This window comes from Microtus pennsylvanicus, chromosome 3 (assembly GCF_037038515.1).
Source record: "Microtus pennsylvanicus isolate mMicPen1 chromosome 3, mMicPen1.hap1, whole genome shotgun sequence".
NCBI classification, from domain to species: Eukaryota; Metazoa; Chordata; class Mammalia; order Rodentia; family Cricetidae; genus Microtus; species Microtus pennsylvanicus.
Genome location: NC_134581.1, coordinates 114659394 through 114731482, shown reverse-complemented (window position 1 = coordinate 114731482; position 72089 = coordinate 114659394). Strand labels below are relative to the sequence as shown.

At 39.3% G+C, this 72089-nt stretch overlaps 2 protein-coding genes across 2 annotated transcripts in view; one reads left to right on the top strand and one right to left on the bottom strand.

Annotated features, from left to right (window-relative positions):
• Slc7a13 (solute carrier family 7 member 13) overlaps window positions 1-2006 on the top strand; it is a 9993-nt gene extending 7987 nt beyond the window's left edge. The window contains exon 4 of the mRNA XM_075968027.1: window positions 1663-2006. Coding sequence (XP_075824142.1) covers window positions 1663-1917 — 255 coding nt within the window. The 3' untranslated portion in view covers window positions 1918-2006. The remainder of the gene's footprint in view (window positions 1-1662) is intronic.
• Window positions 2007-30148: 28142 nt separating this feature from the next.
• Window positions 30149-71679, bottom strand: Atp6v0d2 (ATPase H+ transporting V0 subunit d2). The gene is made up of 8 exons (XM_075968026.1): window positions 71550-71679; window positions 57807-57978; window positions 40142-40320; window positions 37223-37302; window positions 35930-36007; window positions 31947-32123; window positions 30582-30656; window positions 30149-30479 (listed from the first exon to the last, which is right to left on the bottom strand). Exons 1-8 carry the CDS (start codon window positions 71677-71679, stop codon window positions 30318-30320), a joined length of 1053 nt encoding a protein of 350 aa, XP_075824141.1. The 3' UTR covers window positions 30149-30317.
• Between the last annotated feature and the right edge of the window lie 410 nt (window positions 71680-72089).

Sequence of the window (72089 nt, the reverse complement as noted above, 5' to 3'; positions counted from 1 at the left end):
TCTTCTCTAAATACAAAAAGAAATGAGACTTTTCCCCAATTTTAGGCAAGGTTATCATCTATTTGGACATCCAGTGAATGCTAATTGATGCACTGACAGTAACATCCAGAGGAAGACTAGAGAAGCCCCAGGGTTGTCTAGTGTACGGTTGGTGCCCATGAGCTCCTTGGAAGCCCTTCCGTGGGATGTCCTCGCTTCCTAATTTACACCTCTATCTTTAAAAATTGTTTGATTCTTTCCTGTTTTCTGACTCATGCATATATCACTGATTAGGTAAATTGAAAGGAAGTTATGTATTGTTGGTACACTGAGAAACATAAGGTAAACATTATAGTTTGGCCTCAAGTATACTTCCCTACTGTCTTTTCTAAGCTTGTTATTTCACCGCTGACCCTCAGATCTTTCATATCTACAATGGACACAGTCAATACTCGCCCCCTAAAAATCTTAGGTGTATTATATAAACAAATGCATGCAAAAATACAGGATATGATATGAAAAGCTATCATTATATATTATTATACTATTATTTGACCTATATTTGCTCAAAAAGGAAGGTCAGGGCAATCTTAAGCACAAATGGTTAAATATTTTTTGTCTTCCTTCAGAAGTGTTCACATACTTCATTCAGTTATTTGGTAAAAATTCTGAGTTGTGTGATAGTGATTTATCTTTCTTAAGGGCCTCTAAACAATTAAGAAGAGACCATTATTTAAGACTCAAATAAATGAACCTTTCATTAAAAACTTTTTATAATTTATAATCAGCTTTAGTGTACAATTAGGGTATAGATTTATGTCTTTTATAGACATTTAAAAATTGATTGTCTAGAATCAGGTTGTATATGCCTATAATTCAAGTTAATTTAGAGGCTTTTGGGAGGTTGAGGCAGGAAAACAATGAGTTCAAGACCAACCTGCTTAGTGGAACCCTCAAAAAAAAAACCCAACAAAATAACTAACAAAGAAACAGAAACTAAGGGTAATATAGCAATGTTAAGTGTGGGATGTTTGTATTTCTTACACAATCCAGGTACCAAGGGTGAATCCTTCATATTTTGTCAAAAAAAAAGCATTGTTTCAGAAAAAAGATTTTTTATCTTAGGTGTATTATATAAACAAATGCATGCAAAAATACAGGGTATGATATGAAAAGCTATCATTATATATTATTATACTATTATTTGACTTATATTTGCTCAAAAAGGAAGGTCAGGGCAATCTTAAGCACAAATGGTTAAATATTTTTTAATCTGTGAGACCTACACAATTCCAATATTTAACTGTTGATACTAACAGATTAACAGAGGGTAAAAAGAGTTTTTCTCTTGGTTTGCCTACTGATTTGAAATATTTTCTGTGAGAGATTGCCAGGACCCCCAGCAGGCTCAGCAATTCCTTCTGAATAAGTTCATGACACCTATGACTACAGGTGGTCATAACAATCAGCAATCAGCATGTGCTTATGGCCATCTCCACTCATGAAGAGTCTCCAGAACTTCCTTTTATTGTAGTATTGAGTCCTGAGCACATTGATCTGACTCAGAAGCTTGCTTAGCCTATTTTTGATCATCAGTGTCATGTTATTTTTACTTACATGAATATTCAGCTAACACACACGATTTTTCAGATCTAATTGCTTTCTTTAATTTTATCTTTTCAGGTTTTTTTACCTTTCGTATTCATAGGAATCACAATCAGCCTGTGCTTGGTCTTTATTCCTCTTGTCAAGTCTCCAAAGATGCATTATATCTACGTGGTCCTCTTCCTTCTCAGTGGATGGCTGTTTTATGTGCCATTGATACACTTTAAAGTGAAGTTGGTTTGGTTTGAGAAGTTGACTTGCTATCTTCAATTACTTTTTAATATTTGCATTCCTGATGTATCTGATGAGCAAGTGTCAGAAGTAGAAAATTGAAAAATAATAGCTTTTAATTACTACACCATGTTCCAGATAAAGGTTGAGTGTAGGCTAGAATAGTAATGATGGCAAATCTTGAAACTGAAATGGTGTATAGAAAAGTATCCGGGAAGTTCCTAGTTTTAAAATGGCAAAGGAAGGGTTGGGAAGAAGGTTCTGCTGTTAAGGGCACCAGTTGATCTTCCAGAGGAGTGGACTTCAATTCCCAGCTCCCACATGGATGTTCACAACTATCTTTAACTGTCACAGGGGATCCAATGCCTTTTTCTGGATTTTGCAGGCACTATATCTACATGGTGTGCAGAGATACATGTAGGTAAAACACCAATACACATTTAAAAAATGAAAGAGAGAAAGAAAAAAAGAAGGAAAAAGGAAAGTGAAGCAAAGAAGTTGTTACACATAGCAAAACCTCTGTTTTAACAAAAAGCAATATTCCTAGTTTGTGTAGCTTCATACATTAGTGACGTGTTTTTCATTTTTCTGTTTGTTTATCTCACCCATTTTGTACTGAATGTGTTCTTATAGTAAAAATTAATGGTTGAAAATAAAGAAAAATTCTGTCAATAGCTTTTTGTGTGACTGTTCTCACTCTGTAGCCCATGCTGGTTTTAACTCCTCCCAGCACTCCTATCATCTCAGCCTCCCTATACTGAACTGACACGTAGCATGAGTAATCAAAACCCAGAGACAGATATTGGGGTTCACCCTGAAAGTCAGAAAAGCAAAACAGCCAGCCACTGATTCTTAACTCTACCTCAGTCTAAAATGGTAATCCTGCCTCCAGGAATCTGTGACTGAGTGCAATGATCTGTTCTGTCCCTTTAAGAGACAAGCCACACCTACTCCCTCTTCCACCTGTCTAGGCAAGCTGATCTTCAGCTTCCAACCTGAGTCTTTTCCTTTTTCTGTCTCCTTCTCCCCTCTTCTCCCCTTTCCCTCCTCTGTCTCTCTCTCCCCTCTTTCTCTCCCTCCTTCCCTCTCTGCTCTTCTCCCTTCTCCCTTTCCCCTCCATAACCCACTAGATAAATGTTCAGCCTCACTCTGCAAGGCGTGCCTATCCATGTCTCTGTCTCTTGCCCGCCATGTGGTTCTCTGCCTGAGACCAGCCACCTTCGGAGACCTGCAGTGTGGTCTGTTGGGACTGGCTGCTCTCAGGACCTGTGACCCACTGCTGCCTCATGACCTGCAGTGTTTCTGCTACTGCAGCCACTTGGGGATCTGCAGCCATTTTTACTAATCCCTTACACTGAGAGCTGTCTCTTCCTGTCTTATAATCCTCTCTAGGGATGGAATTAAAGGCCTGCACCACTACTACCTGGTTTCTATGACAAACTAGTATGACTCCTGGGATTAAAGGTGTGTGTCACCACTGCTTGGTCTGTAAGGCTGACCAGTAGGGATATTTTATTCTCTGATTTTCAGGCAAACTTTATTTATTATAATACAAATGAAATATCACTACACTGACAGCCAGAACCTCTGCCTCTGTTCTTGCCTTTCCTTCTCAATGATGGGCTATGATCTGTAAGTTAAGATAAACCCCTTTCTTCTCCAGGCTAGTTTTGATCAGTACTTTATCATAGCAACAGAAAAACAAGCTAGTACAGACACATTTACCAAGCTTCTCACCTTCAAACCGAAAGTGCTTTAACTAGTCAAAGTGGTCAAATGAAGTGTTCACAGGGACTGTGCTAGTTACCTTTCCTGGTATTGTGATAAAATACCTTGACACATGTAGTTGAAGGGAAAAAGGGTCTATTTTCACTACAGTAAAAGAAGGGCATGGCTTACTTGGTCAGGAAGATATGGTGGTAGGCAGGGAAGTCTGATGGCAGAAGCAGAATGTGAACAGAAGCCAGGCTGTAATCGAAGGTTGAGTTTTTCTTTTGTCCCAACCACTTGGTCCCAAATAAACACACAAAAGCTGATATTAATTACAAATGCTGGCTGATTGCTCAGGCTTATTACTTACTAGCTCTTACATTTTAATTAGCCAGTTTTTATTAATCTATATATTACCACATGGTCCCTGGATTTACCTCTAGCATCTGGCAGCTACCTGCTTCATACCTCTGCTTCCCTGACAGCTGGCTCATGTCTATTTTGACTCCACCCTTCTTCTTCCCCTCCTTAGTTTGGTTTTTCTGCCTAACCTTATCCTGCCTAGCCATTTGTCAGTCAGCTTCTTTGTTAAACCAATCAGAACATAATTTACACATAATTTAGTACAGGACTATTCCATAGCCCCAGGTCATCTCACAAAGCCTCAAAGTTGGTCCCTAGTAACTCACTTCATCCAGTAAGACTCTGCCTTTTGAAGGTTCCACAAGAATCCCAAACAGCACTACTGGCTGTGAACCAAGTTTTCAAACATTTGAGCCTGTAAGGGCCATTACACTTCAAACCAAAACAATGGTAAAAAATAGTAACCATTTAGAAATCTGTTAGTTATCCGTACATTGGACTTTACACCCTGAGTTGTATTTATTTGCTTCTTTCCTGTTTGACTTCACTGTGGTCCCTAGGCTATCCTCATACTTAGAGTACTTCTGTATCAGCATCCCAAGATTTCAGAGGACAGTCCTAAACCTAGCTATAAGTAGGCTTTCTTAAAATTAGAATTAAATGAAATAATAGACTAAAAATAAAAAATTTTAGTTTTAGTTTTTAAATATTTTTATTTTTAGTCTATTATTTAGTCAGTGATTCATACATTGTAAATGTCAAATATTATATTAAAATAAGTATTTTGTTTATTTTATTATTTTATTTATTTTTAATTTTTAGCTAATTATATTTTATAATTAATTATATTTTAAATAACTATAATTTTAATTAATTATATTTATTTTTAATAATCATATTAGTAACACCCAGAATTCAGGTGTGCAAAATAGAGACATACAGAAATTATAAAAAAGTATTCTACAAAATCGACAAAACAAATTAACAGAAAATATAAAACAACTTTTTACTAAATGAATAGGTAAAGTGGACAGATGAGTGAAGTCACAAGTGTCAAGAGTATAGTAACCACTTGTTAATTCTAAATTGCTGGAAGAAACAGGCATAGAATTCAAATGGATGCTGTGGAAAATTCAACAATTTAAGATAGCATGGTAAAATGCTAGAACATAAACTTTCCACAGAACACTGTGCTGTGTCCCTGCTGATAGAGAAGTCTGTTGCATGATGGGAAGTTCCTGGAGCCCCTTGTAAGAAGCTCTTTGAATTGGATTAAGGTTTGAGTCTGTCTCACCTTGTCTGGAATTTTATCTAATAATATTGCATACTTATCTAGCCTCAAATTTCAATTTATGTAATAGACATTCAGTATCTTGCCATAAACAGAACTCATTAAAACAAACAAAATGTACCAGGACAAAGTGTTCCTCATAAAAGCAATGGCTTCTGTAATTCTCTTTCTTTTCTGAGTCTCAAGGCTCTTACTGAGCACAAGCAGAATTCCATCCAGAATTTCATTGACTGCTGATTCCAATCTTATCACAACAGTTCTGTATTTTTAAAGGGAAAAGGTATCGTTGAAAGATATTTTATTTTGCTCACAGGAAATATGCACAATATTTTTCACTGAAAAATCCTGGCTTACACACTTTCTGACTTCACACCTACCCTCAAAGCCCATTTTCCTTTTGGAGTTTTTAAAGAGCTGGATAGCAAGTTCTGTAGATGTTGTAGGTTACAAAGTAGAGTCCAACTGCTATGAGAATGTGTCTCCTGGAAATGGCAGGGAGGCTTCACCCATGATAGCTCAGCAACATGGCTGCCTAAATAGGACCTGAACAAGTATAACACCAATAGTCAAGTTAATTAGAAGAGAAAAATTTAATGGGCTCCAATCTCTAGATGAACTATAGAAGATAAAAAGATGCTGAGAACCAGAGAAATAATCTTCTCTAGGATGACCACAATTGATTATCTAATACCAAGTAGTCAGTTCTTGTAGCTTAACTCCTGCACTATGGGATGGTTCACAAGTGGCGCAAGGGGCTGGAGATTGAAACACACACACACACACACACACAGAGAGAGAGAGAGAGAGAGAGAGAGAGAGAGAGAGAGAGAGAGAGAGAGAGAGAGAGAGAGAGAGAGAGGTCATCCTTGAAATAAGAATGTTCCCTTTATTATTAATAAGAAAGTTCCAGGGCAGCTTATATAGTGCTCTCCTTGACTAAATGGCCACGCCCTAACTCTAGGGATTTTTTTAGCTGCAAGCCCACCAGAAACTACTCCCCTGCCCTCAGGAACTCATGAGGGTCTTGTGCTCAGAGCAGCTGCAAGCATAGGAAAACAAGTTGTTTACTCCGGCAGGCAAGGGGTCATAGAAAATTCAGGGTCTGAGGGTCTGCAGTCGCCAACAAGTTCTGAGATCATACATGTGCTAGTAACACTAAAGAGACAGAGTATGTCGTATTTATATATTCAGGTTCGTTCTTTCTTTCTTTCTCTCTTCCTTCCTTCCTTCCTTCCTTCCTTCCTCCCTCCCTCCCTCCCTTACTTCCTCCCTCCCTCCCTCTCTCCTATTCCTTCCTCCCTCTCTCCCTCTCTCCCTCTCTCCCTCCCTCCCGCCCTCCCTCTCTCTCTCCCTCCCATTCCTCCCTCCCTCCCATTCTCCTTCCCCCCATCATTCCTTCATTTTTTCCTATCTGTAAAGAAAGAGGGGCCATGATTTTGAAGGGGAGCAGTGGGGCCACATTGAAGGTGTTAGAAGGAGGAAAGGTAAAAGGGAAAATCATGCAATGATATTTTATTAAAAACAATCAGCTGGAAACTTTGTGATATTTTTGGTGCTTAGTCAGCAGAAAATTACTTCAGGTCAGTATAAGGGAAATGACATAAAGCAATTACTAATTTGTGAGAAAGAAAGAAATAAGTTATGTTTAAATATTTTGAGCTGGAGGCTGAATCTTAGAGATATGGCTTCAAAGGAATTAGTACTGTAGCTCCTTTCATTGCTCTTCAGAAAAACCATTGAAAGATTGCGGGTATATTTCTCTCATTGAGGGGGACAGCTGTTCATGGAACAGTGTTACTGAAGAGGCACAGTCACTGAGTCTCAAGGGCCTTGGACATTCATCTGCACTGTAGCATGTACCAGGAATTCCTCCATTTTCTCCCTTCCCCACACCCATCTATCTCCCTTGCTCTTTCCCTTTGAGACAAGGCTTTTCTATATTGCCCAGGATCATATGACATAAGGCAAGGGTGCCCACTCTCCCGACTCTTATTCAATGTGCTGTTGATTTTTAATAAGTTTTTAAAATATTCATGAGATGGATAAATTATTCATAGGGGTAAAATGCCCCATCTTACCCCCCAAATCACAATGGTCCAAATCTCACTTTTCAAGGAGTTTCTTCCCACAATGTTCTTGAAAAGCCCACAAGGTGGAATGAAAACCACAAGACACATGATGTCATTTGAGGACAGGTCTTCTGAGGCAGAAGGCCCATCTGCATGTGTGGCAGTGGGCAAGAATGTATCTGCAACTTCAAGGATGTTTAACCACAAAGGTGCATTCTGCCCAGAGACACAGCTTCCAAGATAAAGCTGCAATTTTCCTTAGTACCTTGTAGCTACTGCATTGTCTACACAGTCTCACTCTCTGCATCAAAAATAGACAAACAGCAAAATTATAAAATAATAAATATGAAATAAAAGAAACTGTCCAAGAAAACAATTACTCATTCATCCTATTCTGATAAACAACAGTGTCTTCTTCCCTGGTCTGAAATTTGACAATTTGTATATATGTATTTATGAATGTGTATATGCATGCATGTATGTATTAAACTAGGTTGTAATTCACATGTATTTATGAATGTGTGTATACATTTATGTGTGTATTAAACTAGGTTTCAATTCATGGCTCCATCTGATGTATTTGTTTGTAACATCACCACCTGGAATTCTCTGTCTGTGTTAAAGGTCACGGTTGGAGTCCTTCCTCGAAATCTGTTTTCTAAGAAATAATAATCCTGTCTAATAAACTCTCAGTCCAGTTGAGACCTGACTCAGTCCCAGCATGTAAAATTTATATGGTACATGTGTCTATTTCTTATTTATGATTATAAGCTTCCAAAATGAAGCGATGCATTTTGCTACTAAGGCATAACTTTCTGTGACTCTTACCCAAATGTAAAATGAACATGTATTAAAAAGTGTACTTGTATCATAGCTAACTAGAAAATTAATAAGATGTTAAAGCTCATTTGAGATTGTGTGTGTTTTCCTGAAACAGGGTCTTAATTTTTAGTCTAGGCTACCTTCAAACTCACCATCCTTCTGACTATGCATGCCAAGTTCTGGAATTTGAAATGTGTACATATTACTGTGAACACCTTCTTGAACTTTAACCACAAAGTAGAATAAAATAAACTTGTATTGACATTGTGTTATTCCACTTTTTATTGCTATAATAAAATACCTGAAGCAAGCTCTCTATTAAAAAGAGTTTATTTATTATAGCTTGCAATTCTGAAAATTCAAAGGGGCCCACATCTGGTGATGGTATTTTTACTGGCAGGCGCTCCAGGTGGCACAGAACATTATGCATTCAGGTATGTCCCCCCCCCCCCTCCTTCCCCTCTCTTCCTCTAAAGCTACCAGGATTGAACCATGGGTTTTACAATCCAATGAACTATCTAATTCTAATCACCATTCATATGTTCCCATCCCTAAGCACCATGGCCAATCAAGTGTCTATCCTTTTAATATTTAACAATAGAAACATACTCAAACTATGTCCAGAATACAGCAACTACGAACAAAGGAACTTTAAGCATAAATTCTTTTCCACAACTACCCACACAGAGTTATAAAAAGCCTGGACATCAAATAACTAAAATTTTCAAAAGAAAAATCTCCTAATACTTCTGGATAGGGTTTCCAAATTGTGTGTGTGTGTGTGTGTGTGTGTGTGTGTGTGTGTGTGTGTTTTCTGAAGGGATTACTATGAGGTCAAATTCTTTTAGAAGGTTTTGAATAAGATAAAATTAGACCCCCCACCCTTGTAATGAATCATTTGGAAATAGTTTGTTAAGGTTAATGTGGGTGCTACCAAATGTTCCTCAAATTTGACTTTTTCCAACATTCATAGCTAAGGAGAGAGAGAGAGAGAGAGAAAGAGAGAGAGAGAGAGAGAGAGAGAGAGAGAGAGAGAGAGAGAGAGAGAGAGAGAAAGAGAGAGAGAGAAAGAGAGAGAGAGAGAGAGAGAGAGAGGAGAGAGAGAGAGAGAGAGAGAGAGAGAGACTGCTGAATCATATTGTAAAGCTCTTGGAAAATGTGATCCTTAGTGAGAAAGCATAAAGCATACTTCAAAAGACACAAGATTTGTGTTTGATCTTGGAGTTCCTAGCCACAGAATTGCAAGAATCATATTTTCATTGTTAGTAAGTCACGTGAATTCATGACATTTGATGCAATGGTCCCAGACAGACTAAGACAAAAGTCTAAGACATACTGTTTAACCAGAACATCAGTTCTTTCCACATTTCATTCTTCTCCCATGGCAATACTTTTTCCAACTGTGCCATTTATTTTGAAGGGACATTCTTAAGAAGGGTGGGTAAGACTCAACAAGGTGAAAAGTGATCTGTGCAGACACTCCCTATCTAGCTTGGCCAAGTTAAGGTCTGAACATGAGTTTTTCTAGATGGAAAAGACTGAATAGGTATTTTCTTTGCCTTTCCAATGAGGATCCTACAACACACACACACACACACACACACACACACACACACACATGCTCACTATACAAAACTATACATTAATTTTGACAGATAGTGAATTCATGCTATCAAATAAACACAGGGATGTTTTCATTTCTATAAATGAATTCCAAAGATTTTTTTTGTTGCTGCCGTCCTTCTTCTTCTTCTTCTTCTTCTTCTTCTTCTTCTTCTTCTTCTTCTTCTTCTTCTTCTTCTTCTTCTTCCTCCTCCTCCTCCTCCTCCTCCTCCTCCTCCTCCTCCTCCTCCTCCTCCTCTTCTTCTTCTTCTTCTTCTTCTTCTTCTTCTTCTTCTTCTTCTTCTGATAAGCAAGAACATTGTCTTTTCTCTTTTCCTTTTTTTTCCAAATGTTACCTTTAAATGGTAAGCTTCTGTACTCTATAAAATCCATGCTGTGGGCTCTAGGATGACTCTAATTTGTATAGGGGTGGAAGGAAGAGGAGAAGTATTAGTCTATGCCTTATTTAGGGTTTCTGTTGCTCTGAAGAGACACCATAACTACAACAAGTCTTATAAAGGAAAACATTTAATAGGGGTTGGGTTATGGTTTCAGAGGTTTAGTCCAGTATGATCATGATGGGAAGCATGGCACAAAACATGGCAGCACATAGGCAGGCATGGTGCTTTAGAGGTAGGTGAGAGTTCTACATCCCTATCAGCAGACAGCAGAAAGAGAGAGAGACTCTGGGTCTGGCATGGGCCCTTGAAATCTTATTTTCTACCTCCCAGTGACATACTTACTTCCTCTAACAAGGTCACACATACTCCAACAAGGCCACACCTCCTAATTAAGTATCTCCACTGTAAAGTATCTCCACTCCCTAATGACCAAACATTCAAATATATAAGCCTGTGAAAGCTGTTCCTGTTCAAATCACCACAATCTAGTTAGTTACCTTTTGTTCCCCAGATGCACTTTTTTTTTTGGTTTTTTGAGACAGGGTTTCTCTGTGGCAGATGCACCTTTTTAAATTGATTTTATTGAGGTCTACATTTTTCTCTGCTTGCCTCCCTGCCTCCCTCCTCCCCTCCAACCCTCTCCTAAGGTCCCCATGCTCCAAATTTACTCAGGAGATCTTGTCTTTTTCTACTACCCATGTAGATTAAATCCATGTATGTCTCTCTTAGAGTTCCCATTGTTGTCTAGGTTCTCTGGGATTGTGATTTGTGGGCTGGTTTTCTTTGCTTTATGTTTAAAAATCACTTACAAGTGAGTACATGTGATAACTGTCTTTCTAGGTCTGGGTTACCTTACTCAAAATGATGTTTTCTAGCTCTATCCATTTTCCTTCAAAATTCAAGTTGTCATTATTTTTTTTCTGCTGTGTAGTACTGCATTGTGTAAATGTACCACATTTTCCTTATCCATTCTTCAGTCGAAGGGAATTTGGGTTGTTTCCAGGTTATGGCTATGACAAACAATGCTGCTATGAACATAGTTGAGCACATGTCATTATGGCACAGTTGAGCATCCTTTGTATATATACCCAAAAGTGGTATTACCGGGTCTTGAGAAAGGTTGTTTCTTTTTTTTTAAATTTATTTATTTATTAAAGATTTCTGTCTCTTCCCCGCCACCGCCTCCCAATTCCCTCCCCCTACCCCAATCAAGTCCCCCTCCCTCGTCAGCCCAAAGAGCAATCAGGGTTCCCTGCCCTGTGGGAAGTCCAAGGAACCCCCACCTCCATCCAGGTCTAGTAAGGTGAGCATCCAAACTGCCTAGGCTCCCACAAAGCCAGTACATGCAGTAGGATCAGAAACCCATTGCCATTGTTCTTGAGTTCTCAGTAGTCCTCATTGTCCACTATGTTCAGAGAGTCCGGTTTTATCCCAGGCTTTTTCAGACCCAGGCCAGCTGGCCTTGGTGAGTTCCCAATAGAACATCCCTATTGTCTCAGTGTGTGGGTGCGCCCCTCGCGGTCCTGAGTTCCTTGCTCGTGCTCCGTCTCCTTCTGCTCCTGATTTGGACCTTGAGATTTCTGTCCTGTGCTCCAATGTGGGTCTCTGTCTCTGTCTCCTTTCATCGCCTGATGAAGGTTAATATTCAGGAGGATGCCTATATGTTTTTCTTTGGGTTCTCCTTATTTAGCTTCTCTAGGATCACTAATTATAGGCTCAATGTCCTTTGTTTATGGCTAGAAACCAAATATGAGTGAGTACATCCCATGCTCCTCTTTTTGGGTCTGGCTTACCTCACTCAGGATAGTGTTTTCTATTTCCATCCATTTGCATGCAAAATTCAAGAAGTCCTTGTTTTTTACTGCTGAGTAGTACTCTAATATGTATATATTTCATACTTTCTTCATCCATTCTTCCATTGAAGGGCATCTAGGTTGTTTCCAGGTTCTGGCTATTACAAACAATGCTGCTATGAACATCGTAGAGCATATACTTTTGTTGTATGATAAGGCCTCTCTTGGGTATATTCCCAAGAGTGGTATTGCTGGGTCCAATGATAGCCTTTGCTGGAGAGGTTGTGGAAAAAAGGGTACACTCATCCATTGCTGGTGGGAATGCAAACTTGTGCAACCACTTTGGAAAGCAGTGTAGCGTTTTCTCAGGAAATTCGGGATCAACTTACCCCTGGACCCAGAAAGGTTGTTTTTTAATTTTCTGAGAAATCGCCACACTGACATCCAAAGGGGCTGCACCAGCTTTTGCTTGCATTCCCACCAGCAATGCAGAAGTGTTCCCTTTATCTCACAACCATCATAAGTTGTCATCAGTGTTTTTGATCTTGGCCATTTTTACAGGTGTAAGATGGAATCTCAGAGTTCTTTTGATTTGCATTTCTCTGATGACTAAAGATGTTGAACATTTTCTTAAGTGTCTTTCAGCCATATCTATCACCATGCACAAAACTCAAGTCCAAATGAATCAACAACCTCAACATAAAGCCAGCCACACTGAACCTCATAGAAGAGAAAGTGGGAAGTACACCCAGATGCACTTTTTAAACAATTATTCTGGAGAATGTCTCAGTCACTTATCACTTTCTCATCCAGTTATTTACATATCCAGTAGCACCTATAGAATACTACTATGTGCTACTTGGTGCTTCAAGGAAATAAATAGTCATGACATATTTCAGTCTGCAAATACCTTACAAAATAACTAGCTTTAATAGTTTGTGGAAAATATCAATGAGCCAGACTGAGATGAAGACTAGCATACAGGATTGTTAACTTCTGATGGGCTCAGGATTCTTCCTCTTCCCCCAAACAGGTTTGCTAGCTCCTCCTATTGGTTCTATTTCTTCACCTTTGCACACCTGCATTAAGCCAATTATGTTCCAACTAACACCTGTGTAAAATTGGACGTTCTAAGCAAGTAAACCCAGAACTGCAAGAGGCAATGAAGGAAGCCTAGAAGGGACAACTTCAGAGCTTGGCTCCCAAATCCTGCTATCACAGGAGCACACACAGAGAGAAGTGATGTGGGATTCTCCTCTGTATGCTGTGATTACCTTTAATGAATAAAGAAACTGCTTTGGACCTATAGCAGGGCAGAACTTAGCTAGGCAGGGAAAAATTAAACAGAATGCTGGGAGGAAAAAGGCGGAGTCAGAAAGAAGCTGTAGAGTTGCTGCTGGGGACAGACGTGCTGAAACTTTGCTGGTAGGTCATGACCTCATGGTGATGCACAGATGTGGTTTAAATTAATATGTAAGAGTTAGTCAATAAGAAGCCAAGGCTAGTGGGTTTAAATAATATAGTTTCTATGTGATTATTTGGGGGCTAAACAGCCAGGAACCAACAAGGGGTCCTCTTACAACAGAGAAGCCTGAAGACTTTAGAGCCTGGCTCTTTAGGTGACTCACTCATTGGAGAGGAAAGACTTATGGGGACAGACTCTCCAGAGGCCCCCCTGTACCACCACTCCACTAGTGGCTGCAGAAGAGGGATTCTTCCCTGCCTCGGCCTCTAAGAGTCTGTACTTAGCTGCAAAAGGGAATTCATTCCTACAGCTGCTCCCAGCTTTCAAGACCTGCTGCTCCTGAGATCTTTAACTTCCCTGTTAGTATCACACCTGCTGCTCTGAAAGCTTCCATCCAGCCTGAAGGCTACAAGGCACAGCTCTCAGCACCTCAAAACTCCTGAGAGCTCTCGAGTTGAAACCCTTTCTCAGAAAGCATCTCACTGCTGTTTCTTTTAAATCTTGTGTGGCAGTTTGTTTTCTGTTATTTTGTCACTTTAAAGCCCATCAATCCTGAACTGACAAATAAAATAGCTCTTGTTTGTGTCTTTGCTGTCTGTGCACACCACTCTTGAAGGAGCTGGGATAAGGAGAGGTAGGAGGCAGAAGACAGTCTCCACTGACTGCATCTGAGAAACCTTGATGATAAATTCCTTAAGGGTCTGATAGAGCTTGAATCTATTTGAGTCTGGGTCTGGACTTTTTAGATAGGAATTTTTATTTATTATTGCTTTAATTTTGTTACTTTTATAGATCTATTTAAATTATTTATTTCAAATCAATATAAATTTGGTAGATCATAACCATCTAGAAATTATCTATCTCTTTTAGGTTTTCCAAACTAGTCAAAATAAAATATGTTCTAGACTTTTCTAAATTTCTTTGATGTCTGTTATAATGTTAACCTTTTCATATCTAATTTTATTAGTTTAAGTTTTAGTTAATTTTATTAATCTTGTTTATCTTCTAAAAGACTCAACTCTATTTCATTAATTCTTTTTAGTTTTTTTTTCTGATTTCATTGACTTATGCCATGATCTTAATTATTTCTTTTTGTTTACTGATTTTGGATTTGGTTTGCTCATGTGTTTTCAAGGCTCTACTATGCAGTATTATTTATTGGAAACATCCCTGTGTCTTAAATATAGGAGCTTGCACCATGTCTTCCTTAAAGTGCTTTCATTGTATTATGCAGGGTTCTCTGGCAGGAAGAGTCGGGGCAGAGCTGGACCTGCCAGACTCTCCCTGGGGCTGAGTGTGTAGGACAAACCCAGTCGAGAAACACACCCACTGAGTTGGGAGTCTGTCAAAGCAGAATCTTGTTTAGTTGCATCTTGCAGAAACTTCTATAGGCTGAGAGAGGGGGTGGAAAGCCTGGGATGGGCCAAGACAGAGCAAGGACCAAGGGCCAATGATATTCTATCACATTAGTTGTTCTTTCATCTATTGTGTGAGTAGGGCATACTGATCTATAAGGAAGAATTCACATTCTATGTAGAAGCATGTAGTCAAGAAAGTAACGAGGTAATTATTTACCTTTTGATTAGAGAGACTAGAGAGATACTTAGTGGCCAAAGCCTTTACTGATCTTCAGAAGACATAGATTTGGTTCTCAGCACCCATGTCAGGCAGCTCACAACTGCCTGCCACCCCAGTTCCCAGGGTCCCCCCCCCCGCCCGGTCTCTAACCTCTGTGGGCACTCACATGCATGTGCATACACACAGATAAATTAAAAAAAAACAAAACTCTTAAATTTCTGTGAGAATACACTACATTTATTTAAAATTCTATCAGATTTATTTGAGGCCTAGAAGGAAAGAGTGAAAGAAAAAGAGCCTTGAGTCCCAGGAAATAAGACAGGTAGATGTAACTAAGGGCTTAGTTGTCATGGTAGCGCATAGTGTCACAAAGGACTTGGGAGTGCAAAGAGGAAAGAGAATTGGGAGATAAATAACTGGAATTGCGGGAGGAGCTCAGAAACAGTCCCTGGGTGTTTGGGAAGGGAGGCCTATACTGGTGACAGGAAAGATCATTATGCAAAGGGAACAGGGCAATGTGACCCAAGTGAACAAGGAAGATAGAGTTCTCACTGTTTAGAAGTAATCTGCAATACCTGTAAGTTTGGGATAAACTGAAAAAATTCCAGTCATAAATCAACCAATCAGTCATACACATCAATTATCTGTGTCTATTTGCAATATCAATATTAAGCTTACCATTTTTCTTAACAAGTAGGTATAATCCTTTAAGCAATGACATGCTACAAACTAATGGAGTTACAAACCAGAAAAGAGGTAATGTTCCCTTTCTTGGTGTGTTCAGCTGAATAAGTGGACTTGTCACATATAAAAGTCATTGTAATGCAAGTTTATCCAGGTGGGTACAAATGGGTCTTTTATTGGGCACCCACTTTATGACAGGCAGTGTTCTAACCTTTAAATACATTATTTAATTCAGATCTGCTAGAAATTTAAAATGCTATACAAACTTAGGTCACTTTCACAGATGGAGAAACTAAATCCAAAAAAAAATTCAGGAACTGTACTTAGCACTCATGGCTAGAGAAATCAGAAATGGAAAACCCAACTTCTTCTGATTCATGGACTCACTTTCCTTTCTGCGCTAATCAGTTACTTTATTAGAGTTTTATTGTATTTATTTGCTTCATAGCCAAATAGACTTTAAATATTTATATAAGGACTATATCCACTAGGCCCTGCCTAGCAGAACGAGGACACTTCATTTTGAAAGGTAGATCAGTAAGAGACTGAGAAGAGAGAGGCTGCTTTGAGATTGGGCATTTTCCAGTTACCTGAAGGAAGACTGTGAAGAAAGGTTCTGATCTCTGAAGTAATCAGTACTTTGCTCTTTCAAACCTCTGTTCTTCTATATAATGAAGAAAACAAGTTTTTGAGGTATTCCCCTATTAGGATATTTCGCCATGGCGATCAAGTAGATTCCAGCAAGAGCTAGAATAGATATGATTGAAAAGCAGCAATAGATGGAAAAACTGAGTCTCTAATATAGGCACATATCCAAAATACCTTCATCTTTTATGACTCAGGCTCTATTCTGCAGGTCTTTCTGTTTATGTATATACTACAGAATTGGAGTCACTCAACTGATTCATTATGGAATGGTCTACTTGAAACTCTTGATTTGCAATGAGGCATATGGGACTGGTTTATTATTAAAGTGCTTGTACCAAGAGGATGCTATTGAGAAAGCAGTTCAAACATTCGTTATCCTGAAAGAAAATAACAGTTACAGAGTTCACAGGACTGCATCCATGTGACTTTCAGCTCATATTGGAACATTGTTTCTTAATCTTAACCTATTCCTAATTATCTGGCTATTACACCCACTCCACCCTCCTCACTCAGCAAATACTGTGCTTGAGGCAGACCCTGAGTCCCACTTTTGCCTCCTTAGGGCAGTGGTCAGTTGTGTTGCTGGTGAAGCTATTGCCCTAAATAGGAATTTGTTTACTCAACAAGCAAATAAAAAAGATTAAATGCTACCTAATAATCAAAAGAGATTAAACAGTACATAGTAAACATGAGACTCCAAGAACACTTATTTATGGAAATCTTGATACATATTCCTCTAGCTTAAGAGGATCTTGTCTGTACATCTGTTCTTGATGGGAGGAAAGGTTTGTGGCATTGAGCTGGTGCACAAACATTGAGCTAAGTAATGCCAAGGGCTTTGGAATTAACCTTGAATGCCATTTGCAAATGTTTGGAATAATTCCTATCCTTCTCTTTTTTCTACATCTTCTGCCTCTTGCTCCTTAATATATTCATTAATTGTTAATACTGAGAGCTTCTACTCCAATCTGCTTGCCTGGAACACTTTGAAAGAGAGACAATAGGATTCACTAAATAAAGAGACAGTGCAGGCAATGTAAATCTTTCTTGATAATTCATTCTTCCCCTCCCCCATTTTAAATGAACTTAAGAGTTAACCACTTATTTACATATTTTAGAGTCCTATGAAGCTTTTCCTTTTCCTTGCCTTACATTTTTTCTCTTATACATTGTATCTGACCACTGCTTTCCCTTCCTCATCTCCTCCTAGTCCCTTCCCCCACTTCCTCTCTTCCCCACATCAGTTTCTCTTCTGTTTCCCTAGAGGGTTCATAATTGCTGCTTCAATCACTGTGAGCCCCTATGAGCTCTGCTTAGTTGATTCTGTGGGCCCGTGTTTTCCTGGTATCCTAGACCCCTCTGGCTCCCATAATCCTTCATCCCCAACTTCCGGGCTCTGCCTACTGTTTGGCTTTGGATCTCTGCATCTCTTCCCATCAGCTGCTGAATGAGTTCTGTGAATTTTGTGGTGATGTTGAGTGTTTGAACAGGCAAGCAACTGGATTCAGTGTCCCTGTCCCTTTTGGATTGGCATTTGCAGGAGGGGTGAGGTGTCATGAAGCAATCTCAAAGAATTTACATTCTGTTCTTTCAAATGTCTTCTGCAGATGCTTGTGTTTGTAGATCATGGGAATAAGGCTTTACTTAGTTGAACACTTATTTCTATTAAATCCCAACTGGTAGGGTATTGTCAAATGTCACTGCAGATGCACAGTACCTGGCTATCCCCTCAACCCCCTTGCTCAGGGAATACCATGCTTAAGGGAGACACTTAATGCAGCGGTCAGTTGTGGTGCTGATGGAAATTTGTTCTCTCAACAAACACATGGTAGATGCTTACTTTGTGGTGAGTAATTACCAATTATTAATCAGTAAAGTAAACAACAGGGTCCTGTGGCAAACCACCCTGGGGTCCTGAGGATATATTTCTGTGGGGGCACTGAGTAGGGAATTGGAAATCTCTGGGGTTTAGTTCCTTTGCCTTCCCTAAATGTGGGCAGCAAAATGTTTGTCAACAGTAATGTATAGGTTCATTGTCTAGCTATGTTTTTTTTCTTTCTTCTATGATTTAAATTAAACTTTATTGTGGGAATAATCTGCGTATTGTTCATATATATATATTATATATATATATATAATATATATATATATATATATATATATATATATATATATATATATATATATATATATATATATATATATACCAGATGCCAGGTTCTGGGCCAAATACTGAGCACGCAGTAGTAATCTAGAAAATAAATTCTCTTCTCTTAAAGAACATAGTTAGATAAGCAACACCAACATCATAAAACAAAAAATTATTTTTATACACTGTGGTTGAAATTATTACTCATAGACAGTTTTCCAAGAAAGGTGAATACAACGTGCTTACTTAAGACTGGAGGATTATTTGAGTGGGTGTTATGCAATGTTGTTATGTAATTGAGTCTTGCACAATTCCAAAGATATGAATGGTATCCTCTAGAGCTGGGCAGCATAGTAATGCTATGGCACTAAAACCTAAGGGGAGGACTGGGGAGGCAGTTCAGCAGATAAAGGTGCTTGCTATACAAACTTGGTGATGGGTTTGATCGCTGGCATCTGTGTAAAGCTTGAACGAGAGAAACAATTCCATAAAGATCTTTTCTGACCTTCACACACTTCCCATGGCAGGTATAGCCATGTACCCGTGCACATGCATTTGCACACATCACACACACACACACACACACACACAAACAATCAAACAAACAACACACACAAACAAAAACAAAAACCTCTTAAAAGTAGGGAGAATCCAGGGTTAGAAATTTTTACAGAAGAATAATAATTAGAAAACATGTATGATGGTCACAAAATGAGCTCAGAGGTTTGGCTGGCAATAACAGAAAAAAAACAGTAAGAGTGGAGGTATGGATATGGAAAGCCAAGTGGAGAAAAAAATAACAAGTCAGGCAAACACTTAACTATTCTTAATGGTGGACTGTTATCTGGAAGTTGAGATAAATCCTTTCCTCTCAAAATTGCTTTGGTCATAGTGTTTATCCCGAGAGCTAGGATGTAGCCATTAGTCAAGCCCTGGAACGCAATAAAATGGGCATTCTTATTTCAAAAGTGACCTGTGTCTCTGTGTGTTTTTCAATCTCCAGTCCCTTGCCCAACTCGAGAACCATCCAGTAGTGCAGGCGCTACACAGGTACAGCTGTGACACAAGAAAATAATTTCCTCTTTTACTTTAGGTTCATCTAATAGGATGTCTTATTTTCTTTGAATCAATGATCTTTAGAGCCTATGACTTACAGATGAATTCAATAAGAAGACCATATTAGTATTTATGTATGGAAGAGTCAAAAACACTTGACATCTAATTTCATGTTAATTAAAAATCTGTTTATTTTTGTCTAACCTTTGTCTGAAAGTTATCTAAAGATTAAAATGAACATTGACTACTTGTGCTGTCTGGTGAGACTGTCCCTCTGGGCGTTCAAGGGCCATATCCTGGAGACCAAACAGGGTAAAGGGACTGAAAGGACTGTACTTGGACTCTTTCCTTGCAAAAATAGAGGGGACCCAGGAGATGCCAGGACTCCTTTAAAAAGGCCCTAAAATTCTGATTTCACAAGAGGCAGCAGAGACTCTGGAAGCTGAACTTAGCAGTACACTTCCTGAGAAACCCCTGCAGGGAGAAATGTTGTCTCCCCTCTAAGGTGAGCCACACAGTGAGCAAAATACTGGCCCATTCCAGTAAATGGCATGACTAGTAGAGGAAAAATTTAAAGGAGCCAATATAGGTTCCTAATAGGTTCCTAACCCTCTTGGAGACTTGACTCACATAATACAAAAAAAAAAGGAACATTGGTTTGGGCCCTATCTTACTTTTGTCTATAAAAAAGAAAACTTTCTATTGAGTTTTTGGGAATTTCACATAAAGGATTTGGATCCCACTCTCTGTCGCCTTGCTTCTACCCTTTGCTCTTGCAACACCCCCCCCCTGAATAAAACACCCTCAAAGCCCCAAAATTTAAAATTAAAACAAAAAAAACTAAAACCAAAATAAAATAAACAAATAAAAAATCTCAGCATGGAAGCAGTAGTGTGGCCTAGTTAGTGATGTGGGAGTGTCATATATCAATCTGTTGATTTCATTGGTTAAGCAATAAAGAAACTGCTTGGCCTCATAGGTTAAAACATAGGTGGGAGGAGTAAACAGAACAGAATGCTGGGAGGAAGAGGAAGTGAGCTCAGACTTGACAGCTCTGCTCTCTGGAGAGAGACGCCATGCTTCCCTCTCCTGGGCAGATGCATAGCTCTGCTCTCTGAGACACACGTGATGAAGCTCCAACCCAGGATGGACATAGGCTAGAATCTCCCTGGTAAGCCACCTCATGGGCTACAGCAGATTATTAGAAATGGGCTAGTCCAGGTGCGAGAGTTAGCCTAGAAGAGGCTAGATAGAAATGGGCCAAGCAGTGTTTAAAAGAATACAGTTTGTGTGTTGTTATTTCGGGGCATAAGCTAGCCAGGCGGCTGGGGTGCTGGGGATGCAGCCCTGCTGCTCCTATTACTACAAGTTAGTCACACAACCTTTAGTCCATACATCTTTGGTTGTAAGTGTTCATTGCAATGAGCCATTAGTCTGGTTCAAGGCCTCTGGCTTCTGTTAACACCCTCAATACTGGGCTCCTTTTGGATATCCTATTGTTGCCTTATGTCATGAAGATCCTGTAGTTTTGTATATGCAGGCCCAGGCCCTTCGCATGCTCCAACAGTTCATGGATGAGGTGGATGCTGGGGTCTGCTATCTCATAGTCCTGCTTCTGGGCCTGGGTGGTAGCTGGGTTGGTCAGTCTGCCAGGTTTTTCCTCATTGCCATCACCTAGGTGAGATCTGCATTGCTCTGTCTATCTCACCCAGTATAGCAGATAACAAGGAGCAGAGCCAGTTCTCCTGATCTCACACCCTAGGGTCCAGCTTCTCACACTTGCACCACGAGGGCCAACTTTACTGTTTTTTCCAGGTGAGGTGCAGGGTCCCCTTTCTGGATTGCTAAGGTTGTTTAGGGGCAGGGCTAACTCTTCTGTTCTCATGCCCCTGAGATCGAAGGGGGAGCATATGTCCCTTACTCTTGCTATCCCAGGACACGTGAGGGAGGGGGCAGGGGCAGCTCTCTTGCTCTCACTCTCCCAGGCCTGGCTCACCTGTGCTCCTGCTAACAGGGTCAGCTATATTGTGCTGCCCAGGCGAGATGTAGGGCCTGTCCTCCTTAGTGCTTCTGCTGGTGTGGTGACAATTCTTCTACTCTTATGACCTCAGGGCCAGCTCTCACACCTGCCTTGGTGATGAGGGATGAGGGAGGGAGGAGGAGGGGCAGGGCCTCCCTAGTGCTGCAGACAGGTAGAGGCAGGGCCAGCTCTGCAGCCCTATTCTCCCTGTTTTCAGTAGTAACAGGAGCCATGGACATCGACACAAACCCTGACTGCGGTAAAGTCCTGGACCAAGAAATGGCCTATGGCCACAGTTTGGGAATGCACAACATCATGGTGGCAGCACAGGCCACCCAGGTCTGTATGACCCCAGTGGGTTTTACCATTGAGACATAGCTCAGCCCCCAATTCTGATATCTCCTGAATGCATATCACTCATAAAGATGGAAAATGACTCCTTCCTTGATACTGTATCTAACTCTCCACTGCTGTGGGCCATTCAGACACAGAAGTTCTAACTGTAGCTGTAATCAGTAAGCCACGGAACTTCATGTGTGAATGCTCCTGCTAGTGATCTCCGGAATGCCTTATTGGTGGAGGTTTGAGTAATGAAATGAAAAGCCATAGCAGAGTTTTCCACGTTACTTCCTCTTCTCTCCCAGAATACTCTTATTGCAGTGGTAACTGGTCATTTTGCCAAGGAATGTAATCCTCTGGAAGATTCCTGCTCTAAATGTGGTAGAGATAGTCATATTACCAAGGACTGCGAAGAGCTCAAGAGAGAGAAAATATTGCCACAATGGTAGCAAGTTCAGCCCTCTGGTTCATCGCTCTGACCACATGGAAGAGAAGCGTTATTCTCATGTAGAATTTATACACACTCACAAAGTCTGCACCAAAATGAAGTGCTATGGATCTGGGGTAATGGATCAAGGAGCCATCAAGGACTCCATGCTATCAATGTCGTGAGTTAGGGCACCTTGAACTAGAGTGAGCAATTGAGACTATAGCCTAATTTGACTGGTGATTGCATTTGACTATTTTCACTTCTCCTCACTGGTTGAAATTCAGTAGAGAAAGACTCTATTCAAGTCTGTGAACTTTACTTGCAATGTAAAGGAAGGGAAAGGAAGGGGAGCCTGCCTTTCCTCATTCTGCTCTCTTTTCCACTGTGAAGACAGGTTTTGAAAGGGGAGAGTTAAGTCAGACCAGTAGATAGTTCTGTTTCTTGACTGTGTTCCCATGCAGTCAGTAAAAACAACTGTGAAAATGTCTATGGGCTTTTATACATAACCTAAGTTTAACATAATGATGGTCTAGGGTTGTCTGACTTGAGTAGCTATTCAATAACAACAAGTAACATATGTCCCTGGTCTTTATAGAAAATGCAGCCGAGTGACAGTAAATAAATAGGGAAAGCAAACGTGCAAGGAAAATGCCACATGAGAGGGGCAATCATTGCAGCCTTGATGTGGGACACACAAATGATGGCAAAGGTTTAGAACAAACTGTTTTCAGAGACTACATCTAATCTCCCGAGTAAACACTGATGTTTAGAGTAGCATAATTTGGCGCTACTCAGGAACTGCATAGAAGTGCATTTTCTCAGAAATCAAGATGTTATTTTTGTTTACTATATTACTTAGACAACTGTATTTCATTTTCTGTAATCAATTTTTCAAAGTCAGGTGGAATAAGCAACTGAAGTTTTAGGAAAAAAGGAAAATGTATTCTTTAAAGTATTCCAATAATACTTAAGTAGGGCAAAAGGTGAAAACTCTAACTTGAACATTGCTAAGTGAGGCATTCTCTACATTTCTAAACATCCATTTGTGCCTAATTTTCAGCATCCTAATTCAATTGCACAACTTATTTATTGATTTTGTTAGGAAAGATGTTAGCAATGAGAAAATAAAGGTATTTTTCCCCAACAAGATGTATTAAATAAAGAAAAAAAAAGGATATTTGAAGTAGTATACTAAAGTTGTTAGTTCAAGATATGACCATGGAAGTAGACTGGTGGATAATAGAAACATTAAGATATTATACTTACTGGGCATGAGGAGATGGTTCAGTGGTTAATAGCACTTCTTTTTCTTGCCAAGGATCTGGTTCTGTGAGGTCCTCTTTTTCACTGGGCCCACATGGCAGCTAACAACTATGTGTAACTCCAGCTCAGGAGGATCAAATGCTCTCTGGCTTACAGAGGCACTGCATATGTATGGTGCAAAAGCATATATGTCGGTAAAAACACCCATACACATGAAGTAAAAATAAATAAATGTTGTTGTTGTTGTTTTGTCGTTTTGAGACAAGATTTCTCTATGTAGTCCTGGCTGTCAGGGAACTCACTCTGTAGACCAGATCAGCCTTAAACTCAGAGATCTGCCTGCTTCTGCCTCCCAAATACTGGAAGGAAAGGTATATGCCACCACTGTCCAACTAATAGATAATTTTTAAGATGAAATTATGTATGTTGATTTACTCATGAAAATATTTTAGCTTGGATTTTTAGTATGGATTTTGCTATAAGACATAGTGCCTCATCTTGACACAGATAATGTAATAAATACTAATTTCTCATGTGTGAACACTCTTCAATTTGTGAACACAAATCAAATTGTGAAGGACAGGTAATTTGAAGTCCACAAAGGATACCATAAAATCATAAAAATAGCTCCTGTTGGTCCTGAAAGCAATTTCTTTGGGGAAAGCATTCTTCTTAATTTCTTATCTTTTTTGGCTGAAACTGCTCAAGTGTTTTTCACATCACTGCATATGAATAAAACGATACATTGGTACAGCACTCTGGGATAGACAGAAAAATAATAAAGGTTAGAGGATACTAGAGGTTGTGGCACCCTGAGGGCTGGGAGATGAACATCCCTCTCTACCCTGCAATCCACAGGAGGAACAATTGTGTGCTCTGACACACTAGCTGAGGTGCTCTGGGTTTAAAAATAAATGTGCCATATATTTTTCCATTAGTTTTTTTTAAAAAAAATTAATATTTAAAATGTCCTTTTCTTAAATTCTGGCTCTGGGCTGACACTTGACAGTATTACTTGATTCCTAAAAGTTAATGGGGCTGTTTTCACTTTATTTTTGTCTAAAAAGAAAACCTAGCAATTTATGTCAGCTTCTGCAATAAAGTAGACACTTTCTATTTAAAAGAAGTGCTATTCTGTTGTGTCTAGAACTATATCCTCAGAAATGGGAACCGTTTTCTGCTCACCCTTTGGGTCTGAGGTAAGTCTCTGAAGCCTAGTAGAGTGCTCAAGTCCTTGCTTCTGGGATCCTAGGATGCCAAGACACAGCCTTGGGGGCGGGGGGGGGGGGGGGCTGGCTTCCTCTGCTCCTCAGCGGCCCAACCTTGTTGCTTTCACAGTGCCTGTGAGTTACAGTTAAAGGAGGTTTTATTTTCTTGTTCCGAGTCTATTCTTCCCTAATTACATTAAGTGCTTATGTGGTAGTAATTATATCCTAGTAGATAAATATGTAGGAAAAGCCCAAAAGTGTAAGAAAAAGGAAAAGGGAAAGGAAGGAAAAATTGTTAAAATATTGTTTACTCAAAAGTGATTGATACTTTTCTTTTTTTTTTTAAAATATTTATTTATTTATTATGTATACAATATTCTGTCTGTGTGTACATCTGCAGGCCAGAAGAGGGCACCAGATCTCATTACAGATGGCCGTGAGCCACCATGTGGTTGCTGGGAATTGAACTCAGGACCTTTGGAAGAGCAGGCAATGCTCTTAACCACTGAGCCATCTCTCCAGCCCCCTGATTGATACTTTTCATTTGACATCCATAAGATAGATTTTTGCTCATTTTTCCTAAACGTCTCTTCAGTTGGCAATTCTCATGGCTCTAACCTGGAGTTCTTTTTTCTTAAGTCCTGCCCTCCTGAGTTTTCTTCTGAACGCAGTTCTGCTTTCTGTTTTGTTTTGTCCAGAGGCTTTCCTTTTCCTGTGTTGTGTTTCCAACCACTCTGGACTTTGGTGCCCCTCTCTGTGGGACTCTGGCAGGGGCAGCCTAGTCCAGCTGCTACCGATTTGAACCAATTACTCTCTCCCCACTCCTTCCTGAAAGTGGCCTCAGCCAGAACAGCAGTGGCCACTTCCTCAACACCAAAGCCGAGAATTAACGCTGCCTCTGGAAACAGATAGATTGAAGTTCCTGTTTTTCTAGATCTCTAGTGTTTACTGAGGAGATCCCATGTCAGTCCTGACTGTGTCCTACTCTCCCGCTTGGCTCATTTTACTCAGTTTTAAGCAAGCAGATGACTGCAAGATAGAACTGCTTCTCTAGGTTAAAACGAGGGAGTAGGGGAAAGCTACTTTCGTTCTCTACCGATGATAAAGCCTCAAAAATAATTTTCCCGAATCGATTGTTCAGTTCTAGAGATGGGCTTCAGGAAATACCTCTTATCAGTACTTATCTTAACCAATTCACAAAAATTTCATTTATTATTCTTGCAAAAACTAGGACTGGTGTCTACATCAATTTTAAGAAGCAGTTTATAGGTACTTTGAATTATAATTTCAATTTAGTTGGAGCTCAAAGTAGTCATGCCCTCAGCCCCTCCACCCGCCTCAGGACTGACATGCTTCACTTTGCTGGCCAGGGGTGGAGTACTTTTCCACCTACACAGGGGTCTCCTCCTTGCTGCCTGCTTGTTCTGCTCAGTAGATAAGAGCATCTCACCCTTGGTTAAGAAAAGTACACAGAGTACTTGCATTTTGTTTACTTGTGGGTGGGTGGCTGGGTGGGGTACAAATGCCACAGAGCATAATTTATGAGATACTAGCCTTATATCAGCAATGAACATTTTAACATCAGTCCTTAGAATAAATTTAATAATTTGGATTCACATGTAGTTTAGAAATCTGATGGCCACTAAGACATAGTCTCTTAGAATAATGAATATCTTCACAGCCACATAGTTTTGCATAAAATCTTTGACTGTAGGACAGAAAACTCAATTGCAGAGGCTGAGAAAGGAAGTACTGATAAGAGGTGTAATTTATGAGAAATTTCACTTTAGGCATAAATGGAAAGGATTTTAATTTTTAAAATAATTGACCTGTGAGATAGCTCAGCAGGTGAAGGGTTGAGTACAATCCCCAGGTCCCACATGGTGGCAGGGAGAGAATGGATACCACAAGTTGTCCTACAGTCAAAGATTTTATGTAGAACTATGCTGATATAAGGCTAGTATCTCATAAATTACACCCAGCACAGGGCATAAATTGTGATATTGATTGTGTAAAGCACACACTTTACATTACTGTACAATTTTGTCTGTTCCCCGCCTCCCCCTTCTTCTCCTCCTAACATTAAACAATGGTGTTTGTTTTTAGATGTTCAGTAAATGTCTTAACTGTGCAACTACTAAATCTCACTCCAGTCCTAACAGGTTCCTGACCACAGATAGTTGGAAAGAGGTCTTGTAAGATCATGATGACAATGCTAAAAGGAGTGAGGAGGGACAAGGTATGAGAAATATGCAGAAGGAATGAATCCATAAGTAAGACTGGCTGCTGATTGGAAGGCATCTGGGGAGTGGAATTCACTAGACTATACTATTCCAAGATGTGGTACAACAGATGACAGAGATGGAAACTAAGAGGTTAATGAAGTATTGGAAACAGAAGAGGGAAAAGAATGGTGAAGGTGACAGCTTCAAAAACAGAATAAATCAGGTGTAGTAGCATCTTTTTGTAATCTGAATACATGGATCTAAAGGCACAAAGACCAAGGGTATGGCTCCATATCAAGACTGTCTCCAAACAAACACAAAGATAGAAGTAAATAAATTCTTGTCTCCTTGTTTGCTATGGTTCAGTTTCTTTTTAAGATTCAAGACAATCTACTAACTATAAGCCCCTATAAAATGAAATAAAACAATAGGTTACATATGTCCAATATCTAATGGCATAGAATAAGTGTTTCCATTTCAAAAATGAAGAACAGGAGGATATAAAAGAAATACTGAAACCCAAAAGGGAACATGTCAACCACTGTTTCCCCATATGCAGCATCTGGAGCTCATGATAGAATAATGTGGGTTCCAGTGGCCTTTGGCATTCTTGCTTCTCCCATTCTGCTGACTTCAGCTCTCTCTCTCTCTCTCTCTCTCTCTCTCTCTCTCTCTCTCTCTCTCTCTCTCTCTCTCTCTGACTGGTTCCACTCTGTGTCTATAACTTACTTCAGTAGATATCCCATAACATCCCTGGCATCTACAACATCCTAGAACCCCCATCACAGCTTGGCCTTTATCTTCCTTCCACACAGTTGTCTCGCAGGACCTTCTTGTGGAGAATATAATTCTGTCAAGTATTGCTTGGCCTTAGAAAGTTTCTAGATCCTTGGTGCAAGACTCTCTGACTCCATCACTCTTACATATTTCATGCATGCAAACTGATTTCTCCTAGCTTAAGAAGTATCATGCCTCCCAATCTCTGTCCCTTGGTTGCAGTAGTCTCTCTGTACCTTTGAGACTGAACATGAAAAAAAGCAAAAATAACAAAAAGAAAATTCAAACAGTTCCCCAGGGAATTGATTTTGAGTATAGAGTCCCTTGAGTTCTTCTGGCATTCCCAACTTAAACATTATTCTTTCAAATTAATTTTCACAAATGAGATCCTTTGACCAGTTGGGTCATGCCCTCAGGGCACCTTTTCCATTGTCTCAGGGCAAAGCAAGAGGACTCTCTTTAATGGTGCTAATCTTTTTAGCAAATATACACCTACCTTGTCTGTTATTTCAAATTGTTCATACTACTTTTTGCCCTGAGTCCGTGTTTTCATGTCTTTCTGTTCTTGTTGCTTTCTTTCATTGTAGACTTTGATAAAAGCAATGAGTAGTAACCATAACAAGGTATTCATGTTATACCTAAAATTTCTTCTTCCAAATAAACAGTCACTTTCCTTTGAATTCAGCTTCTGTCAAGTTTTCATGACACAGGCAGAATACAGCCAGATTCTTTAACAGAATATCACACGAATTTCTTCTAGCTGAGTACTCACTAGAGTGCTTCAGAAATCTCATGAGATGTGACTCTACAGTTTGGATTTCTCTTAGCATTCTGCTTTTTCAAACTCATATCAGAATGGTCTATTAAGCACTGCTTAAAACATTCCAGGGCTATTCTAGTCCATAACTTCCCAAATCTATTTCTCACAAAACCAACTTTAAAGGCCTATGAAACACATAAAAGTTTATCTCAGCAACTTTAGTATCAGTTTTCTGTACTAGTTACTTTGCTGTGTTGCTGTCACAAAAATACTCAATGAAAGGACTTAGAGAGGAGGGAAGGGTTTATTTTGGCTTACGGTTTGAGGGAACAGTGCACCGTTGTTGATAAGGTGTGGTGGCATGAGCGTGAAGCACCTGGGCACGTTGCGTCTGCAGTCAGGAAGTAGGCACTTGACTTTCTTCTCAGTCCAACAAATCATTATTTTTCCTTATACTTACAAATGATTTTTCTGCAGAAAAATGTTGCGCTCCTTTTTAAATGCATTTCATTCTAGATAGTGTATTTATATACTTTGTTAGGTATGCTTATACAAAGAATGTTCAAATTATCTCTGTAAGTTTCTTTAAATTTTATTAAAAAAATTTTTTGTGTATGTGTGTATTGCATATGTAAGGGTTAAAGGTAATCTTGCAGTACTAAGTTCCTTCTACTATGTGAACTCCTAGGGATTGAGCTCAGGTAGTTAGGACTGACAGCAAGCTCCCTTACCTGCTGAGTCATCTTGTTAACTGCACATGTTTAATTCTTTTTTTATATATTTATTTATTTATTGTGCATACAATATTCTGTCTGTGTGTATGTCTGCAGGCCAGAAGAGGGCACCAGACCTCATTACAGATGGTTGTGAGCCACCATGTGGTTGCTGGGAATTGAACTCAGGACCTTTGAAAGAGCAGGCAATGCTTTTAACCACTGAGCCATCTCTCCAGCCCCCACATGTTTAATTCTTGAAGCACAGTAAATACAGACTATATCTAAGAACACTTTTTCTATTTAAAGCAAGATTAGGGACATACTTTGATATTTTCTTTTCTTTTCTTTTCTTTCTTTTTTTTTTTTTTTTTAGCAGTTCTCTCCACTGGTCCCAGGCTTTATGAGGCAATCATACTAAATCTGTGACTTTTTTCTTCTGAAGGAACAAAATATAATTAGTGGAATTTTCTTCTTAAATAAAGTGTGACAGAACCTCAGGCATAGGTATGTATATATTTTGTTTATCAATCTGTCTCTATCTCTCTTCTGCATATTTGTATATAATGTGTGTGTGAGAGGGGGGAGACGGGAGAGGGAGAGAGAGAATCTAATTTATTAACATATTTAGCCACACTAACATCTTGGAAATCTGTCTTTCCCAGGCTTATCAATCCTAGTGCCTTCACCAAACGTAGTGTATGATGGCTACACACAGCCTTGCATTTTTGTGAATTGATGGAAAAAGTGAACAGCTAACCAGTAGATCAGACACTCAGTGTTTGAACTTGGAGAGAAGAATAGAAAAGGAAGAGTGAAATACTTGTTTAGGTATGATTCTAACATAACTAAATGAGAGTATGAAAAATGCTATCAAGTCAATTAAAATGAATGTGTAGGACCAGTGAGCAATGAGATATAAACATGAAAAAATGATTAATATTTGCTGAAAATAAGAAGGTACTACTTGGTTTCATGTTCAGTTTATTGGGCTCTCAGGGAACATACAATTCATGGAAAGGAGATATGACTTACTTTTGTATGATCTCGGTAATGTAAGACACAATCACTTTTCCTTCCTCAATAGCTTCTTTTCAACATGTATAATTTTCTGCATTCGAGGTCTTGTTACTGGTTTATAAAATTGGAATGTAACTATTGATTTTAGTTCGATGTCTCTGTGAGATGCATTCTGCTATCCACACGATATTTCTCATCTCTTGCTCCTTCAACTTTACATATGCATAGAACACACCATAGTGGAATTGCCTGTTGAATGCCAGAACATTCATTTCCACCTAAGGAATGAAAAGGTGACATGGACCATCAGCAAAAGAACATTTAAAACCCATGATAACAACAAAAGCATATAAACCATAATATTTCCACTTCTGCCGTACCTCTCGCTCATAGAAAACATCTTCCAATGTCTTTCCCCCAGGGCCACCTACAGCCTCAAACAAAGGCTTGTAAACCTTAAAAACAAAGACAAGAATTTAAATGTAAAGGATATTACATCTCTCATAAATTCATATAAATGCATTTCCTTAGAAATATAGATATTGGAGTGTGTGTGTCCTTTAAAGAAAATTTGTACAGAAGGCCTGAATGCTCTTTCACTTCCTGACACCCCCATTCTCCAAACAAATCCCAACAAACAAAGAGGTGAACAAATTTTTTACTTTCTCACTTGAAATCTGAATGGGCTACAAGTACAAGGGAAACACCATATTTTTCCTAATGTACATTGTCATTCTCATACATAAAAACACTAGGCTTAGTGAACCCTTGCAGTTTGACTAGTATAGGTTTGTGAGTCCTTGAGATGACACCCAATATATCTCATGGAATTTCAAGTGCAGAAAGAGTAAAAACTGGGGAGAAGCTCAAATTTTAACATTATACTAAAGTGTTGCCCACAATCATAGATGAAAGACTAAGAAGGTTTATAGATACTGTTTGCTGGCTGTTTTACTGGAAGGATTTAGAAATCTACAAGGAAACACCAGGGTCACTCTTAAACTGAGGAAGTGAACTGCGGGATATACATGTGATTACCCACAAAATTGAGGAAGTGAATCTGGGGAAGATGTATGAGGAACTCTAGCCTGTCTTAGAGTGCTGAGGGCAGAAGGAGGGAAAGCCAGTGAGCAGTTCCCTTCCTCTCCCAGTTTCTTCCTGTCAGCAAAGGGGTTGGGGAAACCCATACATATCCCATGTTCTCCTGTAGTCCCTATAGATGTTCTGTACTGACTCTGCTTTCTCAGTGAATATATTTTTAAAAATTTTTATTGAACTATTTTTCTCCACTCCCCTTCTTTTCTCCCCACTCCCCTTCTACCCTCTTCCATGATCCCCATGCTCCCAGTTGACTCAGGAGTTCTTATATTTTTCTTCCAGTGGGTATTTCAAAGAATGATTGAGGTCAGGCTGTTTGATGTAACTTTGACATGAACTCTCACTTCCAGGAACTTGTCCCAGCCTCTTGGGGAAGTTGCTTTATAAGGTATTTCAAGACGTACTCAGTAGATAACCACTCCTGGGAGATTTAAACAAGGGCTTTCTTGGCAGGATCTTAAAAGATGCCAGCCGGCTTGGCCTAGAAACTTGAAGTGTTTCTCTGGGAGGCATAATTACAGAAAGAGGCACTGCTTGCTGCAATCTGGATATCAGTTTGGATGAGGTGTTTAAATGGATGTGTGAGCTTCCAAAGGGCCCATGCTGAAGTAATGCAAGGCACTCAGAGTGCTGGGGAAATCACTTACTCCATAATTATCTGCTACTCTCTTCATCTGCTCAAAGTCTTCAGCTTGAGCTAACAAGTGCAGTCCCTCAGGATAGAGCTTGCCACAGGTGGGGAAGAGGGTCTCCCTGTCTTCTTTGCTCAATTCAGTGCCAAATGAGTTCAGAGTAATGATTAAAGCACGTCTGTCGGCCTCAAACTGAAAGTGAAAGGCATGAGAACAGCAAATCCAATAATCTTTTACACCACATGCTACATAAAGAATTGCATCTCTGAAGTGATCTGCTTTCCATGTTTACTTACAATGTAGGCATGTCTCACTTATGTCCCTTTAGCTCCCCTTGAAAAGGTGTAATTTGCTTGGAGAGATTGCCCTGCCCTGTGATGGCCTATGACTTTTGAAACCCCACCAAGCTTAATTTCCCAGGCTCCCTGCAACAAATTACTTACATATTATGCTCAACGTAGGTCACAAGAGTAATGAATGTGTTTTCCGTAAAGGTAGTAGTACTAAAGTGCACAGAGGGACAGAATAAGGCAATGCAAGTAAACATGTCTGCCAAGGTGTTTGAACAACAAAAATGTGCAACACTACATGTTACTAACCCCTTTTAACTGTCCTGTTACTATTGTTGGTGTTATTGTTTGCGATGCTGAGGAACCAATGTTAGTTCCTGCCAAGATGGCCAGGCTGCCTTAGTTATGCGACCCATGTACCCTTTAAAAAAGTGTCCCTCTGTCACAGTTCTCTGTTTTTGCTCTCTTGCCTCTCTGTCTGCTTGCCTTTCTCATGTCCATACTCTGCTATCCTCACCCCTGTCTCCCAATAAACCTCTTGCATTAACTCTGTTGTATGTGGTGTGTTTGTTCTCTTAGTGGCTGGCATACCTTGGCAGGGTCCTTTCATCCAATCCAGGGCCTCATGCATGTCACGCCAGCTCTACCTTTGAGCCACATCTCTAGTCCTATTTATTTTATAGAATTAAATGTCATACTACAGACCATCTTTACTTCATGGTTTGGGGTGTGTGTGTGTGTGTGTGTGTGTGTGTGTGTGTGTGTGTGTGTTTAATGACCTACCATTAAATGACCAACCTCTGATTCTAAGAATCTCTGTAGCTAAGAATCATGTGGCTTGGGGTGATTTATCTTCCTTGTAAGGTCTTATTCTTCATGATCCTTAAGTAGGTCAGTATGTACTGATGACCAGTGCTGAACACCATAGACTGCTGAGCTCTTACTCCATCAATCCTGTTTCCAATAATCATGCTATCTTTCTTGAGATTTCATTCCTATTCCTTTGTTCTCCATGTTTCTGCTATCTCTCAGTTTTCCTTATATCCACATTAAATATTCCATCATCCTCTTCTCTTTTATCCTAAAATATATCTGTATATATTCCTTATATATGTATATAAATATATAAACATATATTTACCTTTAACCCATTGAGTTTGTGCTTCCCATATATGAATGGGTATGAGGTCATTCACCAGATTCACCCATTCCTACCACACCACATCTCTATAGAAAAGTAATTCTCTCTTCCCCAGCAGCCACATCAGCCACTAATAGCTCTTCAGCAGGGGTTGAGCCTCAGGTACTCTTCTCTACTCCACCCTGGGATTGGAAACTGAGATGGTCCCATGCAGGTTACACATAGGTAACTACAGCTGCTATGAGTTGTGTATGTACCAGCTATGTCATGTCCAGAGGAAAGCATTTCACCGCACTCCTCCCCATCTACTAGTTCTTACATCTTTTCTCTTAGGCCCCCTTTCTCTCCCTCAAGGGTCCCTCCTCTTCTTATCTTAAATATTGGTGGGCTCAGAAGTTCTTCTCCAGGTCCTTGAAGTACTTTATTCTTACTATGTCATTCTAACATCTATCTCTGTACTTTTCCTTTTCCTACTCTTAATTCTTAGAAGAGCCTTGTCATTTTTATTTGCTGTTTATTTTTGGAATCAATGCTCGTCACACAGAGTATTCTAACTCTCTACTGAATCTAACAGAACAGCCTGACTGATTTCATCACTTTTGAATTCTCTACAATATTTCCTACAGTGGTGCTACTTGAAGTTGTGACTCAGTAGCTTTGACATCAGTGAAAGTTAAAAATGCAGACTCTCAAACCACAGTCTATAGTTAAACCTACTGAACCACACTCTGCCTTTTAAGAAGACCCCAAGGCTGTTCACCAGCCCAAGAAAGTTGAAAAGAAGGACCTGAGCTGTCCTTCATCACTTTCCACACTTACTAGTTAATAACAAAGCCGGGCTTGCAAAAGCTCTACTGGAACACTTTTGTTAGAACCGGTGTTTCTTATCAGGAGAGAGTGCATTTCCACTGGTCCTTTTGATTGCTCTCATGGGACTTATGGGTGGGTCAGAAGCAGGGTAGCTTTATTTGGAAGCAAAGGCAATTACATTCTGGCTCCTGCATATAGCCAATCCTGTAAAGCATTTTATAACTTCCAGGGGTAAGAGAAGAACTGCAAGTGGATTGTTTGTGGCAATAAGAATCCTTGAAATGAAAGATAGGGTAGGATAAGTAACATGTAGATAGTTGTCCCAGATATTCTTCGGTATTTTCTAGTTGCAAGATGTTAGAATTTTAAGAAGGGAAATATGACAGGGTAGGCAGCATTGCAGACATCAAGTCAGCAGAGGCCATGCCAGAGGAGATTGTTGCAGTAGAAAACACATGATGTATTTGGAGGATGGTTAACATCTTAAACACCTAAGGAAGCTACTGTAAAATTGGATAGACAGGTAGATGGGGAGACACCAGGAAGCACTTCACATGCCAGGCTAAGGACAGATGACTCTAACTGACTATAATGGATTATCCAAATAATCCATTCATTTCCCATGCCTTGCCATTGTAATTACAAAGTTTATTCCTTATAGTTTATTCCTTAGCTTGTAAGCACAAGTTCCATTCCATAGGTCTGCATAACGGAACACTCCCTACACTGAGGGGGAAGGAGCATTCCCATCAAAAGCTCTCTTTATCATAGCAAGTGCTTCTGTATCCATCCTACTTGATGTGTCTTCTTATGAATTCATTTTATGCTTTAATGTTCTTTGTTCCTTTTGTCTGAAAGCTCTTAGTATGATGTGTACCATTGTAGTGAACTCCACTCTAATTTAAAATGTTTAAATATGTTGTTTTGATCACTCCTAAGCACAGTTTGACACAGCATTCCTTTTATTTTTCAAGAGTCTTGGAAAGCCACTGAGGGATGCATGTTAAACACTAAGTGGAATCTGTGCCCTGGGGTGAACTCCAGCCTCTCTTGATGTCCACCCCAATCTCCTCCCATGCACCTATGAGTCAAACTTCTGTCAAGAGGACCTCTGAGCATGGGTATGTTCTGTGGTGATAAAGAGAAAATTTAAAAAAGAGTCTTGACATTAGTTCCACAGAAGACAGTGATGTAGCATCCCACACATTATCAAGTTCCTGGTTTTGGTGCATTTGAACTATATTCTTTCTGCTCAAAGCTGGAATGGTGGAGAACTGCTTAGGTAGCCTTAGTTTTAGGCTTTTATAAGGATCATGTCATGAATAGAGCTATAATGGACTGTGGGCTCAACCTACAGGATATTCCTGCTGTTCAATGTTCCTTCGTTGGAGAGAGTTTGAGTGGATATTATGAAAATATTCATAACCTACAAGTTGTTAGTAATATAAAATGTTTAATGAATTATAGCCTACTTTCTACATATACATCAACTAGAATCATAACCACACATTTAAAGTAATTTTGTCTGATTGAGTTTTGCATTGGCAGAAATGAATCCAAAGTCCTATATATTTTAGGTAAGTGTTCAACCACTGAGCACAATGCTGGCTTTCAAGAAAACACTCCCTTAAGACATCAAATGATGTTGCTTATTGAATTTTCAGATAACTTCTGAGATAAAGAAATACAACAGGGTTAAAGTAAGGACAAGTATGCAAACTCATTTGGCAAAAACAGAGCCAAAGGGTCCTTCTTACCTCAAGAATGGGGCACATAATTTCTGCTGTGACATCACCGTGATCCTTGCAGAATTTGTAGAATGCCTCAAGGTAAGACTTAGAAAGAAAGAAGATTATAAATCATGAAATGAATAACTTCCTTCTAGAAATGTCTAGGTCATATTTTCATAGCATATGAAATGCTCTAATGGAAACTGAATTGCTCCTAACATAGGAGATATTCCATAGTAAATTTAATAGAGATTTAGTATACCTGTGACCGAGACTAAAAAGAACTCAATAAAAGAACAAAATTGCACTTATTACAGTGTATAATTACCTAACAGGCATTTATGTACTTCACTCCAGCTATTCCAACAAGAGTGCCAAGCACTTTGCTGAACTCTGCAAATGATTTAGTAACTCTGATATTAAATTTCATAAGACACATTGGTTTTGACTATGTGAATATATTGAAAAGCAGAGCCTAGGTTGTCAGGTTAGACTGCCTGGACTTGTATTCCAGATCTAATACTTAACTAACTCAATACTAAGTTCCTTCTACCAAGGAAGCCTCATGTCTCTTCATCTCTCATGTTTATAAGAGGAACAAGAATTGCACAAATCACAGCTTTGCTACTAGGCTGAGCGAGTTAAGGCCCATGAACGGCTTAGAACACAATGTTCTCTTAGTTACATCTCAGGAGTGCCTCCTTTCAAGTGTCTCTTTATAAAACGAAAATGCCTATAATGAAATACCTTTGAAAGAACTATGTATTTTAGCTTAACACACTATTTATATACCACAGTGGTATATATTAATATACTTTATGAGAGTGTCCACTGGAAGACTTTTCTTGCCCTATAGTACACAGTCTATGCTAATGGTGGCAACAGAATTCAGACATTCTGGCAATCATGCAGTGGCACATATGACATTGTGTCAACAAGTTGGTAATGCTGGCATAGGTTTAAAATTACATGGACAGATTAATTTTAAGATTCAAAGTTTTATAACAAGATCTACAGCAAAGATGGATACTATAAAAGAGAATGCCTGTTGTTTATGCTGCTTGCCTATGATATGGTTTTCCCACAAATTTATCTGCCTATCTACCATCATCTTACCAACACATTTTGCATTTCAGGCATTGTACATAGAGCAAAGGACAGAATAAACTGACATGCATGCATGAGCCCAAACAATAAAAACTATGTTCTAAATATGCATCACTTCATAATTGCAAAAGCTGGTCAATGGGCAATGATAATAAAGAACTCCAATATGTTATATTGTGTAATCAAGAAAAATACATCTGGAAGAACAATTACCTTGTATAGTTTATTGCGCAGTAATTCAATATTCAGTTCATCGAGAGTATTTTCAGACATACAATCTTGGAAGAATGGAGCTGAAAGCAAAAGAATATGAATCTCAAGCCAGACGATAAAGTGTAGGAAATGAGTATAGTGCCACCACGTGTGCTCACTGCTGATGAAAATTCTGGGGAGTAGCAGTCCACACTGGGTCAGGCAAATGTTGATAAGGATGATAGAACTTGTTATTCATTAAGTATTTACCATGTATGAACCTTCGGCACTACATGTTGTACCAAACAATAGATACACATTAGCTTATTTAATTTTCACAACCTTGGAAACAGTCATTTAAGACTTGCTTCCTTTTTGCAATTCCTTCCTTATACCCTAACACAACCTTATAGTAATATTTACCACCTGCAACCAAATTTATACCAGGCACATTGTTTTACTAAAATTATGTTTAAATTCATTTTTAAAACTGTCAGGATTTGAAATGAGGAAAATGGGGATAAATTAAATTGCTCAAGTCATTATACTGAGACCTTGCAAAGTCTGGCTTCAGATTCACAGCTCACTCATCCCAGACTCACCTTGTTTCCACCAGGCTGCACTAGCTAAGCCACAGATACTTAAACGTGACCTAGCACACCCTTGCCTTTTTTTTAGAATATCTGTTTGAAAGGTAACTATTTTGGCTCAGAGTGTGGGCTCATGGGTAGAGCATATTCTTAGCATGCAAAATACCCTATGCTTAACCCTGCTCCCCAAATTACTTTATTTTAATTATTATTTTATATGCATGAGTGTTTTACTTGATGTATGTCTGCACCACAAGTATTCTCAGTACCTGCAGAGACTAGAAGAGGTTGCTGTGTTCTCTGGAACACACCACATGGGTTCTAGGGATTGAACCAGGTCCTCCAAAGCAGCTGCTAGTGCTCTTAACCACTGAAGCATCTGTCCAGCTCCTGGTCCCCAATTTAAAATGAAAGCTATTTTGCTTATGGTCGATAATGAATTGCTACCATCTAGAATTCTGACGGTAATAATGCTTGAAATTTTTCCCATTAACATTTTGAACAATGACATTTTTATTGGTGGTAAGATATACTGAAATTAAGTCATTTCATAATTGGTCTAGGTAAGTTAATAAAGGCTCTCAACTAGCTCATAGCAAAGACATTTATAAACTTCTTTAAACAAAATAGTCCCTAGATATGACCCGAATTAAATAAGAGTTTAATGTGAAAGGATAAGGAAAACAGAAAGGGAACACATAGTTTGAGCATGTACAAGTTTATCACATAATTGCTATATCCTGGTAGAAAGCCTATGGATTTGGTGGTTGGGATATGAGCTCCAGTCCCTTCCTTAATTTGAATGGCTTATAAATGACAGAGACCAGATTGCTTCACGTGTCTTCATCTGAGAGACAAGACAGCAAGGTTAGATGATTTTTCTGTGTATTGTACATTTGTATACATATTCCTATGTACATGGATGCCCACACATATGTGTGAGTGTGTGGGAGCGTGTGCGTGTGTGTGTGTGTGTGTGTGTACAAATAGAAGACAGAGGACACCTTAGGTATCATTCCTTAAGAGGCACCCACCTCGTGTCTTGAAATAGGATCTCTCTCCCTGGCCTGGAGCTTGCCAAATAGGCTTGGCTAGGGGTCCAGCAAGTCCTATCTAGTGCTGGGATTAGACAAATGTGCGACAATACTTAGTATTTTTCCTTACAACATTCTGTGGCACAAACTTAAGTCCTTATGCTTGAAAGAAAATTGCTTTACCAACTGAGCCATCTCCCTAGGCCTAGATGATTCTTTTGATATTGTTTGTTTTTATGAAGTAGAGTCTCTCTGTGTAATCAAACTGACCTCAGGTTTGCCAACCTCTTTCTTTAGTCACCATGTATGTGCCACCATGCCCAGCTCAGACGTCCTGTCAGCAACTATGAACCTGTATATTATAAAACTACTTTCATAAAAATGTTTCATATTGAAGGTACATTTTCTAATGACTATGCTAACATGCACAGGCCATTTTACAAATAAATATCCATACTAGATGTAAAGCAAAGGATAACCAGACTACAACCCACAGTACTAGAGAAACTAGGTAACAAGGAGGCTCCTAAGAGGGATGTATGTATTACCCTGGGAAGGAGAAATAGATGAGATCTCCTGGGTAAACCGGAGGCAGGGGGTGGGACAGTAAAGAGGGGGAAACAGGGTATGAGAACATGGGGGAATGGGATGGTAGTGCTGGGGAAGGGACAGAGGGGGAAAACAATGAAAGAGATGTCTTGATAGAGAGAGCTATTATGTGGCTAAGGAGAAACCTGGTACAAGGGAAACTCCCAGGAACCCACAAGGATGACCCCAACTAAGATTCCTAGCAATAGTGGAGAGGGTGCCTGAACTGGCCTTCCCCTGTAATCAGAACGGTGACTACCCTAACTGTAATCATAGAACCTTCATCCAGTAACTAATGGAAGCAGATGCAGTGATCCACAGCCAGCACCAGGCCAAGCTCTAGGAGTCCAGTTGAAGAGATGGAGGAGGGAGTATATGAGCAAGGGTGTGGTAACAAGATCAAGATGAGGAGATCTACAGAGAACTGAACCAGTCTTGAGGGAACTCGCGGACTCTAGATGGACAGCTGTGGAGTCTGCATGGGACCAAACTAGGCTTTCTGCATGAGGGAGACAGTAGTGTAATTTGGTCCTGACTCAACTGAATGTAACCAGGCTTTGTAGCCTCCTCATGAAAGGCCTTACCCTTTTACAGGAGTCAGTGGGGAAAGGCAGGGTGGGGGAACAGGAGGGGGGAAAGGAAGATCAATTGTGACTGGTGTGTAAAATGAATAAGAAAATTAAAATACAAAAGAAAAACAAATAAAAACAAAAAATAAGTTTCCATACCTAATGGTGTTTCAACCAGCACAGCCTTGAAGAGATCTGAGGTGGTCTCTGCAATGTTGACTGCTTCCATCTCCGTGAAACGGCCCAGTGGGTGACACTTGGCTAGAACTTCTTTCACAGACTTCTTTTGCAATGCTCCATTCATGAGCAGAATTACATTGTCTATCATATAGCTGCATCTGGAATAATACCCAAGCATTAGAGAACAATTAACTGGGTAGTGTGGTGATTTTGTAGTTGGGCCCTGAAGAAGTCCACAGGTCAGACTCCCTGGGAAATGACATTCAAACTCAAGTTTGAAGAATGAGTGGAGTTTTTGACATAAAGCGCTGAGTCCTGGAGGATAGAGGTTTTCAAGGTAGAAGGAAGAACATCTGAGATAACACACACACATAAAGTCTAGATCACTGGGGTAGGCCCAAGATTGCTCATGATAGGTCATGATAGATAAAGGGAGGAGCTTGGGTATTAAGGATATTGGTGAATGCTGAATTTTTCAACTATAGGTAATGTTATGGTCTATGTGTTTAATATTAAAATGGAAGAAAAGGTAAATACATACATATAGAGTATAGTGCTTTATAAAAGTTATTTTATTTACTCTCCATAACATCACTGTAATATTGGTATTATTAGTGTTTCCATTTTCTATTTGAGGAACCTGTGGCCCGGATAGATGCAAATGTAGCCCATAATAGCAACTACATCTAACAAATAGGACAGCTGAGACCCAAACTCTGGCAGTCTGCTTCAAGTACAATACTTTTTAGTCCTTGTATTACTCTGTTTTCAGTGTTTAGGACCATGAGTAGACTGGGAAGTTTTGGGTTGAGAAGAGACAATGTGGGAAGAAGACATTTACGGATCATGTAGATTCTGGACAGAATGAGTTTAACCAAGAGCTAACCAAGAAAGAGCCAGAAACCCTCAGAAGTGTAAACTAAAGATATCTACAGACAGGGGGAGGCAGTTTAAAGCTAGAAGACAAAGCCTGAGAGGGATTAAGATCACTCCCTAAAGAGTATGTGTGCAGGCTAGTTTTATGTTCACTTGATACAAGCTGTAGGCATCTGATCGGAGGGAACCTCAATTGAGAAATGCATCCATAAGATTGGTCTGTAGGCAAGCATATAGGACATTCTGTTGCTTACTGATTGGTGTGGGAGGGCCACAGTTGGGCTGGTGGCCTTGGGTTCCATAAGAAAGCAGGCTGAGCAAACCAGTAAACAGCACTCCTCCATGGCTCTGCACCAGCTCCTGCCTCCAGGTTCCTGTTACTTTTGAGTTCTGCCTTAGCTTCCTCCATGAACAGAGATTCAGGATATGAAAGCCAAATAAACATTTTCCTAGCCTCATGGTGTTTCATCACAACAATGGAAACCTTAACTAAGATAATAGCAAAGAGTTCATTCTGTGTGACCACAGGAGGAACCTGTGATAAAGTGTATGAAGAAAAATGGCCAGATGGGGGATAGCCAGGGCAGTAACTCCAAAAAGTCCTAGAAAGTTATAAGGAGATATTAAAAAGTGTCAATGGCCACAGGTACATTAAGGTAGACACTGACACAGACATCCATATGCTACAGAAACTAAGAGACCATCTAAGCTAGTAAAAACACTTAGTAGAGTGTGTTTGTGGGAGAGGAAAGGGGGAGAGAAAGGCAAAGATGATCAATGTATGTTTAAATGAGTAGGAGATGAGAAGGACAAAGAGAGAGAGCTCATACCACAAGTTAACCTTTTTTTGTTTTGTTTTGTTTTTGTTTCTCAAGACAGGGTTTCTCTGTAGCTTTGGAGACAAGCTGACCTTAATGTAAGGAGAAAATAGCCTTGCATGGGCTGGACATCTTCAATTTAGAAGGTCAGTATTTGCTTCGTGTGAAAGAGGAGAGAGGGCAATGTGTAATGCCAAGGAGGGAGAAGCAGTGGAGAAAATGAGGTGACAGGTTGGAGGAGGGAAGGGACAGTCAACTGGTAAACGGACAACAAACCATGTTTGACAATGGTGGGGACTGCACCACAATATAGACTTGAAAAGTGACACCTTGCAGAGGCTTGCGGTGAATTTGGATACTGGAAATGCTGTTGCAGGAGCCTGGTGCATGGGTTACATGCTTACTCACCAATTCATTTTTTGGTGGAAAAGCAAGTCTGCCTTGCCATGGAAAATCTACAGTCTACCCCACTGAGAATTCTAACTAGCATTCTTGAAGCAGTTAATTATCCTTCATAAAAAGTTTCTTTGCTTTCCAAACAGCAGCAACAAATTTAGACATTATGAAATTTTAGAATCTTCTTTATCTGTTGAAAATGATACTTGCATGGTATTGTTTATCTAACTGTCCCTTTAGGCTCAAAGGCAATTACCTGACAGAGGATTTACTATCATTTAATAGTCTTTGGTGAGCTTCGGGCCCTTGCTATTCCCCATTGCACCTCTATAATATAACGGCATATGTATTCCTGACATTCTGCAACTTAAGTTAGCACTGTGAGGAGGGTTTGCCTACATGTAATCACCTGCACAGCTGTGTGGACTGTGTTTATTACATGTGCTTATGTTTTTGCTAATACAGAAGTTGGCTTCTTATCACAAAGAACAAGGGTAGTACGGATTGGTTTGAATTATATTTCAACTCATTCTTCGAGTAGACTTGTTTCTAAAATAGCAATAACACCAGTTCTTTTTTTTTTTTTTTTTTTGCTTTTTCAAGACAGGGTTTCTCTGTGGCTTTGGAGCCTGTCCTGGAACTCGCTCTGTAGACCAGGCTGGTCTCGAACTCACAGAGATCCGCCTGCCTCTGCCTCCCAAGTGCTGGGATTAAAGGCGTGCGCCACCATCGCCCGGCTAACACCAGTTCTTATAGCATTGTTTAGGAAAGGAATGATTAGGAGATATCTGTTTCCTGTCTTCCTCCTTGCCTCCTTGTCCCCATCACACATCAATACCATCAGCTGTTGGAGGTAGGACGTTGCTCAGAAGATAGATTACTTTCTCCTGTTCTAATATACATAAAGCTCTGTGGCCATGAATATGGTCACTAACTTCAAGTCACCTGGTTACTTACCTAGTTCAAACTCTTTCTTTAGGTCATTTTGTTCACAGATAGATTTAGATAAATTTGGTCACAGATTCAAAATCAGTACCTTCTCCGGCAGGGTAATTTTTACTACTATTCATAGTCTAGACCAACCTCCCTGTTCTTAGCCCCTTTCTTAATAGTTTATTCTATGCCTATGATATTGGCATCTGAGGAAATCATAGTATAGTCACTCAATTTCAGAACTACTTTAAATTGTAAAAAATACATTTTAGGCTGGGTGAGGTGGAAAATACCTGTAATGCTAACACTTGGGAGACTGAGGTAGAGGACCAGAAGTTTGGGGTCAAATTGAGCCATATAGTGAGACCCTACTTCAAAACTTATAAGTAAATACTAGTCATTCTAGAGTTTGTATTATGTGGTAAACATTTTGCAAGTTCTCATTCAAGCCTCCTGACAATTCACTGCCAAGACTTTACAGATGAGGGCACCGAGGCTAGGGCTGAGGAGTATGTGCCTGCAGATCAACCCGGTCAAATCCGACAACAATTTGTTGACACATCAGAGTGAGTGGGGAGAGGTTGGCAATTGCAAACCCCTGGGCTAGGTGAGAGCATGCTTGGCAACCCACGTGCGTTTGGTGACAAAGAGGAGCAGGGTTCAAGACTGAAGGGGGTGTGTAAACAAGTATCAAAACAGAGGGAAATAGAGTGTTCTTTTAAACAAATTTGGAACCAGAGAACATGAAGGGGCAGACTTGCTAGGGCCATGGGGTAGATTAAAGTAACCCATGCATATCAGAGCGGTTTTTAAATCATAATAAGATTGTCACATTAGAAAGAGCCGTGACTTGGGAATAGATAAACATGATTCTAAGGCCAGTTCTGCCACTTAAAAGCCAGTTCTCAAACACTCCATTTCCTCAGCTTAAGAATGGAAATATTTATTCAGTTTTGAATGGTTGACCTCAGGATTAGTCATAACAAGAAAACACAGGAGAGTGGTTCGAATTAAAGAAAGCCATACACTCTGAGAGGAGATTTTCCTACAAATTGGTCTCTGCAGGAGTGGAAATAGAACATGAAAAACCACATCTTTAATATGAAAAATTTTGCAATGTTTATATCTTTTTTATTGAGCTGGAGATTTCTTCATATGTGGTTTTACATTTACTTTTAAATAAAAGAACCCTTTCTTTTTTCGGGGGTGTATTAGATTTTTAAAAAATACCAATTCTAGTTCCCATTCCCTCCCCTCTTCCCATTCCCTCCACACATCCTCCCACCCCACCCCATCTAATCCCCAGAGAGGGTAAGGCATATTTATTTTTGGAAGGTACAAGGCCCTCCCTACTATATCTAGGCTGAACAAGGTACACATCCAAAGAGAATAGGATCCCAAAAAGCCAGTACAGGCAGTAGGGATAAATCTTGGTGCCACTGCCAGTGGCCCCGCAGTCTGCCCCAGCCATGCAACTGTCAACCACATTCAGAGGTAGTAGTTGTGTCCTATGCTTGTTCCTTCCCAGTCTGGCTGGAGTTGGTGAGCTCCCATTAGCTCAGGTAGACTGTTTCAGTGGGTGAACCCATCATGCCCCAAAAGATGCCCAGTCATACTACAAAAGCATTTGTTCAACTATGTTCATAGCAGCATTATTTGTAGTAGCCAGAACCTGGAAACAACCTAGATGCCCCACTGATGTGGGAGTGATTTCTTTCAAATCTGTTGCTTTCATTGGTTAATTAATAAAGAAACTGCCTAGGCCCATTTGATAGGCCAACCCTTAGGTGGGTGGAGTAAACAGAACAGAATGCTGGGAGAAAGAAGCCGAGTCAGTAGTCACCGTGATTCTCCCACCCGACACAGCCGCAGGTTAAGATCTTCCCTGGTAAGCCACCTCGTGGGCTACACAGATTATTAGAAATGGGTTAGATCAATATGTAAGAGCTAGCCAATAAGAGGCTGGAACTAATGGGCCAGGCAGTGTTTAAAAGAATACAGTTTCCATGTAATTATTTCGGGGCATAAGCTAGCCATGCGGGCGACCAGGCACCAGGAACATAGCCCGCAGCTCCTTCAACAGGAATGGATAAAGAAAATGTGGCACATTTACACATTAGAGTACTACTCTGCGGTAAAAAACAATGACATCTTGAATTTTGCATGCAAATCAATAGAATTAGAAAACACTATTCTGAATGAGGTAACTCAGACCCCAAAAGATGAATATGGCATGTACTCACTCATAAGTGGATGTTAGCTATAAACATAGGATATCGCACTATTGTTTATGATGCTAGAGAAGCTAGGTAATAAGGTGAACCTAAAGGAAAACATATATAGGTTCACCAGGAAATTGGAAACAGACAAGATCGCCTAAAAGAACCCTTTCAATTTTCACCGTTTCTCTTGGAGGGTAGGAGGTAGGGATAAGAAGCCTAGCAGCTGTGTAGAAGGCTGAGACATCCAAAAGACCATGAGCCACAGTGATGTTATAGTTCAGGGCCGTTTATCTGAGTTTAATCTTTGGAACCAACCTACTGGGGAAGGAGTGAACCAATTCCCCAAAGTTATCCTTTGAAATCTACATGAGTGTGCCTGTATTCACACATGCACACACTAATAATAAAGAAAATTAAAACGGAAAGCTGGTTATGCTTTGGGGGATTAGCTTTAAGTGCTTAATTTATAGGTATTTTGAAAAAAACAGTTGACATTCTTATTCTCTCTCTCTCTCTCTCTCTCTCTCTCTCTCTCTCTCTCTTTCTCTCTCTCTCATCTCTCTGTGGCCAGTTCTGTACTTTTGAACTCATGTCTTTGAATGGTCATTATTCTAAATGTTAATTTTCTCTTTGGCAATGAAATCATTAACTTTAATACAGTGTTATTAAAGTATATCATGTGCATAAATAAAAATGTTATAATGAGGTCATTATATTTTATAATTAACATATGCTAATATGAAACCCCCCAGACAAAAATGGAAGCTGTGCTTACCAGTGGCTCTCCTAAGTGACAGTCACTTTTGTACATAAAAAGACTTGAACTTGTTTTGGATGGAAGTACTGAAGACTCAGTCTGAACTCCTTTCTTTGGCCTCAAATGAACAGTGTATAATTTGGTGATTATACTAGATATATGGTTTAAAGGTATGTGATTTTGATGTGGCTTGATCCTGGAAGTCACGTCTTTATTACATAGGTTTACTTCATGGGTTGGGGGTGTGCATGCTATGGTGTGTGTGGAGGTCAGAGCACACTATGAGGGTGTCAGTTCTCTCTTTCCACTAGGTTCTGGTAGATAAGTATCTTTACTCAATGAGTCATCTTGTGGACTGATTTTTTTTTACATTTTTATTTTACATTTTTACATAAAGTTTGATTGTTCCAGTTCTTTCTTACCTAAGAGACCACACCAGCATCCTTCTATCTGTGCTCTGTGACAACTGTCTTAGGTGATCAGAGTTCTTAGATATGTTGACTAGGTCATGTTTGCACATGTGGGAAACAGAGAAAGGAAGATACCATATAATTTCAGATATAACTGTTCACCAACAGATCTTTGTGTGTGTGTGTGTGTGTGTGTGTGTGTGTGTGTGTGTTGTGTGACATATTTGGTATATTTTAAAACAATTTATTTCAGCCCCCAGTGAAACTCCTCAATGGAAAGTACTGGTTTACTCATACAGGCTGACTTGTCATTCATTATGACTCAATAAGGGCCACACTGTATTTCTCGACTTAATAATTTTTCAAGTGAAGGTTTGACTTTATAAACATCTAATTAAGTCCTGGAATTGCTCAATTCAGACCCAACCAGATGTACGCCATGGGGAAGTCCTGACATTCTGAATGGTTTGCAAATACACTGGTGAGAATCAGAACACACACAAAAATTCTGCTCCCTCTGCATTTTCAGTAACATTTCTATTTCTCTGAAGCTTCTTTGTTTAAAATAGAGGAAGTGAAAATTAATTTTTCAGAATGATTTAATTTTTGTTTGTCACATTCATTTTCCTTCTAAAAATAACATACTGAAAAATTACTTCTCATTTATCATTGCCTATAATAGCAAACGTCAAAAATGAGGATGTTGTTTACTGTGCATCACACAAACTCTATAACTGTTCATCTCTTTAGTATTTAAGGGAGTGACCAGACTTGCTGAAAATTCCTCAAACTTATTTACATTTTTTCCACACCTGTGTCACGTTCTTTGTCTTTTCCCCATGCATAAAGATGCTGAAAGTTCAAACCCCTCTCACCTTCTCAGGCAATAGTCAGATGCATTTTTATTTTAGCTTTTAGAAATGTTTACAACTCAGGGCTGGTTAATGAATAGTAGAGGATCTGAGAGATCCAGCTGCTCTTGAAAAGGACTGGGATTGAGTTCCCAGTACCAACATCAGGTAGTTCACAGCTGCCTGTAACTCTAGTTCTAGGGGAATCTGACACCCTCTTCTGGCATCCTCTGGAACCAGGCAAGCACTTGGTATACATACATAGGTATTCACACATCCACATAAAATAAAAATAAACCTGAGAGATGCCTTCAGCTGGAAGGGAATCTCTGTCTGTCTGACTGTTTATTCTCTCTGTCCCTGTGTCTTGGGTTTCTATGCATGTATACTGGCAGAAGCAATGATGAGTGTAAGAAATACTCAGCACATTCATTCACAAATATTCATTACCTATTTAATAGAATGTATGATCTGGAGTTGATTATTAATTTTGCCATTTCCAACTGTGTGCTCTTGGGTAAGTTATTTCATGTGTTCATTTGAAATATAGCTATTCATAGTTTTTAACCATCTGCAAAGACAAAGACTTTACTAAGTATGTTTTTGAATGTTCCGGGTTTAGAGCAGAACAGGGATGCAATAAACATTTTCTTTTCTTTATGTTCACACAAGTGTGTGACCTGATCCTTCTCTGGGAGTGGAAATTGCCCATTTCCTGCATTTTCTGTAACTATTCTATCCACAGAATGATCATTATATGAAAAAGATGGTTCCCCCTCTTCAAGCAAACTTGAAGCTTCTCAGAAAGTGAGAAAACTATTAATAGATAAAAGTATGTTTTTGGTCAGTTAGGTCAGTTAAACATGCTGGAACCATCTCTTACAGTCTGCTTCTCACAGTAAAGCACAATAACATTTCATCTTTAGTGTGTTCAATTATCACTCAGAGTAGGTTTTATAGACTGTTATTTTTTTCTTTCTGACACAGAGAAGAAACAAATCCCAGTGAATAGTAGAGGATCTGAGAGAGGTATAATCTGCTAATATGTAAAGTATAAAAATGATGATCTTTTGACAAAGCAATTTCACTTCTGAGAATCTATACTAAAGAAATGATGTCACATGAAAGAACAGGTGTAACTGCGGTGAGATTGATTACTGAACCACTTGAAATACCAAAGAAATTAAACAAGCTAGAGATGGTGCCTGTAATATCAGTGCTCTGGATCCTAGGCTGAAGGACTGTGAAGTCACAGTCATCTGAGATTTACAGAGAGGCCTTTTAAAACTGATATATCAATCAATCAATCCAGATAAAGAAAAAGGAATGATTAAATAAATCATTTTGTGCCCAAAATAATACAATATACTGTGTTCACTGTCTAAAATACATTTTACATGTATTTATCTGGAAAATTTATAATAAATATGAAATAGACAACCTATAGACAATGTCTATAATGCAGTGCTATAGTCTACAACAAACAATAAAGCTAATGATATAAATTTGTCCTTCTGGGGCTGGAGAGATGGCTCAGAGGTTAAGAGCACTGACTGCTCTTCCAAAGGTCCTGAGTTCAATCCTCATCAACATAGGGACCCCCAACCATTTGTAGTGAGATCTGGGGCCCTCTTCTGGTGCTGCAAGCAGAATACTGTACACATAATAAATAAATAAATATTTTTAAAAAATTGTCCTTCTATGTAAACATGCGTATACCTGAAACTTTTCACATGGAATATGTAGGAAAGATATAATCAAAACATATGTATGGTTACCATGGAACTTTGGAACATCGGTACTTAATGTATTCCTATATTTTAAAAAACCCAATAATGTTAATGCCACTCAGTATGGTTGTTGTGAGAATTAAGTGAGCTCAATACATATAAAGCATTTATAAATGCACTACCTTGTAGTGAGTATTAAATTCTAATTAAAAACTAAGTTTTTAAAACATACTGATTTTTTTGCAGTAAAAAAAAAGGAAGATAAACTAAAACTAGGACCACAGATATCTGGATCACTACCAAGGTAGATGTTGATCTGTATCCTAAGAACAAAGGTTATGAAACAGCCTCAAATCTCTTTAAGCAATCACAAGGAAGGAGAAACAGTTTGGAAACCAGGTTACCAGGATCAACCCCGCCCCCTGGTGGACAATTCATGGTTAGGCAGCTCATGGACAAAGCCCATAGGAAAGAGCTGGCCTTTGACCCAGATTTGTATCCCACTTGAAAATCTGTTGCAAGGGAAGACATCCTAAACTCCTCCACACCCAGTCCCTTATTATCCTTAATCCTCGGGCGCGAATTTTGCTAATTTTAGCAGCAGTATTAAACTGGTCTCTTTTTCTTTGTTCGTTTCACCACTTCCACATAGGTATACAACCTCTTCCTACAAGCTTGGCTTGGATGTTTGCCTCTTTGTGCACCCTTTCCTCACTCCCCCAGGTGAATATTGTGCTGGCATTCGCAAGTAAAATTTGCTACTTTTTTTTGCATGTTTGAAGATTTTTGAGAGAAGGTAGACTGGATGTGCTTAATTATTGTGTAAGTGCACATTTTTACTGGTGATTTTTCACAAATCTGCGATTTATGTAAAAACCCAGGGACCCTCATTTGGTTTAACCATATCCCATTTTCTCTTGAAATTACTAAACATTTTTAAACCAAAGACTCTGCATTTTATTAGCAGTTGCTATCACAAAATACGAAGCTAATCCGTTTTTAGAATTAAACTCACAACTCTGTATTGTATAAAATGACATTTCTTCCTTAAGTGGAAACCAAGGCTTTGAATGACTAAAGGACTTTTTCTTGGAGGATCCCAAAGTAGCATAGTGTAGAGTCGTGGTTATGAGAATTTCCCAACCTGCATCAGAGTCACCTGTAAATAAAATGTGGATTCACAGACATGTTCCAAGACCCACTAAGCCATGATTTTTAGAAGCACAATCTTGGAATTTGCACCTTTAATAATTCTTTCACAGTTAGAAAACAAAACTCTTATGAATTTATTTTTAGTATTAGACTCTTGCACAAATCCTCACTTGCAGTAGTTCTTAAAAACATGTGATGATCCAACAAATATCACCCAGTTTAGACAGACCAGATTTCAATTCTGCAGAATAGTGCTGGTGTTTTCAGCTCTTATAGGGCTGGGGAGGTTAAAATGATGAGGCCGTTATCAGTCACTGCAGGTGAGACTGTTTAGCCATGTCCTTGCTTCTGGTGGAATTTCTGGAGACGGTGAAAGCTTTCAGGCAGAGCCTTGTGTAAAATTGGGAGAAAGACTTTTCGGCTGGAAACTCACAACCAGGAATGAAGAGTGATTCTGAGGTGACTTTGCATCACTGTGACAGAGCCTGATGTAAACAAGTCAAGAGAAAGACTGACTGACTCACCATTTCGGAAGTTTTACTTAACCATGGCGGGAAGCAGTGGCAGAGCAGAGCCTTCCACTCACACTGGCCTGGTAGCTGGATTCGCTGCAGTTGCTCACACAGGCTGAACATAAACCGCTCATAACTTTTGTGAATTGAGAAAGGCTTGCCAGAAGTAAAGCTTGTTCTACCTGAAGTTTAATAATATTTATCTGATCAGCAGCACAACACATCAGGTGACACCTGTGACATCCTGTGACATCATGAAGACATGAGGCGGGCAGGAAAGGCATGCCCTAGAAACATGCCTTCTACTTCCTTCAACCAGGGCCCAGTTCCATCACCTTCCAATAATTTATCCAAAATACTAGCCTATCCATAGAGTAAACTATTTATTAGATCAGAGAGAGGCCTTAAGTTCTAGCCATTGGTGGAAAAAATGTCTCTCACAGACACACCTACAGGTGTGCTTTGCTTTTCTCTTGGCATCTTTTAGTCCAGTCAAATTAATAGTCAAGATTGATTGCCACTATTGCCAATCACAAAATATTATTGGAAATTTGACTGTGGAAATAAGAACATAGTATATAATAAGCAAAGTTTTGAGAAAGGGAAACACAAAGCTTAACATATCTAAATAGTCTGAATCAGAGAGAAGGCTCTACAGTCATTTAAAAACAATGTCAGAATATTATTTATGTTGGAAAAAAGGTGACAGTGAATGTAAGGAAGCTAATGTTTCAAATCAACAGTGATTTTAGTCCTTTAAAAATGAATAGAAAGAGACTATACAAAGATGTCAAGCAATGATGACATAAATGGTAATTTATTTACATTATATGCTTTAATTCACATTGGATTTTGAACTTCTTTTGTCTACAGAGAAAAATAAAAACCCTTGTAAATTATTTCTTCCTTTTTCCTAGACTGCCTAGTAACTACTGCTGTTTTCCCTCACTCATCACAAATCTAGATACTAAATTCTGAGACCTCTAACTCCTAAAAGTGTCTAACCACAATGTAACCATCCCCTCTTTCCTATCTCCCCTGCCAAGATTTCCAGTGCAAATTTAAGAAATAACTTCCTCTGTATTTTCTATGCTTTGTCTCATCTCCTGAACACACCTTTTATAATAACAACAAAATTATCTCCCTAAATACATCATTCCACTCACTTTATGAAGTAGGAAGAATTAACAAGTAAAAACAAATAAGTAAACAAGAAGGAATGCAGCACATTTAGAACAGGGCTTCTTGGAGTACTGGGTACATAACAGCTCTGCAGACTTAGGAAGATTATTTTTCAATATGTCCCAGTAAATAATTATGATAGCAGCATTGGCAGTTATTGAATGAGCACTGTGTACACAACAGTCCTAAGAGCTGGTACCCTCTCACTGGTCATATGAGAAAAGAGCATAAAGACATAACATTAAACTGCTCAGTTATCTGGCCAGCTGCGGTGGAAGCATCCAATCATTTCATCTTATGGTCTCACAGCAGGAATGCAGTCCTTGTCATATATGGTAGTGACTATCAAGAGAGGGTCACAGTTTGGCACAGGGAAGGCATGTCAACTTGGGCATCTTTGGGAAAGTCCTCCTTTCTTGACTTTTACTTAGGATAAAAGCCCTAAACCTGGCCAGGCTCTTTTCTTGTCCCCACTCCTTTCTCTTTAAACATCTAGGTCCATACCCAGATGAAAAGAGTTCCTCTTTCTAAGCACAAATTCTTTTCATGTCTCAGTTATTCCCTCAATATATGCACATTTTAAATATTGCTTGTGTCTGCCTTCTCTGCAGATCCTTTAACGTCATAGCTATTGCTCTAAGTCTGTAGGCGCCCCTGCCTGACTGAATGCCGAGTTTGTGACAGTTGCTGCCTAATCCTATCTTGGCTTTTCACCATTCAAGGACACATCTACTTCGTTCAGATAGACATTCTCAGTGAACTTGAGTCATGGTGTTCATTTCCTGTCTAGACTGCTAAGGACTTGCCTGGTTTTAGTACTGAAAGGCCCAAGTCTATAGAACCTGAACACACAGCACAGAGCAAAGCCTTCAGATAATCTGTAGGTCATGGATGAGACAATAAAGAACTTTGGTTACCCCTTATAAATGAATCTTTAAGGTTTCTTCAGATTAACCTGAGATTCTCAGTATCTCTCATCTTTAACCCAAGATTTCTCATTGTATTCATCCCTGTGCCTACTGTTCCAAATCCCTACTCCAAATACCTAATATTCCCAGACATTCAAGCAGGTAAAATAGCATAGTATTTGTATGTAATCTGCATGCATCATTCCATATATTTAACTTATATTCTAGATCACTTCTATTAACTGATATGATATAAATTCTGTATATGTAGTTATATTTTAAAGCAGCATGACAACAAAAATCTGTACATGTTCAGTACAGTAGGTACAATGTTTATCAGCATATTTTTGATCTACTCTTGATGGAGGTCAGGAGTGCTACATGGGTCTTGAAGGTTGTATTTTTCTGGTCATTGTATTAAAATTTTTATCATCTTGGTAGTAGAATGCTTTGAATGCTTGAAAAATTATTTTAAAAAGATGCTCATCCAAAAGAGAAGAGCAGCTGAAATGCTTCTGTAAAGCACCGAGTAGGAAGGAAGAAAAACAATTTTAGTCTATACTAAGCAATCTTCACTAACATGCTGCTGGATCTGTTCCTTTGTTTCATAAACTGTGCATAATTATGGTATGCAAAAATCTTCATATATTCTTGCTATGAAGGATTTAAAAATATCTGCTCCACATTTTTAAAATAAGTTTCTCATGTACAGTAATTATCTCACATAAAATGTGCACAGCTTAAGATAATCAATTTAAATTTAGACTGTCTTTCTTAGGGTTGACTTTAACAGCACTACCGTGTTGCCTCAGGATATTTTCTACTAGGGAAAGATAGAATTCTGATTGTTGGAAGTTCACTGGGGCTACATAGGTGCTTGACTTCACAGAACATTTTGGAGGGAGTATTAGAGAAGATATTTCAGAACTGGGACACTGTTCCCACATTTGTACACAGTTGGTTATTGACATAAATCTCTAAGCTCTGCAGAAAGCAGCAGGCTTCTGCCAGAAATGAAAAGTCACAGCACAATATATGATGAGATAGAACACAGATCGCTCTGTAGGAGCCAGATGTGGTACACATCTGCAGTGCTGGCTCTCAGGAAGTTGAGGCAGGTGAATCAAAAGACCAGAGCCATCTTGGGCTGTAGGGTCAGGTAGCTACATGGTTTGACCTAGTCTCAAAATATTAAGGGTGGGGAGGGAGCTCAGTGAGAGAGTGCTTACTTAACATGCTCGTGACCCTGGTTCAATTCCCAAAAGTTCAAAAGTCATAAGACCTAGGTGCACATTCCCAGATCAATCCCAGATACTTGGTAGGTTGAGTCAAGAGGACTGTAAATTCTGGATCGGTCAGACAGTTTAGATAAGCCTGGCTCTTAGTGGGATTGTGTGTGAAAATGCAAAGTAAAGTGGTGGAAGCATATGCTTGGAATCTCCCGAACAGATTTTTCCTTTCTTTTCAGTTTTTTGAAAGAGTCCTACAGAGCTAGATGTGAACGCAGTGCTGAATGCTTGTCTTCCTACCATTAAGAGGCGTAGAAAGGAAGAACACAAATTCAAGGTCAAGTTGAGCTGTACGGTGAGACAGTCTCAAGAAAACAAGACAAAACAAAAAACTAGGCAATACAGGGCAGCAAATCCCTATAACCCAAGGAATTGAAAAGTGAAGGCAGGAGGATTAGGAATTGGAGGGTGGGTTTGACTACATTCTAAGTTCTAGACCACACAGGGCTACATAAAACACTGTATCAAAAAACCAAACCAACCAAACAAACAAACAAACAAACAAATTCATAAAATGTCCTAAACACACATGCAAATGCCCATAAATAAATAAAAAAAATAAAGATTACTGTATCTGAGGTATAGTCAGTGGTAGAGCACTTTGCCTAGTATGTGTGAGGTCCAGAGTTTGGTCTTCAGCACCAAAATCATACAATACCAATACTAAGTATTATAATATTAAATCACATCGAACCAAAAAGAGTTTTTGACACATTATTTCTAAAAAAGACTACTATATTAATTTACAAAGTATGCACATCAATTAAAAAGTTCTGTAAGCCCTAATAAAATAGGTAAATAATTTAGTCTAGTAATATATAAGTATGGAGTAATCAGTTCTACTCATAAGGAACAGAAAATCAAAGGGAGAGGTTACGAGCTTTTACCTTATCAGATTGGTAAAAGTTTTAAAAGAATACATAATGCTGGCAATTGTATAAGAACACAAGCCTTCTCGTATACTATTTTGGAGATTCAAACTGGTGCTATTTTTGTTGTGAGCAGTTTAGAAATATTTACCATAGTTTAAAATGCATTCTAACCTGAAGCAGGGGGATCACGAGTCTAAGGCAAGCCTGGGCTACATAGTGAGTCTCAGACTACTTATTTAGATACAGAGAACCTTTCTCAAAACAAAACAAGTCAAGGACAACATGTTTCTTTGACATATCACTTCTACTGCAACAAACTTGAATCTAGGAATCAACTCAAGACATGCCTAGATGGCTAGGGATGTGGCTCACTACCAGAGCACTTCCCTTTCCTTGCAAACATAAGGTACTGCACTGAAAAGAAATATCTTCATGGAAATTAGATAATTGCAATTTAATTTTTCAATGTAAAAAAATAAAAATAGTTTAGTACATGTTGAGAGATGACTGGTAAATGGAGTCATGGCATATTTATAACACAGAATTATATGATTATTTAAGGATGACAATGTTCACATGGATATCAGTAAGAAATATTAAGAGAGAGAGAAAGGGGGCAGAATGAAAGATGATGCCTATATACATTTGAAATATTGAGTGTTGGTTAGGGCATGCACTATTAGACACATATACATGTAAGTGATTTTATTAAAAAAGTACATAAGAAAATAAGAAGTGGTTCCACTGGGGAGAGGAACTGGATAGAGATCAAGGGATATGTGGAATAGGGCAATTTTTATGCTTTTCTAAACTCTTGTTAAGTTATAATCATGCTCCTTGATTTTTCCTTCTCTGCATGCCTTCTCTCTTTATTTTTCTCCCTTCCTTCAGTTTTTTCTCCTCCTATGCAACATGCATTATAGAGCCCAGGGTCTTTTCTGTGCTAACAAGTGCTCTCCCTAAGCAACAAATTCAGCCATATTTTTCTTGGCAATATTTATTAATCATGAAGTAAAGTTGATCTTCTAAGAGCATGAAATAGTAGGAAATCTCAAACAGTCAAACCTCCCTTTATTTCTGGTCTTGTCCAGTACTAATGACAGAATGTTCACATTGATTTGACCCATATTAACTATGGTATGTGGTTCTATTTCTATGGAATATTTTCTAGTTGTCATTTTTAGATTGAAATACATATCTGAAATAGTGTGAGAAGATTTTCTAACTGACATTTTCTTCTCAATCTAAAGTGAGGCACAGCAGCCAGCATCCATCCAGCTTTATTCAGCTCAGCAGAGTCTTTTTGTCTATTCACTAGACTCACGGTCAGAGCTGATGATATTTACATACTGTAAGAATAGATGATGAAGAAATAGAAGAGAGATGGGAACACAAAATCACCTTTATTGTTATACTACTAGGCAGTCTTAAAGGCAGAGGCTGAAACTGCCCCTTTAGAAGACCCCTCTGCCATCTGCCTAGTTGTCCTAACCCTCTCCTTGCTCCTCAGAACCTATCTCTACACTCCGTAGTTTTTTCCCAGACCCTTCTTACATGCACTCCAATCCTCACATTGATTCATAGACACTTTCCTGATTTCTGTCTACTGCTAAACACATTGTTCTATACCAAGTCCTGTTCTTTTATTTCATTTATCTACTTTTAGACCCATACAATCCAGCATTTACATCATTGCTAACATCTTTCTGTGAATACACTGCATGTTTGAGTGCTAAGCGTTTGGTAGAACTTGGGTCTATTAGTTATAACTTTGTTGCTTATAATTAAATTTGATCTATGTAATACACAGCATATCTGTTGTAAGTGTTTTTAGTTGGGACAGCTAGAGTGGTACAAAGCTATTTCAAATGTCTCAGGTGAGCACTGGTATAGTTTGTCATTTATTACTTTGTTAGCATTAGAATTTACCTTAGAATGGAAAGTTGAAACTACTGAAAAGGGAAAAGAATAAAATGTGCAACTATGACAGGAGGCAATTGTACTGTGAGAAAGGGACCAGAAAGGTAAATATGACCTTTAAAACAATTTTTAAGTCTTCTCCTGGTGTGGGAGGTCCTTCTGTATATGTGTTGCTATTATTGGTTAATGAATTAAAAAGCTGTTTTGGCCAGTGGCTTAACAGAATAGAGCTAGGCTGAGAAAACTAGACTGAATGCTGGGAGAAAGTGGAGTAAAAGGAGAAGCCATGTATCCATGCCAGAGACAGATACCTAAACTTTACTCAGTAAGCCACAGCATTGTGGCAATACACAGATTAATGGAGATGGTTAGTTTAGGATATGAGTTAGCCAGAAATACATTTAAGCTATTGGCCAAACAGTATTGTAATCAATATGGTTTCTGTGTGATTATTTTGGGACTGAGCAGCTTGGAACAAAGAAATGACCTCCTACAACATTCTCCCACCCTGAAAATGATACAAAAAGTCACATAAGATTTACCTCAGTACTAACACTTTAAGGATTAGCTCCACTCAGTATTCATTAAAACAAAAGCACTGTAGATGGAGGTTATCACCACCTCCACAATCAGCTTTATATCTATGAAGTCTTCTCTATTACAAAAACGGGTTGTAAATTCACCAGTCACTAAAATCTGTATGCATTCAAAATTGCAGGCAATAAGGTCTAACACAGACACTCAGGCCTGTTCTTCCACTTTTAAGCGTTAGGGGTCATCATCCATCATATTGGGGTTTAGCAGAGTTTTACTTACGTCATGTAGGTGAAAAATGTGCTCAGGGGCTCCAATGAATGATTCCGGAAATAGTCAAACTCTCTGCAGAGCTTTTTCCTCATCTCTGTGTCAATTTTGGAAACAGTGAGAGGGTTTGTTTCATTAGCCAGGAAGTTGCCATACTCAGTGGTCTGGAGATGAATTTTCAGATCTGAAATGTAAAGAACCCCCAAGTCAAGTTAAACTTGAAGAGGTATTTGTGGTAACTTTAAGATGAAGACATATTGATTATCTTCTTAGATTTTTACATGGGTGTATATATAATTAGACTACAGTGCTGATCTCTAAAGAAATGAAAAAGTCACTGTAAATATTGATATTGTAGCATACCATAAGAATTTCAAATTACCCAAGAAATGGTATTATTTCACACAGCTAAAAGCAAGCAAGCAAGCAAGCAAACAAACACAAAAAAGCTAGACCAGAGCCATTAATTTTAAATGTCATTTAAAAGGATCTGGAATCAATTGAGAGACAATCCTTTGAGCTGATGATTTCCAAGTTTTTCAATGGGAGAAGGCTCTTCCCCACCCTAAGTTTCACCTTCTGGTAGAGACCCAGATACACAGAGGTTAGAAGAAAAGTGTCCTTTGCTTGGCAGCCTTCACTTTATGCTGGTGATGTGTGTCTACTCTGTTGCTGCTGTTGACCACCAGTGCTGTCAACCTGTCAACTCAGGACCAGGGGACTCTCCAGGAATATTTTAGACCTTCACCACCACGTTGGGACTGCTATACCATCCAGCTTCATGGTCCAAACAGTGACAGGGTTGTCAACCTTTCCATTATGCAGAGGCCTACCCAGACCTATGGGTTGTAAGTCATTCTAGTGAAGTACCCATTACAATATTCACTCATTCTGTTAGTTCTGTTCCTATATAAAACTCTCAATAATACAGATGGCTTTACATTGGCAAATTTTAATCTTTAGTAAATAGCTTGAGAAATCTGAGAATGCTAAAGCTTTGTACAACTTGAGGAAAAGAAGAGACCAGTGACAGCTGACATAGATATAGGGTGGGATGGGCAGCCTCTGTAGCTCAATTTTAGTATCCTTTAATTACAGTGAAGAAGCTGAAGTCCAGAGGGACTTATATGGAGGTTGTCTTGAAACTAGAAAACGTTTTACTCAAAGAATCAAGCGTCACCACTACATCATCCATTCTTTAAATGCCAATGATTTGTATTGCAGAGAATTGACCTCAATTCCATCTTCATTTTATTGTCTATTCTTCGAAAGGCCATGGCCATACTTTTGTTACTGTTGATTCCACCCCACTCTCTAGAATCATGTAAGTACATTGGGATTCAAAGCCATATTTAATTGACTAAAAAGTCATTTAAAAGTTATAATTTGGGGCTGGCGAGATGGCTCAGAGGTTAAGAACATTGCCTGCTCTTCCAAAGGTCCTGAGCTCAATTCCCAGCAACCACATGGTGGCTCACAACCATCCGTAATTGGGTCTGATGCCCTCTTCTAGCCTTTGAGCATACACACAGACAGAATATTGTATACATAATTTTAAAAAAAGCTATAATTTGCTGTGATCAATGCAACCATTATCATATACTCTGTAAAGCCTCGAAGAAGAAAGAAGGGTTTAGAGTTGAAACAGTCAGGTTATGGCAAGGGTGAAATAAAGCAATAGGTCTGATTTAATCACCAGTTTAAAAAAAAAGGCAAGTGTAGTATATAGAAACTACTTCAAAATGTTAATTTCTCCTAATCTACTCCCTAAACAGTTTGATTGTCTAAGAACTTTGACTTTTATTCTCTAAATGAGGAATTTCCCAACTGATATATTCAGTTCCATTATTAGGTTTAATAATTATCTAGATTTTAATACATATATTAAATTGTTGTGTTGTGTTATGTTCAATATGGAATATCCCCCACAGATTCTTGGGTTTGGTCGCACTGTTTGGGAGATTGTAGAACCTTTGGTGTGGGGACACACATAGATGTGTGCCTGTTCCACCCCGACTGGAGGTCAGAGAGTTTGAGCTTATTTTGCTCTTTTAAAGTTGTTGCCAACAAATGTGACTACACACCCTGACCTAGGGTGTGGTTACTTAGTGTGTGAACATTAAGATGTCCCATAGGGGTGAATCTGGTCCACCCTGACCAAAGGTCAGAGAGGTCAAGTCCATTTCTGTTCCTTCTTTTAAAATGAGAGGTTTGACATACAGAATGGCTGCCTATGGGATACTTGGTCTGCGATGTGTTCACTACACATTCCTGCTCAAAACATCAAATGCTTTACTCAGGAAATAATTTCTTGATGTCTCGAGTACTGAAGAAAGTAACAGTTCTGGTTGTCCTTTCTGTCATGTTAAAGCAGTCTTTTGCCTTCTCCCCCACTTTGTATTAGAATATAAAAGCGTTTAACAAGTAAACGTGGGTGAATTCAGTATCCAGAATCCACTGAGTTGCCCTCCCTGTACTATCTATCCTATGTCTCTTCCTTATCTCTGTTCCTTCCACCTAACATTTGTACTCCACATGCCCCCTACCCTGAAGCATACAAGCCTGCTGTGGCTGGACCATGGCAGAAGTCACCCCCAAAAGGTGTCTCTTGACACTTTGGGTCATAGAATCTAAGCCTATTGGGTAAAGTTCAGTAAAATTACAGACCTTTCTCTGCTTCTAATCCTAAAAATGGGAACAGACCACAGACTGACTCACTGTGTCTTCAGTGACACAGTTCCTTAAACTGTAAGACACACTAAGACATTCTTTCCTTAAGTTGCATAGGTCAGATATTTTTCACAATTATGAGAAAATTAATTAATATAAAACAAGGCACTTCATCTATTTTGCTAACAATATTATTCATATAATATTAAAACTGCATAATTCTCTTCAGTGCTTTAGTATATCAAATCATCTTTTTCTTCCTCCCTCTCTCCCTTCCTCCCTTCCCTTCCTGTCTTTCCTGTCTTCGCCCTCTCTTCCTTCTCCTCCTCCCGGTTCCTCTTCCTCTCTCTCTCCAATTCTCCCTCTTTTGCTTCTTCCTCCCTTTCTTTCTATGGTCTTGGGGGTTTTCACATGTAGGTAAGCTAGCTTTGAACTCAATAGCCTTCTGCCTCAGCCTCCCACCTATTGGAATTATAAGCATCTATTTCTTCACTAAAATTTCCCTCCTACCTTTTCTTGTTTTGGATGATCATCTGACACACAGATTCTTTTGCCAATCTATTAATTGATTTTCCTAGGCTCTTTGCTGTTTATGAACTTCTGTCATAAAATTTACCCTTTTCTAAGAACTGTTTTAATATTGTCCTGCTCTTATAAGTGGCGTGTAATAGTCACTTGCTTCTCTGAGTAATTTAAAACAAGACTTAGAAGCCTCAGCAAGGGACCTCTGCTGAAGCATGTCCAAGCCAGTGACCTCCTCCAGAGCAGGCCTGAGTCAGTGACCTCTGCCAGAGCAGGCTTGAGTCAGGGACCTCCAGGAGACCGAGCCCAAACCAAGGACTTCCACAGGAACAGGTCTGAGCAAGCAACCTCCATTGGAGCAGGCCCAAGCCAGTGACCTCCACTGGAGCAGGCATGAGTCAGCAACCTCTGCAGGAGAAGGAACGGGTAAGAGGGAGTGACCATGAAGGGAGCAGGGCTGAGCCAGAGACATCTGTGGAACTGGACCTAAGCCAGGGGCCTCTGCGGGAGTAAGCCTGAGCCAGGGACATCTGCAGGAACAGGCCCAAGTCAGCAACCTCCACAGGGCAGGTACAAGGGATTGACTGCCAAACAAGGAGGCCTGAATCAGAGATTTCTGTGGTACCAGGCCGGAGCCAGCTTCCTCTGTGGGAGCAGGTCTGAGCCAGCTTCCTCTGTGGGAGCAGGCTTGAGCCAGCTACCTCTGTGGTTCCAGGTCTGAGCCAGCTACCTCTGTGGGAGCAGGCTTGAGCTAGCAGCCTCTGTGGTTCCAGGTCTGAGCCAGCTACCTCTGTGGGAGCAGGCTTGAGCTAGCAGCCTCTGTGGGAGCAGGTCTGAGAAAGCAACCTCTGCAGGAACATGTGTGAGAGAGCAACCACCAGGGGAACAGGCTCAAATCAGATGCCTCTATGGGACCAGGACAAAGTCAGGGATCTTCACAGAGACAGGCCCAAGCCAAAGACATCTTTGGGAACAAGCCCAAGCCAGCAACCTCTGCCAGAGCAGAGCCCAAGCAAATGACCTCTGTGAACTCAACTCACAGGTAACAGACTGGATATTGAAACAGAATCCATCCTACTTCTGCATATAAGAAACATACCTCAACCTCAAAGACAAACATTGTCTCAGAGTAAAAGGTTGGGAAAAAATTGTTCAATCAAATTAATCTAAGAAACAAGCTGGTGTAGCTATCCCATTATCTAACAAAATAGACTTCAAACTAAAATCAATCAAAAGAGACAAAGAAGGACATTTCATATTAGTTACAGGAAAAATCCATCAAAAGGAAATCTCAATACTGAACATCTATGCCCTAAATAGAAGGGTACCATCATATCTAAAAGAAACACTACTCAAAAAAAAACCAAAAAAAAAAAAAAAAAGGCCAGGCGGTGGTGGCACACACCTTTAATCCCAGCACTTGGGAGGCAGAGGCAAGCGGATCTCTGTGAGTTCGAGACCAGCCTGGTCTACAAGAGCTAGTTCCAGGACAGGCTCCAAAACCATAGAGAAACCCTGTCTCGAAAAAACAAACAAACAAACAAAAAAAAAAAGAAACACTACTAAAGCTTAAATCATACATTAAACCCCACACAGTAATAGTGGGAGACTTCAGCACCCCACTTTCACCACTGGACAGGTTTGCAAGACATTAACAGAGAAATAAGAGAACTAACAGATGCTATGACTCAAATGAACTTAAGAGACATCTATGGAACATTCCATTCAAACATAAAAGAATATATCTTCTTTTCAGCACTTCATGGAAACTTCTCAAAAACTGACAACATACTAAGTAACAAAGCAAATCTCAACAGATTAAAAAAATGGAATAACCCCATGTATCTTACTGGATCTCCATTGTAGTAAGAGGGGCTGCTTGTTGGTCCTCGGCTGCTCAGATCCCCGAAATAATCACACAGAAATCATATTAATTACATCACTGCTTTGTCCATTAGCTCTAGCTTCTTTTTGGCTAACTCTTACATATTAATTTAACTCATTTCTATTAATTTGTGTATTGTCATGTGACAGTGGCTTACTGGCAAAGTTTCAGCATGTCTGACTCTGGCGGTGGCTCCATGGCTTCTTTTTGACTCCACCATTCTTTCTCCCAGAATACAGCCTAGCTTTTTTTGCCTGGTTCTGTTCTGTTCTTGCCATAGGATCAAAGCAGTTCTTTATTCATTAACCAATAAAAGCAACATATAGACAGAAGGACTTCCCACACCACACCATGGCTTAAAATTAGAATTAAACAGCAACACTAATTTCAGAAAGCACACAAACACATGCAAATTAAGCAATGCTCACCTGAATCACAAATGGGTAAAGAAAAAAATAAAGGAAGAAAAAAAGACTTCCTAAAATTCAATGAAAATGATCACACAACATACCCAAATTTATGGGACACAATGAAAGCAGTGTAAAGAGGAAAGTTCATAGCACTAAATGTCTATATAAAGAAGCTGGAAAAAATCCCACACCAGTGAGTTAACAGAACACCTGAACACTCTAGAACAAAAAGAAGCAAACTCACCCAGAAGGACTAGACAGCAGGAAATAAACAAATTGAGAGCTGAAATTAGCAAATAGAAATTGATATGGGATTCCCCTCTGTATGCTGTGAATACCATTGGTTAATAAGTAAACTGGCTTGGCCTAATAGGGTAAAACAAAACAAAGCTAGGTGGGGAAAACTAAACTGAATGCTGGGAGAAGACAGAGTCAGGGGAGAAGCCATGAAGCCACCAGCAGAGACAGATGTGCTAAAACTTTGCTGGTAAAAGAACAAATAATCCAATAAAAGATGGGGGTACAGATATAAACAGAGAACTCTCAACAGATGAATCTAAAATGGTTGAAAGATATTTAAGGAAATGTTCAACATCCTTAGCCATCAGAGAAATGCAAATCAAAACAACTCTGAGATTCCATCTTACACATGTAAGAATGGCCAAGACCAAAAACACTAATGACAACTATGCTTGGGAGGATGTGAGGTAAAGGAAACACTCTTCCCTTGCTGGTGGAAGTGCAAACTGGCACCCTCACTTTGGAAATCAGTGTGACAGTTTCTCAGAAAATTAGGAAACAGCCTACCTTAAGACCCAGAAATACCATTTTGGGGCATAACCCAAAGGATGCTCAATTATACCACAAGGACATGTGCTCAACTATGTTCATATCAGTATTGTTTGTCATAGCTAGAGCCTGGAAACAACATAAATACCCCTTGACCAAGAATGGATAAAGAAGATGTGGTATATTTACACAATGGAATATTTTACAGTGAAAAAAAAAACAAAATGGCATCTTGAAATGTGTGGGTAAATGGATGGATCGAGAAAACATCATATTGAGTGAGGTAGCTCGCACTCAAAAAGACCAATATAATATGTATTTACTCATAAGTGTCTTTTAGACATAAAGCAAAGAAAAACTAGCCTACAATTCACAATCCAGAGAACCTAGACAGCGAAGAGGACCCTAATAGAGACATAAGTTGGTGTGGAAAGTCCTTCTGTTTATGTGTTGCTTTTATTGGTTAATAAAGAAGCTGCCCTCAGCCAATGGCTTAACAGAATATAGAGGACATAAGAGAGAGAGAGAGAGAGAGAGAGAGAGAGAGAGAGAGAGAGAGAGAGAGAGAGAAGCCTGAATCAGAGAGATGCCATGTAGCCCCACCAGAGACAGACATCAGATGAAACTTTATACAGGAAGCCACAGCCACATGGCAATACACAGATTAATAGAAATGGGTTAAGATTCAGCCAGAAATATGCTTGATCTACTGGCCACACAGTATTGTAAATAATATAGTTTCTGTGCAATTATTTCACTGCATGTTAAGGATCACAAAGTTGAAGTTTGCCAATTCTGTGTCACCAGGGCCACTATAGCAAAGGGCCTCTAGAAGTAGACTTGAAATGAGGGTAAAAAGGGAAACAGATATTTTCTAAGAAAATTAGGTAAAGGGAATTTGTGACTGAAGAGATATGTATAAAAAAATGTCAAAAGCTTCTGACCCAAGGATTGAAAGATGGATAGGCAGAGGTCAGTTGACAGTTGAGTGAAAGCCACTAGTGTACCATGGAACAGCAATAGTGTTGCATGTTCATCTAAATATAAAACAAAAGTAAATCCCACAATGTGGAACAAATTGTGTCTAACGATTCAGAGAAAAGTCTTTGTAATAACAGTCTTTCTCCTATATGTATTTTTACTTTTTCACAAAAGTTTTTAGTGTGTGTGTATTTGTGTCCACAAGTCAGAAGTGGGTATCCACTCCAAATGGTCCTGGAGTTATAGACAGTAGTGAATTGATATGGGTGCTGGGAACTAAAACAGTCCTCTGCAAGAACTGCAAGTATTCTTAACTGCTGAGCCATCTCTTTGGCCCCCATATTTTAAATGTAAAAGGAATCTGTATGTGTGTGTATACAGTGAAAAATTTCCAATATTTCTTATATGCCACATCACTTACTCTTATCTTCAGGTAATATATAATATTATATATTCTAATATATTGTTATAATAACTGTATTTAGTTTATTTTAAATCATTACATATTCTTTGCATCTAGATAATAATATAACTTTTTTTTCAAAAATATAACACCTTTTAAGAAGCTAAGACATATCATCCCACACATGGTCCTCTTTGCTTAGCTCACTTCATGAGAGCTAATCTTGGTAATCTTTTCACTTCCAGTATACAGGAGTTTCTTATTTTAGTTTTAAGTTTTTCCAGCTGTAGAATATTCCATTATAAGTGTAATGATTTATTCTGTCCCTTTAAGAAACAAGCAACACTCACTTCCCCCCTCCACTAAGGCAGGCAGATCTTCCTTCCTGCGTTTAGCCTGAATTCCTTCCTTTTCTGTCTCTCTCTCTAAGAGGCAGCTTCCGCCTCTTCCCACTTCTCCCCTCCCACTTCTGTCTCTCCCTCCCTCCCTCCCTCCCTCCCTCCCTCCCTCCCTCCCCCTCTCTCTGTCTTCCTTTTCTTTTCCCCTTCCCCCTTCCCCCTCCATAACCCACTAAATAAATATTCAACCTCATTCTGAATGGTGTGCCTATCCATGTCTCTGTCTCTCGCCTCCCACCACATGGCTCCCTGCCCAGGACCAGCTGCCTTCAGAGACCTGTGGTATGGTCTCATAGCATGCTCATCTGTCTGTCTCTCCTCATGGCCCACTGCAGCCATTCATGGAACTGTGCCATCCCTACCTTGGACTGGCTGCTCTCAGAACCTGCTGTTTGCTGCCTGCTGCCACATGACCCACTGCTTCTACTCAGGGACCTGCACCAGTCCCTGCCTAGGACTGGCTGCTCTTGGGACCAGCTGCCCACTGCTGCTGCTCAGGGACTTGCAGCATTTCTGCCACTGTAGCCACCAGGGATCCTGCTGCATTTTTAATTTTTCCATTACAGTAAGAATGTCCCCAAACATAATTAACTAGTTCCCTACAGAGGGTCATTTGATTGGCACCTGTGGAGGTTTGGATGAGAATGTTCCTTATAGGTTATGTCATTTGAATACTTGGTCCTTAAGATGGAGGATGGCAATGTTACAGGAACCTAAGGAGGTATAACCTTGCTGTAGGAGGTACTTCCTGGGGGTGGACTTTGAGGTTTCAAAGCCTCAGTGCCCTTTCTGGTTCTTTCTCAGCTTCCTGTTTGGTGTTCAAAATGTTAAGTTCTCAACTTCAACTCTAGCTGCCATGCCTCTTGTCTGTCATCATGGACTCATCTGTCTGGAACCAGAGGGTCAAATAAACCGTCCCTTCTATAAGTTGCTGTGGTCGTGGCATTTTATCACAGCAGTAGAAAAGTAACTAACACAGCACCCATCTTTTGCTGTGTTATAATAATACAAATAATAATAATACAACAAAGAGCATTTGCACAAATGTCCTCTCACATGTGTGTAAGCCTCACGATGGAAGGTGAAACTTCCTGGCACTATTTTTATGCATTTGGAAATTTGATTGGTTCTGCTAAACTGCCCTCTTTAAGGGTTTCTTATTTGCCTAACCATTTCCTTTTCTAGAATGAGAGTCCTTTTAAGGCAGGAATTATATCTTATCCATATTTTCTTCTTTGGACTTAGCCAGAAAGTGTTTAATGTATGCCAACTGCATTAGTTCCTACTTAAAGGCGCAGTTGGGAAAGGACTGGAGATCAATTCCCTTTAAAGAGACCTTATGGTCAGGAACATAAAGTGGGCATCTTTCATTACCTTCCAAAAATTTGTGTCAAGGAGAACAATGTGAAAATCCATTATAGAGTATTGTCCACACCCCAGAGCCAGTGCACTCTTTCATTGTGTTCGGAAAAGCCTATTCATTACTGAACTTCAGGTATTGGCATCTCCACCTTGTCTTTTTCTAAGAGGTATGGCTAGTTCCACAATTATTTGTAGTTGACATTCTGATGAAAATGGTGTGTTGTTTTCAAGAGTAATAGCTTCCTTCTTCTGTTCCCAGGAAAGACTGACTTTTACTGACTCCCATGACTAGTTCATGCTTCAATTAGTCAGAGTCAGACTTGGAATGGCTGAGTGTCTCTGACCACATTTGTCCAGTGATACCCACAAGTCAGCACAATCCTGAATATGAAGATTCCCAAAGTTTTTTACTTGACAATTTTATTTTCTGTCTTCTAAAGTTACTTGAATACCATGTATTCTGTGTAAATGATTCTAAAATAGTCTGCTGTTATCACATCAGAACAGGTTTAAAGACTACAGGATTTAACACAGTGAAAAAAATTCAATTTTTGGTAAGTTAGCTTTTCCTCTGCTAAATGCACCTGCTTCAACATAGTACTGTAACAGCACAGTTTTACCTTCCCTTCTTTATTCACAATTCACATAGTGCATACTCTGCAAAGGTAAACAGAAGTCCTTAAGTCCTTTACTTTCATCTCAGAAGATCCTCTTGATTGATTCTTAGCCATGAGTTGGCTCAAAGGGTACCTGCAGCCGGGCGGTGGTGCTGCACACCTTTAATCCCAGCACTTGGGAGGCAGAGGCAGGCGGATCTCTGTGAGTTCGAGACCAGCCTGGTCTACAAGAGCTAGTTCTAGGACAGGCTCCAAAACCACAGAGAAACCCTGTCTCGAAAAACCAAAAAAAAAAGGGGGGTACCTGCATATTCACAAAAGCAACAAATACCTTACTTTCCAGAGCTGTTACTTCCTAACATCCTAGAAATGGACTATGTAGGGCAGTCTGTGTTATTTCTATTAGTAAAACAGAATTGGCATCAAAACAGCACAGTTTGAGTCCTCTTTCTCTCTCTCTCTCTCTCTCTCTCTCTCTCTCTCTCTCTCTCTCTCTCTCTCTGTGTGTGTGTGTGTGTGTGTGTGTGTGTGTGTGTGTGTGTGTGTGTGTGTGTGTGTTGCTGGAGATGTTCCTTAGAGCTTCATGCATGACTAGGCAAGTAGCAAGCACTCTATCACTGAGCCATATCTCGCAATGTACCCTATGTCTCTTAGTAGAAATCAAGTGGAAAAAGAAGCACTGATATCTCTATTTTCTGTTGTTGGTAGCCTGTAGGTTGCTCACAGCCAGTCTAAGCCTCAGTGTACTCAGGTGTATGAGGACAAAAAGTTCTTAATTGAGAAGTTAGAGGTATGTTTCAAAGATTTAGAGTGCTTGCTGCTTTTGCAGAGCTATATATCAAGTGATGTGCAGCTTTCTACAACTACAGCTCCAAGTCATCCATGCCCTCTTTTGACATCTGTGGACACCTACACACATGTGATGTACACATACCCAAAGGTACATATTTTAAAAATGCTTAAAAGGTTTTCTCATCTGGATTTTTTTAAAATATTTATTTATTTATTTATTTATTATGTATACAATAGTCTATCTGTATGTATGTCTGCAGGCCAGAAGAGGGCACCAGACTTCATTACAGATGGTTGTGAGCCACCATGTGGTTACTGGGAATTGAACTCAGAACCTTTGGAAGAGCAGGCAATGCTCTTCACCACTGAGCCATCTCTCCAGCCCTCATCTGGATTTTTTTTTCAGTGTCTATGATAACTCAAATGTGGTTAGCTTTTGGTATCTGAATTTCTGGGTATCTTCCAATAGTTGTCTGTCACACAAATGTATGTAAGGTTGGAAGCAGTCCCAATAAGCTGTTCTGAGGTTCTGTTTGGTCAGCCCACCCTTCTGAGTTCTGAGTGTGTAGACAGATATCTGAAAATTGAATAATTGAAAAAAATTGTACTGAGAAGAAAGAAAAATCATGAGATATAATGATGACAAAGCAAAGATGAACTGGGCAGCATTTCCCAACTAGGATACAGGGATGCCTTCTCATGGTTCACTACCCCTTAGTGTTGTTTGTGAAGTTATATGTGTGGGCACATGTACAGTTTTCCAAGAAGCATCATTCCTGAGGTCTCAAAAAGGGATTGAAAACTTGCCTTGAAAATAAAGATATTAAATCCAGTTAGGCAACTGTTCTAGGCCAGATACATTTTACATAAATTTCTTTCTTCTCTTCCCTTTCCTCTTTCAGTGAATCTTTTGATTAAAATGTTCCATGGCAAAATCATTGTATAAATTTAAAAAAGAAAAAATACTTTTATTTCATTTTTAATGTGTGAGGGGCGGGTATGTGTATATTTGAATGGGGGTGCTTTTGGAGGCCTGAAGCATCAGATGCCCCTGTAGCTGATGTTCCTAGATGGTGGCGACCTTTCTGCCTAGTGAGGGTGTTGGGAACTGAATTCAGGTCCTCTGCCAGAGCAGTTCTTACTCTTAACCACTGAGCCATCTCTTCAGCCCCTCTTGTAACCTTTAATTCTTTATTTATGTCCTCCTTACTTTTTTTTTTTTTTTTTTTTTTTTTTGGTTTTTCGAGACAGGGTTTCTCTGTGGCTTTGGAGCCTGTCCTGGAACTAAGTCTGTAGACCAGGCTGGTCTCGAACTCACAGAGATCCACCTGCCTCTGCCTCCCGAGTGCTGGGATTAAAGGCGTGAGCCACCATCGCCCGGTCTCCTCCTTACTTTTTTATACCCTAAAATTCTTTCTCCAACTTTGATACTTCTTTGATTTCTCTCTGATATGAGCAGTGAGTGTCTGGTGTCAAATGGCAGCTCAAGTTTTGCTTGCATTTAAATTAGCATTTTTTATTGCTTGTAGAGGCTTGACTCAAAACTAAATAGAATTTATTCAAAAGGCTGACTTCTCTCTGAAGCATGTATTCTTCCCTGTGTTAAAGATTTTTTCTACTTTAATTTATACAGACATTTCTATAAGCAATTAACATTCTCTAGTCACCAAACTCCTAACTGTATTTGGAATTATGTATCATTGTTTGTAGTCAATAGAATTATATATCATTTGAAAGATCTGTTTATAAAGTAAATTGAAAGGCCAGACAAGGCTGATATCACCTTGAGCCCTTAATGCTGGCTATAACTAGTCACTGTTATATAATGGTGATCTTAGCTTCCTTCAGTCTTACAAGGAAGTTAACTATCAAAGTCACCTTCAAAAGGTTTTTTTAAAAACATGGTTTGTTGTCCACCCCTAAACCATTTTTGCCACCTAATTCATTACTTTTCCAAGAATTTTTCCCTTATTGCTTTTTCTTGTAGTATAATCTGGATGTTTTTCAAAATGAGTAAACAAAGGTGTTTTTAATAATAAAACAGTTACAGATGTGCATTCTTTGTTAAGGTTTAAGAAAAATGTGATTTAAGGAAAATTATCATTTACTGGGTACATATCTATTTTTCTCCTTAATAACTAAGTAGGAATTCTTTCCCTGCATATAAGGGAAGACTTTTGAGGCTCAGAGACTTTGAAAACTCAGTCACCAACTTAGATGTAGCAGAGATTAAAACCAAGACTTTTAATCCACCACACTCCTGGCTTTTCTTTTTCACTTGTCTTTCAGTTATAAAGGCAAATCTCAAACAAATTTTCAAATCAATACTGAAAAGCTGGAGCCAGACAAAAATCTCTCTAAACCAAAACTCTTAGCTGTTTCTTTCTCCATAGACTCATGTTGGTGAAGGGTATTACCTAGTACTGTTTATAGTAATATGGATAAAAAGAGAGTTAGGATGACAAAGGAAACACAATATTTTAAAGTATAATTATCAGAATATATTAAAAATGTGTACAATATGCTCTTAACTGAGACATTACAAATCAAGGTAAAAATATCCTTGAAATTAGAGTAGCATCTAAATTCAAACTAAGAAGCATTAATATATTTGAGAATACTTGCAAGAACATCAGGGAATAGCCGTGGGTTTCTGGGTGGATATCAGTAGCAGGTGATGCTCAGACCACTTGCTCAGATCACCTGCATTCACAATGGAACGGAATGTTAAACTATTAAATTATATAAATAGATATCAATCTTTTTTCCTCACATCCAAGGTCCCTAAACCAAAGGCATTTGAATTCCAGGACTAAGAACCTGTTCTGACCTTCTGAGTAGGTGATTGCAGCCCTTTTCCTCCCTTCCAGAGGGCAATATCATTTTTGCTTGTGTTTCTTTTAATGGGATGAGGGGAGGGACTTACCTTCCAAGGTCTCACACTGCACTAGGTTGACATAGTCCTGCTGAGTTAGGAGGCTGGCTTTACATCCTCTCACCAGGCCCTCCAGGTAGCCATGATCCACATTGAAGTGTAGCTCTGCAGTTTCAAGCATAGTTCTCAGGCTGAAGTTGCTGCCACAGAACACTGGCCCTGGTCTGGTAAAGTGTGGGTGTCTCAGTCACTCAGCTGATAGTCAGGCTGCTACTGACTAGTTTGCTCCAGTTTCAGCAGCTTTCAACACAGTGCCTGGATCTTGTTTTTATATCAACAGTGAGTCAGCCAGATGGTCTAAGTACACCCCAGGAGAAATTCACTGTTAGGAGGAGCAAAGGTGAGAGGATGGGTCCTGGTCATCTCTTTCTCCCACAGTCAAGGTCAAGAGAGTTTCACCAATGAGAGACTCAATGAAAGACCAGGATGTTATGTAAATACACCTTTTCCACAGTTGAACTTTAATTATGTTACATTTTTTGAGGAATGTTAATATGAACAAAAGTTTCTTTTTAAACACTGAAAATGCTG

Excerpts from the sequence above, each read along its gene's own strand:
- Atp6v0d2 (XM_075968026.1), bottom strand. The coding sequence starts at position 71,679 with ATGCTTGAAACTGCAGAGCTACACTTCAATGTGGATCATGGCTACCTG. Across the intron at positions 40,321-57,806 it reads ACATTTTTCACCTACATGAC|ATGCAGCTATATGATAGACA; the intron begins GTAAGTAAAACT and ends GTATTATTCCAG. Across the intron at positions 30,657-31,946 it reads GAGTAGCAGATAATTATGGA|GTTTACAAGCCTTTGTTTGA; the intron begins GTAAGTGATTTC and ends TTTGTTTTTAAG.